Below are 71,504 nucleotides of genomic sequence, written 5' to 3' on the forward strand. Positions count from 1 at the left end.
CAATACCCCCAGGGAACAGTAGCCCATGGTTCTCAGTAGTCCAAGGTAACAGCAGCGTATGGTTCTCAGTAGCCCAAGGTAACAGTAGCCCATGGTTCTCAATACCCCCAGGGAACAGTAGCCCATGGTTCTCAGTAGTCCAAGGTAACAGCAGCGTATGGTTCTCAGTAGCCCAAGGTAACAGTAGCCCATGGTTCTCAATACCCCCAGGGAACAGTAGCCCATGGTTCTCAGTAGTCCAAGGTAACAGCAGCGTATGGTTCTCAGTAGCCCAAGGTAACAGTAGCCCATGGTTCTCAATACCCCCAGGGAACAGTAGCCCATGGTTCTCAGTAGTCCAAGGTAACTGCAGCGTATGGTTCTCAGTAGCCCAAGGTAACAGTAGTCCATGGTTCTCAGTAGTCCAAGGTAACAGTAGCCCATGGTTCTCAGTAGCCAATAGTAACAGTAGCCCATGGTTCTCAGTAGCCAATAGTAGCAGTAGCCCATGGTTCTCAGTAGTCCAAGGTAACAGTAGCCCCATGGGTCTCAGTAGTCCAAGGTAACAGTAGCCCATGGTTCTCAGTAGCCAATAGTAACAGTAGCCCATGGTTCTCAGTAATCCAAGGTAACAATAGCCCCATGGTTCTCAGTAGTCCAAGGTAACAGTAGCCCCATGGGTCTCAGTAGTCCAAGGTAACAGTAGCCCATGGTTCTCAATACCACCAAGGAACAGTAGCCCATGGTTCTCAGTAGTCCAAGGTAACAGTAGCCCCATGGTTCTCAGTCACCCAAGGTAACAGTAGCCCCATGGTTCTCAGTCACCCAAGGTAACAGTAGCCCATCCCGGAATCCTAATATCCCAGAAGGTCATGTTCCTTGTTACTGTGGCTCCAGTTGACCATTCTTCTGTTACCTTAGGCCACTACTAGCGAGTGATACTGAGCCAGACTCAGCTATAAACACAACACTCATTAGAAACAGTCGAAGCACTTGAAGAAATTGTTGTTATAACGGGTTCTTGTCCGCTTCAGAGGCAAGTCAGCCTCTGAAGCGGTCTTGCAAGTCAGACGTAATCTGACGTAGCTCCATGTACCCATACTTTATATAAACATCGTCACACCAACAATAATTTCTCACACAGAGACAACCAGAGTAGTTCTCTATTTGTAAATGTTCGGATGTTTACATTGTTTTGGTATATATGTATATTGTTTAATTGTTTATTCGCTCAAAATAGGGATCCTGAACACTCAGATATGCGATTAGCATGAATGTTTTTCTGTTTGTATTCATCGGCTCTAATATGCTCATCGAATAGTATGTATTATTACTTCGTTCTCACGAGTATTACTCAACATATAAATTTTAAAACACATTTGTAATATTTAAAATAAATTTACTCGATAGCCTCAGATATCTTGCATTCTGGAGCAGTGTCGAGATGGTCTCAAGATTAGTGCCATGAGTGAATTACAGGATGTCCCAAAAAATGTATACACACTGAATAATTATGAAGCCAGTGTTTATTATAATACTTCTCATTTTCAAAATGCGGTAGAGTCTACAGACATCGTTCAATTGTTTTGTCAACGCCTGTTTGTAAACTGATATTTGTTCAGGTCCAGACACTGGTCAGGTCCAGACACTGTTCAGGTCCAGACACTGTTCAGGTCCAGACAGTGTTCAGGTCCAGACAGTGTTCAGGTCCAGACAGTGTTCAGGTCCAGACACTGTTCAGGTCCAGACACTGTTCAGGTCCAGACACTGTTCAGGTCCAGACACTGTTCAGGTCCAGACAGTGTTCAGGTCCAGACAGTGTTCAGGTCCAGACACTGGTCAGGTCCAGACACTGTTCAGGTCCAGACACTGTTCAGGTCCAGGCACTGTTCAGGTCCAGACACTGTTCAGGTCCAGGCACTGTTCAGGTCCAGACACTGTTCAGGTCCAGACAGTGTTCAGGTCCAGACAGTGTTCAGGTCCAGGCACTGTTCAGGTCCAGACACTGTTCAGGTCCAGACACTGTTCAGGTCCAGACACTGTTCAGGTCCAGACACTGTTCAGGTCCAGACAGTGTTCAGGTCCAGGCACTGTTCAGGTGCAGACACTGTTCAGGTCCAGGCACTGTTCAGGTGCAGACACTGTTCAGGTCCAGACACTGTTCAGGTCCAGACACTGTTCAGGTCCAGACACTGTTCAGGTCCAGACACTGTTCAGGTCCAGACACTGGTCAGGTCCAGACAGTGTTCAGGTCCAGACAGTGTTCAGGTCCAGGCACTGTTCAGATCCAGACACTGGTCAGGTCCAGACACTGTTCAGGTCCAGACACTGTTCAGGTCCAGACACTGTTCAAGTCCAGGCACTGTTCAGCTCCAGGCACTGTTCAGCTCCAGGCACTGTTCAGCTCCAGGCACTGTTCAGGTCCAGGCACTGTTCAGGTCCAGGCACTGTTCAGCTCCAGGCACTGTTCAGGTCCAGGCACTGTTCAGCTCCAGGCACTGTTCAGCTCCAGGCACTGTTCAGCTCCAGGCACTGTTCAGCTCCAGGCACTGTTCAGCTCCAGACACTGTTCAGGTCCAGGCACTGTTCAGCTCCAGGCACTGTTCAGGTCCAGACAGTGTTCAGGTCCAGACACTGTTCAGCTACAGGCACTGTTCAGCTCCAGGCACTGTTCAGCTCCAGGCACTGTTCAGGTCCAGGCACTGTTCAGCTCCAGGCACTGTTCAGCTCCAGGCACTGTTCAGGTCCAGACACTGTTCAGGTCCAGACAGTGTTCAGGTCCAGACAGTGTTCAGCTCCAGACACTGTTCAGCTCCAGACAGTGTTCAGGTCCAGACAGTGTTCAGGTCCAGACACTGTTCAGGTCCAGGCACTGTTCAGCTCCAGGCACTGTTCAGGTCCAGACACTGTTCAGGTCCAGACACTGTTCAGGTCCAGACACTGTTCAGGTCCAGACAGTGTTCAGGTCCAGACACTTTTCAGGTCCAGACAGTGTTCAGGTCCAGACAGTGTTCAGGTCCAGACAGTGTTCAGCTCCAGACACTGTTCAGGTCCAGGCACTGTTCAGGTCCAGACAGTGTTCAGGTCCAGACACTGTTCAGGTCCAGACAGTGTTCAGGTCCAGACACTGTTCAGGTGCAGACACTGGTCAGGTCCAGACAGTGTTCAGGTCCAGGCACTGTTCAGGTCCAGACACTGTTCAGGTCCAGACACTGTTCAAGTCCAGGCACTGTTCAGCTCCAGGCACTGTTCAGCTCCAGACAGTGTTCAGGTCCAGACAGTGTTCAGGTCCAGACACTGTTCAGCTCCAGGCACTGTTCAGCTCCAGACAGTGTTCAGGTCCAGACAGTGTTCAGGTCCAGACACTGTTCAGGTCCAGACAGTGTTCAGGTCCAGGCACTGTTCAGGTGCAGACACTGTTCAGGTCCAGGCACTGTTCAGGTCCAGGCACTGTTCAGGTCCAGACACTGGTCAGGTCCAGACAGTGTTCAGGTCCAGACCGTGTTCAGCTCCAGACACTGTTCAGCTCCAGACAGTGTTCAGGTCCAGACAGTGTTCAGGTCCAGACACTGTTCAGGTCCAGGCACTGTTCAGCTCCAGGCACTGTTCAGGTCCAGACACTGTTCAGCTCCAGGCACTGTTCAGGTCCAGGCACTGTTCAGCTCCAGGCACTGTTCAGGTCCAGACACTGTTCAGCTCCAGGCACTGTTCAGCTCCAGACAGTGTTCAGGCCCAGACAGTGTTCAGGTCCAGACACTGTTCAGCTCCAGGCACTGTTCAGGCCCAGACAGTGTTCAGGTCCAGACAGTGTTCAGGTCCAGACAGTGTTCAGGTCCAGACACTGGTCAGGTCCAGACAGTGTTCAGGTCCAGACAGTGTTCAGCTCCAGACACTGTTCAGCTCCAGACAGTGTTCAGGTCCAGACAGTGTTCAGGTCCAGACAGTGTTCAGGTCCAGACAGTGTTCAGGTCCAGACACTGTTCAGGTCCAGGCACTGTTCAGCTCCAGGCACTGTTCAGGTCCAGACACTGTTCAGGTCCAGACACTGTTCAGCTCCAGGCACTGTTCAGCTCCAGACAGTGTTCAGGTCCAGACACTGTTCAGCTCCAGACACTGTTCAGCTCCAGACAGTGTTCAGGTCCAGACACTGTTCAGCTCCAGACAGTGTTCAGGTCCAGACAGTGTTCAGGTCCAGACAGTGTTCAGGTCCAGACACTGTTCAGGTCCAGACAGTGTTCAGGTCCAGACAGTGTTCAGGTCCAGACAGTATTCAGGTCCAGGCACTGTTCAGGTGCAGACACTGTTCAGGTCCAGGCACTGTTCAGGTCCAGGCACTGTTCAGGTCCAGACACTGGTCAGGTCCAGACAGTGTTCAGGTCCAGACACTGTTCAGCTACAGGCACTGTTCAGCTCCAGGCACTGTTCAGCTCCAGGCACTGTTCAGGTCCAGGCACTGTTCAGCTCCAGGCACTGTTCAGCTCCAGGCACTGTTCAGGTCCAGACACTGTTCAGGTCCAGACAGTGTTCAGGTCCAGACAGTGTTCAGCTCCAGACACTGTTCAGCTCCAGACAGTGTTCAGGTCCAGACAGTGTTCAGGTCCAGACACTGTTCAGGTCCAGGCACTGTTCAGCTCCAGGCACTGTTCAGGTCCAGACACTGTTCAGGTCCAGACACTGTTCAGGTCCAGACACTGTTCAGGTCCAGACAGTGTTCAGGTCCAGACACTTTTCAGGTCCAGACAGTGTTCAGGTCCAGACAGTGTTCAGGTCCAGACAGTGTTCAGGTCCAGACAGTGTTCAGCTCCAGACACTGTTCAGGTCCAGGCACTGTTCAGGTCCAGACAGTGTTCAGGTCCAGACACTGTTCAGGTCCAGACAGTGTTCAGGTCCAGACACTGTTCAGGTGCAGACACTGGTCAGGTCCAGACAGTGTTCAGGTCCAGGCACTGTTCAGGTCCAGACACTGTTCAGGTCCAGACACTGTTCAGGTCCAGACACTGTTCAAGTCCAGGCACTGTTCAGCTCCAGGCACTGTTCAGCTCCAGACAGTGTTCAGGTCCAGACAGTGTTCAGGTCCAGACACTGTTCAGCTCCAGGCACTGTTCAGCTCCAGACAGTGTTCAGGTCCAGACAGTGTTCAGGTCCAGACACTGTTCAGGTCCAGACAGTGTTCAGGTCCAGGCACTGTTCAGGTGCAGACACTGTTCAGGTCCAGGCACTGTTCAGGTCCAGGCACTGTTCAGGTCCAGACACTGGTCAGGTCCAGACAGTGTTCAGGTCCAGACCGTGTTCAGCTCCAGACACTGTTCAGCTCCAGACAGTGTTCAGGTCCAGACAGTGTTCAGGTCCAGACAGTGTTCAGGTCCAGACACTGTTCAGGTCCAGGCACTGTTCAGCTCCAGGCACTGTTCAGGTCCAGACACTGTTCAGCTCCAGGCACTGTTCAGGTCCAGGCACTGTTCAGCTCCAGGCACTGTTCAGGTCCAGACACTGTTCAGCTCCAGGCACTGTTCAGCTCCAGACAGTGTTCAGGCCCAGACAGTGTTCAGGTCCAGACACTGTTCAGCTCCAGGCACTGTTCAGGCCCAGACAGTGTTCAGGTCCAGACAGTGTTCAGGTCCAGACAGTGTTCAGGTCCAGACACTGGTCAGGTCAAGACAGTGTTCAGGTCCAGACAGTGTTCAGCTCCAGACACTGTTCAGCTCCAGACAGTGTTCAGGTCCAGACAGTGTTCAGGTCCAGACAGTGTTCAGGTCCAGACAGTGTTCAGGTCCAGACACTGTTCAGGTCCAGGCACTGTTCAGCTCCAGGCACTGTTCAGGTCCAGACACTGTTCAGGTCCAGACACTGTTCAGCTCCAGGCACTGTTCAGCTCCAGACAGTGTTCAGGTCCAGACACTGTTCAGCTCCAGACACTGTTCAGCTCCAGACAGTGTTCAGGTCCAGACACTGTTCAGCTCCAGACAGTGTTCAGGTCCAGACAGTGTTCAGGTCCAGACAGTGTTCAGGTCCAGACACTGTTCAGGTCCAGACAGTGTTCAGGTCCAGACAGTGTTCAGGTCCAGACAGTATTCAGGTCCAGGCACTGTTCAGGTGCAGACACTGTTCAGGTCCAGGCACTGTTCAGGTCCAGGCACTGTTCAGGTCCAGACACTGGTCAGGTCCAGACAGTGTTCAGGTCCAGACAGTGTTCAGGCCCAGACAGTGTTCAGCTCCAGACACTGTTCAGGTCCAGACAGTGTTCAGGTCCAGACAGTGTTCAGGTCCAGACAGTGTTCAGCTCCAGACACTGTTCAGCTCCAGACACTGTTCAGCTCCAGACAGTGTTCAGGTCCAGACACTGTTCAGCTCCAGACAGTGTTCAGGTCCAGACAGTGTTCAGGTCCAGACAGTGTTCAGGTCCAGACACTGTTCAGGTCCAGACAGTGTTCAGGTCCAGACAGTGTTCAGGTCCAGACAGTATTCAGGTCCAGGCACTGTTCAGGTGCAGACACTGTTCAGGTCCAGGCACTGTTCAGGTCCAGGCACTGTTCAGGTCCAGACACTGGTCAGGTCCAGACAGTGTTCAGGTCCAGACAGTGTTCAGGCCCAGACAGTGTTCAGCTCCAGACACTGTTCAGGTCCAGACAGTGTTCAGGTCCAGACAGTGTTCAGGTCCAGACAGTGTTCAGGTCCAGACAGTGTTCAGGTCCAGACAGTGTTCAGGTCCAGACACTGTTCAGCTCCAGACACTGTTCAGCTCCAGACAGTGTTCAGGTCCAGACACTGTTCAGCTCCAGACACTGTTCAGCTCCAGGCACTGTTCAGCTCCAGACACTGTTCAGGTCCAGACAGTGTTCAGGTCCAGACACTGTTCAGCTCCAGGCACTGTTCAGCTCCAGACAGTGTTCAGGTCCAGACACTGTTCAGCTCCAGACACTGTTCAGCTCCAGACAGTGTTCAGCTCCAGGCACTGTTCAGCTCCAGACACTGTTCAGGTCCAGACAGTGTTCAGGCCCAGACAGTGTTCAGGTCCAGGCACTGTTCAGGTCCAGACAGTGTTCAGGTCCAGACAGTGTTCAGGTCCAGACAGTGTTCAGGTCCAGACAGTGTTCAGGTCCAGACAGTGTTCAGGTCCAGACAGTGTTCAGGTCCAGACAGTATTCAGGTCCAGGCACTGTTCAGGTGCAGACACTGTTCAGGTCCAGGCACTGTTCAAGTCCAGGCACTGTTCAGGTCCAGACACTGGTCAGGTCCAGACAGTGTTCAGGTCCAGACACTGTTCAGCTACAGGCACTGTTCAGCTCCAGGCACTGTTCAGCTCCAGGCACTGTTCAGGTCCAGGCACTGTTCAGCTCCAGGCACTGTTCAGCTCCAGGCACTGTTCAGGTCCAGACACTGTTCAGGTCCAGACAGTGTTCAGGTCCAGACAGTGTTCAGCTCCAGACACTGTTCAGCTCCAGACAGTGTTCAGGTCCAGACAGTGTTCAGGTCCAGACACTGTTCAGGTCCAGGCACTGTTCAGCTCCAGGCACTGTTCAGGTCCAGACACTGTTCAGGTCCAGACATTGTTCAGGTCCAGACACTGTTCAGGTCCAGACAGTGTTCAGGTCCAGACACTTTTCAGGTCCAGACAGTGTTCAGGTCCAGACAGTGTTCAGGTCCAGACAGTGTTCAGCTCCAGACACTGTTCAGGTCCAGGCACTGTTCAGGTCCAGACAGTGTTCAGGTCCAGACACTGTTCAGGTCCAGACAGTGTTCAGGTCCAGACACTGTTCAGGTGCAGACACTGGTCAGGTCCAGACAGTGTTCAGGTCCAGGCACTGTTCAGGTCCAGACACTGTTCAGGTCCAGACACTGTTCAGGTCCAGACACTGTTCAGGTCCAGACACTGTTCAAGTCCAGGCACTGTTCAGCTCCAGGCACTGTTCAGCTCCAGACAGTGTTCAGGTCCAGACAGTGTTCAGGTCCAGACACTGTTCAGCTCCAGGCACTGTTCAGCTCCAGACAGTGTTCAGGTCCAGACAGTGTTCAGGTCCAGACAGTGTTCAGGTCCAGACACTGTTCAGGTCCAGACAGTGTTCAGGTCCAGGCACTGTTCAGGTGCAGACACTGTTCAGGTCCAGGCACTGTTCAGGTCCAGGCACTGTTCAGGTCCAGACACTGGTCAGGTCCAGACAGTGTTCAGGTCCAGACCGTGTTCAGCTCCAGACACTGTTCAGCTCCAGACAGTGTTCAGGTCCAGACAGTGTTCAGGTCCAGACACTGTTCAGGTCCAGGCACTGTTCAGCTCCAGGCACTGTTCAGGTCCAGACACTGTTCAGCTCCAGGCACTGTTCAGGTCCAGGCACTGTTCAGCTCCAGGCACTGTTCAGGTCCAGACACTGTTCAGCTCCAGGCACTGTTCAGCTCCAGACAGTGTTCAGGCCCAGACAGTGTTCAGGTCCAGACACTGTTCAGCTCCAGGCACTGTTCAGGCCCAGACAGTGTTCAGGTCCAGACAGTGTTCAGGTCCAGACAGTGTTCAGGTCCAGACACTGGTCAGGTCCAGACAGTGTTCAGGTCCAGACAGTGTTCAGCTCCAGACACTGTTCAGCTCCAGACAGTGTTCAGGTCCAGACAGTGTTCAGGTCCAGACAGTGTTCAGGTCCAGACAGTGTTCAGGTCCAGACACTGTTCAGGTCCAGGCACTGTTCAGCTCCAGGCACTGTTCAGGTCCAGACACTGTTCAGGTCCAGACACTGTTCAGCTCCAGGCACTGTTCAGCTCCAGACAGTGTTCAGGTCCAGACACTGTTCAGCTCCAGACACTGTTCAGCTCCAGACAGTGTTCAGGTCCAGACACTGTTCAGCTCCAGACAGTGTTCAGCTCCAGACAGTGTTCAGGTCCAGACAGTGTTCAGGTCCAGACAGTGTTCAGGTCCAGACACTGTTCAGGTCCAGACAGTGTTCAGGTCCAGACAGTGTTCAGGTCCAGACAGTATTCAGGTCCAGGCACTGTTCAGGTGCAGACACTGTTCAGGTCCAGGCACTGTTCAGGTCCAGGCACTGTTCAGGTCCAGACACTGGTCAGGTCCAGACAGTGTTCAGGTCCAGACAGTGTTCAGGCCCAGACAGTGTTCAGCTCCAGACACTGTTCAGGTCCAGACAGTGTTCAGGTCCAGACAGTGTTCAGGTCCAGACAGTGTTCAGCTCCAGACACTGTTCAGCTCCAGACACTGTTCAGCTCCAGACAGTGTTCAGGTCCAGACACTGTTCAGCTCCAGACAGTGTTCAGGTCCAGACAGTGTTCAGGTCCAGACAGTGTTCAGGTCCAGACACTGTTCAGGTCCAGACAGTGTTCAGGTCCAGACAGTGTTCAGGTCCAGACAGTATTCAGGTCCAGGCACTGTTCAGGTGCAGACACTGTTCAGGTCCAGGCACTGTTCAGGTCCAGGCACTGTTCAGGTCCAGACACTGGTCAGGTCCAGACAGTGTTCAGGTCCAGACAGTGTTCAGGCCCAGACAGTGTTCAGCTCCAGACACTGTTCAGGTCCAGACAGTGTTCAGGTCCAGACAGTGTTCAGGTCCAGACACTGTTCAGCTCCAGACACTGTTCAGCTCCAGACAGTGTTCAGGTCCAGACACTGTTCAGCTCCAGACACTGTTCAGCTCCAGGCACTGTTCAGCTCCAGACACTGTTCAGGTCCAGACAGTGTTCAGGTCCAGACACTGTTCAGCTCCAGGCACTGTTCAGCTCCAGACAGTGTTCAGGTCCAGACACTGTTCAGCTCCAGACACTGTTCAGCTCCAGACAGTGTTCAGCTCCAGGCACTGTTCAGCTCCAGACACTGTTCAGGTCCAGACAGTGTTCAGGCCCAGACAGTGTTCAGGTCCAGGCACTGTTCAGGTCCAGACAGTGTTCAGGTCCAGACAGTGTTCAGGTCCAGACAGTGTTCAGGTCCAGACAGTGTTCAGCTCCAGACAGTGTTCAGGTCCAGACACTGTTCAGCTCCAGACAGTGTTCAGGTCCAGACAGTGTTCAGCTCCAGACACTGTTCAGGCCCAGACAGTGTTCAGCTCCAGGCACTGTTCAGCTCCAGACACTGTTCAGGTCCAGACAGTGTTCAGGCCCAGACAGTGTTCAGGTCCAGGCACTGTTCAGGTCCAGACAGTGTTCAGGTCCAGACACTGTTCAGGTCCAGACAGTGTTCAGGTCCAGACAGTGTTCAGGTCCAGACAGTGTTCAGGTCCAGACAGTGTTCAGGTCCAGACAGTGTTCAGCTCCAGACAGTGTTCAGCTCCAGACAGTGTTCAGGTCCAGACACTGTTCAGCTCCAGACAGTGTTCAGGTCCAGACAGTGTTCAGCTCCAGGCACTGTTCAGCTCCAGACAGTGTTCAGGTCCAGACAGTGTTCAGGTCCAGACAGTGTTCAGGTCCAGGCACTGTTCAGGTGCAGACACTGTTCAGGTCCAGGCACTGTTCAGGTCCAGGCACTGTTCAGGTCCAGACACTGGTCAGGTCCAGACAGTGTTCAGGTCCAGACAGTGTTCAGCTCCAGACACTGTTCAGGTCCAGACAGTGTTCAGGTCCAGACAGTGTTCAGGTCCAGACACTGTTCAGGTCCAGGCACTGTTCAGCTCCAGGCACTGTTCAGGTCCAGACACTGTTCAGCTCCAGGCACTGTTCAGGTCCAGGCACTGTTCAGCTCCAGGCACTGTTCAGGTCCAGACACTGTTCAGCTCCAGGCACTGTTCAGCTCCAGACAGTGTTCAGGCCCAGACAGTGTTCAGGTCCAGACACTGTTCAGCTCCAGGCACTGTTCAGGCCCAGACAGTGTTCAGGTCCAGACAGTGTTCAGGTCCAGACAGTGTTCAGGTCCAGACACTGGTCAGGTCCAGACACTGGTCAGGTCCAGACAGTGTTCAGGTCCAGACAGTGTTCAGCTCCAGACACTGTTCAGCTCCAGACAGTGTTCAGGTCCAGACACTGTTCAGCTCCAGACAGTGTTCAGGTCCAGACAGTGTTCAGGTCCAGACAGTGTTCAGCTCCAGACAGTGTTCAGGTCCAGACAGTGTTCAGGTCCAGACACTGTTCAGGTCCAGGCACTGTTCAGCTCCAGGCACTGTTCAGGTCCAGACACTGTTCAGGTCCAGACACTGTTCAGCTCCAGGCACTGTTCAGCTCCAGACAGTGTTCAGGTCCAGACACTGTTCAGCTCCAGACACTGTTCAGCTCCAGACAGTGTTCAGGTCCAGACACTGTTCAGCTCCAGACAGTGTTCAGGTCCAGACAGTGTTCAGGTCCAGACACTGTTCAGGTCCAGACAGTGTTCAGGTCCAGACACTGTTCAGGTCCAGACAGTGTTCAGGTCCAGGCACTGTTCAGGTGCAGACACTGTTCAGGTCCAGGCACTGTTCAGGTCCAGGCACTGTTCAGGTCCAGACACTGGTCAGGCCCAGACAGTGTTCAGGCCCAGACAGTGTTCAGCTCCAGACACTGTTCAGGTCCAGACAGTGTTCAGGTCCAGACAGTGTTCAGGTCCAGACAGTGTTCAGGTCCAGACAGTGTTCAGCTCCAGACAGTGTTCAGCTCCAGACAGTGTTCAGGTCCAGACAGTGTTCAGGTCCAGACACTGTTCAGGTCCAGACACTGTTCAGCTCCAGACAGTGTTCAGGTCCAGACACTGTTCAGCTCCAGACACTGTTCAGCTCCAGGCACTGTTCAGGTCCAGACAGTGTTCAGGTCCAGACACTGTTCAGCTCCAGGCACTGTTCAGCTCCAGACAGTGTTCAGGTCCAGACAGTGTTCAGGTCCAGACAGTGTTCAGCTCCAGACAGTGTTCAGGTCCAGACAGTGTTCAGCTCCAGACAGTGTTCAGGTCCAGACAGTGTTCAGCTCCAGACACTGTTCAGGTCCAGACAGTGTTCAGGTCCAGACACTGTTCAGGTCCAGACACTGTTCAGCTCCAGACACTGTTCAGCTCCAGACAGTGTTCAGCTCCAGGCACTGTTCAGCTCCAGGCACTGTTCAGCTCCAGGCACTGTTCAGCTCCAGACAGTGTTCAGGTCCAGACAGTGTTCAGGCCCAGACAGTGTTCAGGTCCAGGCACTGTTCAGCTCCAGACAGTGTTCAGGTCCAGACAGTGTTCAGGTCCAGACAGTGTTCAGGTCCAGACAGTGTTCAGGTCCAGACAGTGTTCAGCTCCAGACAGTGTTCAGCTCCAGACACTGTTCAGCTCCAGACAGTGTTCAGGTCCAGACACTGTTCAGCTCCAGACACTGTTCAGCTCCAGACAGTGTTCAGGTCCAGACACTGTTCAGCTCCAGACACTGTTCAGCTCCAGGCACTGTTCAGGTCCAGACAGTGTTCAGGTCCAGACAGTGTTCAGGTCCAGACACTGTTCAGCTCCAGGCACTGTTCAGCTCCAGGCACTGTTCAGCTCCAGGCACTGTTCAGCTCCAGGCACTGTTCAGCTCCAGACACTGTTCAGGTCCAGACACTGTTCAGGTCCAGACACTGTTCAGGTCCAGACACTGTTCAGCTCCAGACACTGTTCAGCTCCAGACACTGTTCAGCTCCAGGCACTGTTCAGCTCCAGGCACTGTTCAGGTCCAGACACTGTTCAGGTCGAGACAGTGTTCAGGCCCAGACAGTGTTCAGCTCCAGACAGTGTTCAGCTCCAGGCACTGTTCAGGTCCAGGCACTGTTCAGGTCCAGACAGTGTTCAGGTCCAGACAGTGTTCAGGTCCAGACAGTGTTCAGGTCCAGGCACTGTTCAGGTCCAGGCACTGTTCAGGCCCAGGCACTGTTCAGGCCCAGACAGTGTTCAGGTCCAGACAGTGTTCAGGTCCAGACACTGTTCAGGACCAGACACTGTTCAGGTCCAGACAGTGTTCAGCTCCAGACAGTGTTCAGGTCCAGACAGTGTTCAGGCCCAGACAGTGTTCAGGTCCAGACAGTGTTCAGGTCCAGACAGTGTTCAGGTCCAGACAGTGTTCAGGTCCAGACAGTGTTCAGGCCCAGACAGTGTTCAGGTCCAGACAGTGTTCAGGTCCAGACAGTGTTCAGGTCCAGACAGTGTTCAGGTCCAGACAGTGTTCAGGCCCAGACAGTGTTCAGGCCCAGACAGTGTTCAGGTCCAGACAGTGTTCAGGTCCAGACAGTGTTCAGGTCCAGACAGTGTTCAGGTCCAGACAGTGTTCAGGTCCAGACAGTGTTCAGGTCCAGACAGTGTTCAGGTCCAGACAGTGTTCAGGTCCAGACAGTGTTCAGGTCCAGACAGTGTTCAGGTCCAGGCACTGTTCAGGTCCAGGCACTGTTCAGCTCCAGGCACTGTTCAGGTCCAGGCACTGTTCAGGCCCAGACAGTGTTCAGGTCCAGACACTGTTCAGGTCCAGACACTGTTCAGCTCCAGACAGTGTTCAGGTCCAGACAGTGTTCAGGTCCAGACAGTGTTCAGGTCCAGACAGTGTTCAGGTCCAGACAGTGTTCAGGTCCAGACAGTGTTCAGCTCCAGGCACTGTTCAGCTCCAGGCACTGTTCAGCTCCAGGCACTGTTCAGCTCCAGGCACTGTTCAGCTCCAGGCACTGTTCAGCTCCAGGCACTGTTCAGCTCCAGGCACTGTTCAGCTCCAGGCACTGTTCAGGTCCAGACACTGTTCAGGTCCAGACAGTGTTCAGGTCCAGGCACTGTTCAGCTCCAGACACTGTTCAGGTCCAGACACTGTTCAGCTCCAGGCACTGTTCAGCTCCAGGCACTGTTCAGCTCCAGGCACTGTTCAGCTCCAGGCACTGTTCAGGTCCAGGCACTGTTCAGCTCCAGGCACTGTTCAGCTCCAGGCACTGTTCAGCTCCAGGCACTGTTCAGGTCCAGACACTGTTCAGGTCCAGGCACTGTTCAGGTCCAGACAGTGTTCAGGTCCAGACAGTGTTCAGGTCCAGACAGTGTTCAGGTCCAGGCACTGTTCAGCTCCAGACAGTGTTCAGGTCCAGACAGTGTTCAGGTCCAGGCACTGTTCAGGCCCAGACAGTGTTCAGGTCCAGACAGTGTTCAGGTCCAGACAGTGTTCAGGTCCAGGCACTGTTCAGCTCCAGGCACTGTTCAGGTCCAGACAGTGTTCAGGTCCAGGCACTGTTCAGCTCCAGGCACTGTTCAGGCCCAGACAGTGTTCAGGTCCAGACACTGTTCAGGTCCAGGCACTGTTCAGGTCCAGACAGTGTTCAGGTCCAGACAGTGTTCAGGTCCAGACAGTGTTCAGGTCCAGACAGTGTTCAGGTCCAGACAGTGTTCAGGTCCAGACAGTGTTCAGGTCCAGACAGTGTTCAGGTCCAGACAGTGTTCAGGCCCAGACAGTGTTCAGGCCCAGACATTGTTCAGGTCCAGACAGTGTTCAGGTCCAGACAGTGTTCAGGTCCAGACAGTGTTCAGGTCCAGACAGTGTTCAGGTCCAGACAGTGTTCAGGTCCAGACAGTGTTCAGGTCCAGACAGTGTTCAGGTCCAGACAGTGTTCAGGTCCAGACAGTGTTCAGGTCCAGACAGTGTTCAGGTCCAGACAGTGTTCAGGTCCAGACAGTGTTCAGGTCCAGACAGTGTTCAGGCCCAGACAGTGTTCAGGCCCAGACAGTGTTCAGGTCCAGACAGTGTTCAGGTCCAGACAGTGTTCAGGTCCAGACAGTGTTCAGGTCCAGACAGTGTTCAGGTCCAGACAGTGTTCAGGTCCAGACACTGTTCAGGTCCAGACAGTGTTCAGGTCCAGACACTGTTCAGGTCCAGACACTGTTCAGGTCCAGACAGTGTTCAGGTCCAGACAGTGTTCAGGTCCAGACACTGTTCAGGTCCAGACAGTGTTCAGGTGCAGACAGTGTTCAGGTCCAGACACTGTTGATGACACAAACTGCGGCATCACAAACATCAACAAAGATAACGTCTGGCATTAGAGACTCTTCCTGGTCAAGTGTTATCATCACTACAGCGAGTGTTGCCCTCTGTGTAGCGTAGACTTGTGGCCAACCCACTCCTCAGATTTATATGGATTTAATTTATATGAATTTATATAGAATTTATATTTACGTTAATTTATATATTTCGATAGCAATTTGTATGATGTTTAGCGGACTGTATTTCTGCAATATTCTCACAAATCGACTACATGCACATTAAAGGGGGGGGGGGTTATATTGAATTTATATATATGCTTCCAATCAAACTTCAGTATTAAACTTGATATATTAGTAATAATAATTTAGAGGTCTTTTCTTATTGTATGGAAGGCTTAGTCCACCAGGTATGAACCAGAATGATGACACCAATTAATTTAATCCTCGTGCGAGATCCACCAACAATGTACTGGTGTACCAAGATTAATTCTTGCTTCCTCTTCTATAGAGGAAGGACACTGTTAAAAGGACACTTGCTGTAAAGCCGGAATCCTATATATAGGACATCTGTATCAGAGGAAACACTTGTATATTATATAAGATAAGGACCAACGATTAATAACGTGGATTGAGTCGTTGCCTCTCGTGCTAACCGGTTCGCCCTGTATCTACCTAACATTAACGTGCCAGAAATGTGGTAATAAACGGGTTTCGGTAAGACACTTCCCTTGCTTAGATATTGACTGCGTGTTGTTGATGGAAGAAGCACTAATTTGATCTCCATAACACTTCGTCCAAAGGGAGAATTATAGGAGCTGAACTCGTTCCAACGACTCTGGTCTTAACAATGGCTGACCTCCCTCACCACTCAACCCGTTCTCGCAAATTCGTATAGTCAATATTGACTTATTAAATAAGTGCATAGGTGACATACTAAACATAATAGATACCCTTAAAAAGCTTCATAGAAAACACCGACCTTACCTAACCTTGTTAGTATGTTAAGATAAGCATCTTATAGCTTCGTAATTACAATTGTTACTTAACCTATTATAGGTATAGGTTAAGTAATAATTGTAATTACGAAACAATAAGATGCTAATCTTAACATACTAACAAGGTTAGGTAAGGTCGGTGTTTTCTATGAAGCTTTTTAAGGGTATCTATTATGTTTAGTATATCACCTATGCACGTATTTAATAAGTCAATATTGACTATACGAATTTGCGAGAACGGGTTGGAGAACCATGGGCTACTGTTACCTGGGGCTACTGAGAACCATGGGCTACTGTTTCCTTGGGCTACTGAGAACCATGGGCTACTGTTACCTTGGGCTACTGAGATCCTTGGGCTACTGTTACCTTGGGCTACTGTTACCTTGGGCTACTGTGAACCATGGGCTACTGTGAACCATGGGTTACTGTTACCTTGGGCTACTGAGAACCATGGGCTACTGTTACCTTGGGCTACTGTGAACCATGGGCTACTGTTACCTTGGGCTACTGTGAACCATGGGCTACTGTTACCTTGGGCTACTGTGAACCATGGGCTACTGTTACCTTGGGCTACTGTTACCTTGGGCTACTGTTACCTTGGGCTACTGTGAACCATGGGCTACTGTTACCTTGGGCTACTGTTACCTTGGGCTACTGTGAACCATGGGCTACTGTTACCTTGGGCTACTGTGAACCATGGGCTACTGTTACCTTGGGCTACTGTTACCTTGGGCTACTGTGAACCATGGGCTACTGTTACCTTGGGCTACTGTTACCTTGGGCTACTGTTACCTTGGGCTACTGTGAACCATGGGCTACTGTTACCATGGGCTACTGTGAACCATGGGCTACTGTTACCTTGGGCTACTGTTACCTTGGGCTACTGTGAACCATGGGCTACTGTTACCTTGGGCTACTGTGAACCATGGGCTACTGTTACCTTGGGCTACTGTGAACCATGGGCTACTGTTACCTTGGGCTACTGAGAACTCTGAAGTGATCCCAACACTTCAACATTACTGAGTTAGCTGGTGGAGTCAAAACATAATTTTCGCAGTAATTATTATGCTGGAGCGGGATAATGGTGTTGTGTACAAACAGCATTTAGCGGAGCGCTGCTCTTAGTGGTAATGACGCGGCGCCAATGTTCACTCTGCTTTTAAGAAAATTATTCGGAAAATTTTAATTTCTTTCAATGCAAGAGAGCAATGAGAGGGAAGCAGATTGGAACCTGTGGCTCTAATGATGACAAACAGTACAGTAGCATGTTGATGATTAGTTATATATGAGATTATAAGCTGTACTTTGAGAGAGAATGTCTGTTTGTCTGTCTGTCAGAGGGTGCAGGAGGCCAATCGCTTCAAGTTAGCGTTTGAGTTTCAAGCTCACAGAGTTTTGCAGGGTACATGGTCTACGGTACGGGACGGATATAGGCTGATCGGGTCGCCAGAATTCAAGAGACAGTAGAGTGCCAGGGTCACATTCTGACACCCGCGACGATTTTGTTGGCACTGCTCGCTGGCTACACAAATCTATATAAATAAAAATGTAAATGTTCGCTTGTTCAAAATCGCTAATCTCCGAAAGTTCTTCACTGATTGCTTTGAAATTTTCACACATCGTTCCATTCACATCCGAGCGGGTGAATATAGTATATACATACTATATAGATGTTACGTCTGTGACGAGGAAAAAAAAGGCTTTTCTTAAAAAACAGTGTTTTTCATGTAAGGGAAATCTTCAAAACCTCTTTACCGATTGCTTTGAAATTTTGACACAATTCATTTGAATAGGTGCGTGTTTTTATATACCTACTATATACATGCCTCTCTTGTGAGAGGAAAAAAACATGTTTTAAAAAAACGTCTAACAGCGCAATCTGTTAGATGTTTGAACCAAACACACTGTAATATCCAAAGTTCTTCACCGATTGCTTTGAAATATTGACACAACGTTGAAATATTGACACAACGTTCCATTTGAATACGTGCGTGTTTTTATATACCTACTATATAAATTCCACACCTGTGACAGGTAAAAACATGCTGTTTTTTAAAACCAGCACCATCTGTTTCATGTAATAGCAACACACACTATACTAAATATGTTACGATTCCATTTCAATGCATTCGATTTCATTGATAAATTTAATTTTCATAGGTTTAGATTTAATTTCATTTGGATTTAATTATTTTGTGTGACAATGGGTTGGAATTGAGCTGTTATTTACCATACCATTTTGTAAGTATGAGTACAGATGCCACACCTGTGACTGGTAAGAACATTGTGTTTAAAAAACAGTGCCATCTGTTGCACATAAGAGCAACACACACACTACTAAATATGTTACGATTCCATATCAATGTTTCCAATTGCATTGAAAATTAGAATTTTTATAGATTTCGATTTATTTTATTTTTGATTTAACTATTTTGTGTTACATTGTGTTCGAATTGAGCTGTGTTGTTCACCATACCAATCATTTCTTGAGAATAAGCATAGATGCCACACCTGTGACAGATAAAAACATACTTTTATGCAAAATTGCGCCATCTGTTGCACGTAAGAGCAACACACGCTGCACTAAATATGTTACGATTCCATTTAAATTTTTCCGATTTTATTGATAAATTGAATTTTCATAGATTTCGATTTATTTTTATTTTGATTTGAATATTTTGTGTGACATTGCGTTGGAATTGAGCTGAGTTGTTTACCATACCGTTCATTTCGCGAGTATAGTTTATTTTTTATTTTTTCATTGTTTCTTTTAATTTTTAACTGTTTTTCTTATATTTCAGAGATGGGAACATCAGATCATTTGATGTAACCAATTTTCTGATGGGAAGATCAGATCATTTGGGAATGTTTCATAGGACGAAGTGGGGAATGGTGGGAAGGACGAGATGATGGGAGTGGGGGATGGTGGGGAGGACGAAGGGGCAGGGGAGGGGGAAATGGTAGGGAGGACGAGGGGACGAGAGAGTGTGAGATGGTAGGGAGGATGAGGGGACGCTGGAGTGGGGGATGGTGGGGAGGACAAAGGGATGGTGGAGGGGGGAATGATGGGGAGGACTGGGAGACAGAAGAGGGTTACCGTGGCTCAGCAATGCACATGCGTTGCTGAGCCACAGCAAATCGTGGCCGAGTACAGCCACGGGGACGAGGGGATGGGGGAGATTGGGATGGTGGGGACAAGGGGACGGGAATGGAGAATGGTGGCAAGGATAAGGGGGATATGAGAGTGAGGGATGGTGGGGAGGACACGGGGACGGGGAACGGAGCAATGGTAGGAAGGACGATGGGATAGGGAGCGGGAGATAGTGGGGAGGAAGAGGGGATGGTGGAGTGGGGAAATGTTTAGGAGGATAAGGGGGACAGTGGAGTGGGTGATGGTTGGGAGGACAAAGGGACGGAGGAGTGGGAAAATGGTCTGGGGGGGGGACGAGGGGGGTATGGTTGAGAGGATGAGGGGACTGGGTAGGGGGAAGACTGGGAGACAGGAAAAGATTGCTGTGGCTCAGCAACGAATACGTGTGTGATTTTATATACCTACTATATAGATGCCAGGTAAAATATAAAACAAAATATGATAGGTAAAAACATGTTTAAAAAAAAAAAAAAAAGCGCCATCGGTTGCACGTAATAGCAACACACACTATACTATATATGTTACGATTCCATTTCAATGTTACCAATTGCATTGATAAATTTAATTTTCATAGATTTCGGTTTATTCGATGTCACACAAAATAATTAAATCAAAATGAAAATAAATCGAAATCTATGAAAATTCAATTTATCAATGCAATCATAAATATTGAAATGGAATCGTAACATATTTAGTATAGCGTGTGTTGCTATTATGAGCAACCGATGGCACTGTTATTTAAAAAAAAAACATGTTTTTACCTGTCATATTTTATTTAATATTTTACCTGGCATCTATATAGTAGGCATATAAATTCACGTGCGTATTCGAATGGAACGTTGTGTCAAAATTTTAAAGCAATCGGTAGAGGTTTTGAAGATTTCCCCTTACATTAAAAACACATTTTTTCCTAAAAGCATGTTTTTTCCCATCACAGAAGTGACATCTATATAGCATGTATATAAAAACACGTTCAGATGCAAATGTAATGTTGTGTGAAAAATTCAAAGCAATTGGTGAAGAACTTTCAGAGATTAGCAATTTTAAACAAACAAACATTTATATTTTTATTTATATAGATTAAATAGATGACACAGCTGTGACAGGTAAAAACATGCTTTAAAAAAAAAACCAGTGCCATCTGTTGCACGTAAATGCAACTCACACTATACTAAATATGTTCCAATTATCACTTTGAACTACCCACAACCTCCAGGGGTTCCAATTATCCCTTTGAACTACTCACAACCTCCAGGGGTTCCAATTATCCCTTTGAACTACTCACAACCTCCAGGGGTTCCAATTATCACTTTGAACTACACACAACCTCTAGGGGTTCCAATTATCACTTTGAACTACACACAAGCTTACAATCGTTAATGTTTGCTTTCTCAATATTTAAGCGAGTCATGTGTTCTTGAAAATACAGCTTTGCCTACAATACATCTTAACATACATAGCATGCTTTTACTTCCTTCTATAAAGTCCAACCACTTGGGCTGGGCGGTGGACATGCAGGTTCAATCCCCGACCGTCCAAGTGGTTGGGCACCATTCCTTCCCACCGTCCCATCAGAAATCGTTATCCTGACCCCTTCCATGTGCTATATAGTCGTAATGGCTTGGCTGTTTCTCTTGATAGTTCTCTTCCCTCCCCCTTTAGTAAAATTAATGAATCCATAACAAAATATGGCAATTCAAGGAGGAATTTTATTTTAAACTAATAATTTAAACTTCAGTCAACATGTGAGGGAGCAGAGCGCTACGAGGCGGTAGACAGAAGTAGTGTTGTGAGGTAGACGAGAGTAGAATGGTCTACCTGTGTGAGTAGTGTTACATGGGAGGCCGTAGATGTGAGGCAATATTTTATATATGTGTGATAAGCGAAACACGATCGTCGGGAGGGTGACATTAGAGTGCAAAGTGGCACTAAAGAGCCACTTGGGGGCAGATAATGCCATGATTGCTAGAGTTTAGAGTGAAGGGTCTGGGTATTATACCTGGACAATATGGCCATTATTATATGTACTATTTATGCCTTAAAGAATAGGTTGGGAGAGATTATCTCGGAGCTTGTGTTGGTAACATCCTCCCTGTAGGGTGTCACCCTCAGTGTTGTCACCTGTGTTGTTGTCACCCTCAATGTTGGCACCCTCAGTGTTGTCACCCTCAGTGGTGTCACCCTCAGTGGTGTCACCCTCAGTGTTGTCACCCTCGGTGTTGTCACCCTCTGTGGTGTCACACTCAGTGTTGTCACCCTCAGTGTTGTCACCCTCAGAGTTGTCACCCGCAGTGTTGTCACCCTCAGTGTTGTCACCCTCAGTGTTGTCACCCTCAGTGTTGTCACTCTCAGTGTTGTCACCCTCAGTGTTGTCACCCTCAGTGTTGTCACTCTCAGTGTTGTCACCCCCCCAGTGTTGTCACCCTCAGTGTTGTCACCCTCAGTGTTGTCACCCTCAGTGGTGTCACCCTCAGTGTTGTCACCCTCAGTGTTGTCACCCTCAGTGTTGTCACCCTCAGTGTTGACACTCTCAGTGTTGTCACCCCCCAGTGTTGTCACCCTCAGTGTTGTCACCCTCAGTGTTGTCACCCTCAGTGGTGTCACCCTCAGTGTTGTCACTCAGTGTTGTCACCCGCAGTGCTGTCACCCTCAGTGCTGTCACTCTCAGTGTTGTCACCCTCAGTGTTGTCACCCTCAGTGTTGTCACCCCCCCAGTGTTGTCACCCCCCCCAGTGTTGTCACCCCCCCAGTGTTGTCACCCCCCCAGTGTTGTCACCCCCAGTGTTGTCACCCTCAGTGTTGTCACCCTCAGTGTTGTCACCCCCCCCAGTGTTGTCACCCTCAGTGTTGTCACCCTCAGTGTTGTCACCCTCAGAGTTGTCACCCCCACTGTTGTCACCCTCACTGTTGTCACCCTCAGTGTTGTAACCCCCAGTGTTGTCACCCTCAGTGTTGTCACCCTCAGTGTTGTCACCCCCAGTGTTGTCACCCTCACTGTTGTCACCCTCGGTGTTGTCACCCCCAGTGTTGTCACCGTCAGTGTTGTCACCCTCAGTGTTGTCACCCTCAGAGTTGTCACCCCCACTGTTGTCACCCTCACTGTTGTCACCCTCAGTGTTGTCACCCTCAGTGTTGTCACCCTCAGTGTTGTCACCCCCAGTGTTGTCACCCTCACTGTTGTCACCCTCGGTGTTGTCACCCCCAGTGTTGTCACCATCAGTGTTGTCACCCTCAGTGTTGTCACCCTCAGAGTTGTCACCCTCACTGTTGTCACCCTCAGTGTTGTCACCCTCAGTGTTGTCACCCTCACTGTTGTCACCCTCGGTGTTGTCACCCCCAGTGTTGTCACCCTCAGTGTTGTCACCCTCACTGTTGTCACCCTCGGTGTTGTCACCCCCAGTGTTGTCACCCTCAGTGTTGTCACCCTCAGTGTTGTCACCCTCAGTGTTGTCACCCTCAGTGTTGTCACCCCCACTGTTGTCACCCTCAGTGTTGTCACCCTCAGTGTTGTCACCCTCAGTGTTGTCACCCTCAGTGTTGTCACCCTCAGTGTTGAAGAGGTCACTGTAGGGTGTCACCCTCAGTGTTGTCACCTGTGGTGTTGAAGAGGTCCCTGTAAGGTGTCATCCTCAGTGTTGTCACCCTCAGTGTTGTCACCCTCAGTGTTGTCACCCTCAGTGTTGTCACCCTCAGTGTTGTCACCCTCAGTGTTGTCACCCTCAGTGTTGTCACCCTCAGTGTTGTCACCTGTGGTGTTGTCACCTGTGGTGTTGAAGAGGTCCCTGTAGGGTGTCACCCTCAGTGTTGTCACCCCCCCAGTGTTGTCACCCCCCCAGTGTTGTCACCCCCCCCAGTGTTGTCACCTGTGGTGTTGAAGAGGTCACTGTAGGGTGTCACCCTCAGTGTTGTCACCTGTGGTGTTGAAGAGGTCCCTGTAAGGTGTCACCCTCAGTGTTGTCACCTGTGGTGTTGAAGAGGTCCCTGTAGGGTGTCACCCTCAGTGTTGTCACCTGTGGTGTTGAAGAGGTCCCTGTAAGGTGTCACCCTCAGTGTTGTCACCTGTGGGGTTGAAGAGGTCCCTGTAAGGTGTCACCCTCAGTGTTGTCACCTGTGGTGTTGAAGAGGTCCCTGTAAGGTGTCACCCTCAGTGTTGTCACCTGTGGTGTTGAAGAGGTCCCTGTAGGGTGTCACCCTCAGTGTTGTCACCTGTGGTGTTGAAGAGGTCCCTGTAGGGTGTCACCCTCAGTGTTGTCACCTGTGGTGTTGAAGAGGTCCCTGTAGGGTGTCACCCTCAGTGTTGTCACCTGTGGTGTTGAAGAGGTCCCTGTAGGGTGTCACCCTCAGTGTTGTCACCTGTGGTGTTGAAGAGGTCCCTGTAGGGTGTCACCCTCAGTGTTGTCACCTGTGGTGTTGAAGAGGTCACTGTAGGGTGTCACCCTCAGTGTTGTCACCTGTGGTGCTGAAGAGGTCCCTGCAGGGTGTCACCCTCAGTGTTGCCACCTGTGGTGTTGAAGAGGTCCCTGCAGGGTGTCACCCTCAGTGTTGCCACCTGTACTCGCCTAGTAGTGCTTGCGGGAGTTGAGCTTTGGCTCTTAGGTCCCGCCTCTCAACTGTCAATCAAATTGAAAACCCATGATTAAAAGCTAAGGTGTTGACAATATCTTATATAAAATAGAGTTTATTATAAAATTATCATAACAATTCATTCGTACAGCAGTGAGGCCAACAATCGGTATCACGGCTTTTATATTGTAGAAACATGAATGTTGACTGGAGCTTCAGCTCCGAAAAACATGAGAAGTTTGAGGCTGAGCGGCCGGCCATACACCCAGAGAGGCCGGCCATACACCCAGAGAGGCCGGCCATACACCCAGAGAGGCCGGCCATACACCCAGAGAGGCCGGCCATACACCCAGAGAGGCCGGCCATACACCCAGAGAGGCTGGTCATACACCCAGAGAGGCTTGCCATACACCCAGAGAGGCCGGCCATACTCCCAGAGAGGCTGGCCATACACCCAGAGAGGCTGGCCATACACCCAGAGAGGCTGGCCATACACCCAGAGAGGCTGGCCATACACCCAGAGAGGCTGGCCATACACCCAGAGAGGCTGGCCATACACCCAGAGAGGCTGGCCATACACCCAGAGAGGCTGGCCATACACCCAGAGAGGCTGGCCATACACCCAGAGAGGCTGGCCATACACCCAGAGAGGCTGGCCATACACCCAGAGAGGCCGGCCATACACCCAGAGAGGCCGGCCATACACCCAGAGAGGCCGGCTATACACCCAGAGAGGCCGGCCATACACCCAGAGAGGCCGGCCATACACCCAGAGAGGCCGGCCATACACCCAGAGAGGCCGGCCATACACCCAGAGAGGCCGGCCATACACCCAGAGAGGCTGGCCATACACCCAGAGAGGCTGGCCATACACCCAGAGAGGCTGGCCATACACCCAGAGAGGCTGGCCATACACCCAGAGAGGCCGGCTATACACCCAGAGAGGCTGGCCATACACCCAGAGAGGCTGGCTATACACCCAGAGAGGGAGAGCGGCTGGCCATACACCCAGGGAACACTCTATTGGCTTTCATAACATTTTATTGCCCGGGAAACATTACTGGAAAAGTTAGGTAGAACAGATTTTTCAGAGCCGCTCAGGTATGGTATGAGCCTTCAATAGCCTGGGCAATATTCTGGTATAGGACTGGAATATACAGTAGTAAGGGGGAGGGGGTATTACCCGGCGGGTCCCGGGGTTAGTCTGCCGCTCCCCAACCCTTCTATGCCTGTCTCCTCTCCCTGTCCTGCCCCGTCTCTCTCTCTCCCCTGCTTTCTCACTTCTCTTCCTGTCTCTTTCCCGTTTGGTCTCCAGTCTCGAACAGACAGACATTTCTATATATCTACATACTAGCTGTACCCGGCCCCGCGTTGCTGTGGCTCAGCAATGCGAGCACGCTGCTGAGGCACAGCATCCCTTCTCCTTCCCCCCATCCTCCCCACCATCCCCCACTCCTCCGTCCCCTCGTCTTCGCCACCATTCCCCACTCCCGCATCCTCTCGTCCTCCCCCACTTCTCCGTCCCCTCGTCTTAGCCACCATCCCCCACTCCCCCATCCTCTCGTCCTTCCCCACCATCCCCCCACTCCCCTGTGTTACGGCCCTACTGGGACGCAACCGGGTTCTTCTCTGATGGTAGTAGAGTTTGGGAATCCGGCCCCAAGTTAGTAGAGGCTTTCAAGGCGTGTGTTCCGTAATGCAAGTTAAATTAAAGGGGGAGGGATACAAATGTTCCAATTTATATATATATATATATTTCCACCATAAATAAATATCAGTCACACACGGGGATTATAACTACACAATTATGTACAGGTTCGTCTTCCTCTGAAGACACTGGATGCTCAACGGTGCTCACTCTGGGTAGCCCTGGTTCCTTCTTCCATGGCCCACGATGAATCCACTATGACTCTTTGACGAATCTACCCTGGCCACAGGCCAGCCAAATCACAGTCCCACTGGGTGCTTCATTGTGGAGGCCTTCAACCACAATCCAGCCCGTAGTTGGCAGGTACTAATCAGCTCCGCTGTGTAGGCCACTCCACGACCGATACTAGGGTTGCGAGCCCTAGGCAGAAGCTTCGTGTGATCCCGCTGATCACTCTCCTCACTAAGCACCACAGTGGCTAGTCTCTTCCACCAGCCAGCCCCGGATAAGGCGATTCCCGACACCGCCACGCCTCAGGCAGGCTATTACACTCTCAACAGAGTTCGTCCGGGGGTGACTCACAGCGTCTTCAAAGCAGACTCGTGAAGAGACCTTGGCTGCCTTGGGTAGACTGATCCATCGTCCAATACAGCAGTCCCAGGTTGACACTGCAATCAGACACGTCATTAATACTGGGACGCTCTAGTGAACCTCACTTACAGGCTTAGACACAAACGTCTACCTCTTCATTCCATAGATCGCGTTGCTGTCTAAGCGCCACCTCACCAGAGGTCAGCAGCGGCTATGTTATGAGCTGATGAAGACAGGAATCCAGCACCTGTGGCCGGTATATCCCGTCCTCACTAGATGGCGTTGTCCATTTGGAGTGGGTTTCGGGAGCGGACTCACAGATGGCGTTGTCGTCACTGCTTCGTGCTCCGACGCTGGATTCGGGTCCATAACACCTCCCCACCAAAAAGAATTTGGTTTGGGTTTCTATAAAAGGGAAAACAAACCAAATTAGTACGTGGGTAAAACTCCAAACGGACTCACATAAACAATGGACTGGAGTGGCGAGGATGTCTTGTCCGCAAAACTGCCCTAATGGGAGATTCTGGCACAAGAAAAACTTGAGGATGGTAGGCAATGACCTGCCTGACGTGCCTTCCCACAACCTCACCGAGATGTTAATCGGGGGCTTAATGATCTCACGCTTCTCGAGTAAGGATTGGCACAGGCGTGATCCGGGGTGAATCGACACCTCCCTCTGTCGTGGCACCGTTGATGGCTGGTCACAGACGGCATTTCTTGTACCGGTCCGGTAGTCCTTCAGAGAGACGGGAACCTGGAATACAGGGGTCTGATAATTTGGAGTAACAGCGATTGTTGTTAAGTCAGTACTCACAGCATAATCGTCCACTAGGCCCACACCTAGTCCCAACAGGGCTGCTTGTACTTGGAAGATGGTGTTCGTTCTGCCACCGTCAGGTCGACCAACGTTCCGTATAACGCTGAATCCAGGCTCAGCAATCACGCGGGGGGGAGGGGGGGGGGTGTCAACCTGTCGGAAACAGTCACTCATAATATCATTTCTCATACTTCCTGTATCCACCATCACCCTTCTTCGACTGCAACACTCACAGTGCAAGTCTCCAATCCCTGGGGCCTCTTCACGATGTTCATAGGAGCCATCATCTGTCGGGTCGTCCACTGGTCCTTACTTAGAATACATAGGAGAGTTAAACAAAATACCGCCAAGAAACATTTGGCTAACTTAGGGATAAGTTTCATGGGACTGTAATGTCCATACCCGGCTATATCCATTAGCCTGGTTTTGACCGAAGAGGGCACTAGAACCTTCGCACATACCTCACATACCTCTGACGTCTGGGAAATCTCTGGCCGGTTCAATGAACGTTGTACCTTGCCATACTGCAAGTACTGATGTGCCTTCACTCCAGACTCTTGGGTATCTGTGGGTGCTTGTACACGAGACCTCTCCTCTTGCTCAGTCGCTCTTGTCACCAAAACCTCATGCTTCTTGTCGGGAGAAGATTCAGGAGAACCTATTAGAATGCTGTCAATCTGTTGGTGAGAGGGAGAATTAAACAGGTTAAGTAGTTGTACGTCTGCCTGTACCTGGATATTACCATTTCCTGCTGTTACCTCGGACCTTGCTGTTCCGGCTGACTCGTCCACAATCTTGGGATGATTGTTGCTCCAATCTGTCACCAAGTCGTTGGCTAGTATTACGTCAATCCCAGCTATAGGCAAGGTATCAACTACTACCAACGCACATATGCCGCTGAAGTTTGGCGAGTCTAGATGTACTGGCACTAAAGGGGCCACGTACTGCGTCATAGGAAACCCAACCAGGACAACCTTTTGTCTCCCGTCTACTCTCACTCCCTCGGGTAACGAGTCTCTCACGATCAGGGACTGGGCTGCTTCACTATCTCTGAACACTACAACTGACCTACCAGTATGATCACTCGTTACATACCCGCCTGAAGTGTGAGGGGCAAACAATCCTGGTCCTTCCTGACTAGTCATCAGAGACTGGGTTCCTACTGGTGGTGTCACACAGCCCATCAGCATCACCTCCCTACGTGGACCGCTACCTCTTCTGCCTCGGCACATAGCAGCAACGTGCCCTTTCTGCCCACAAGTCCAACACACTACATTCCTCCTCGGACTACGGTGTTTCGGACTGCTAGGACTACTCCTTCGGGGGCTACTTGGGGGCGTCTTCATAGCGCTTTGTGGGACAGGTCTCTCCTCTTCCTGACGAGGTTTGCCAAACAGACGTGGGTAATTTCTAGGGACATACCTAGTGGAAGACTTATGCGTTAAGATGTGTTTTTCAGCCATAGTGGCTGCTGCACGTAAGGTCTCTACCTGCTGCTCTTCTAGGTATGTCTTCAGATCTCCAGACACATTCCTTAAAATCCTCCAACAAAACGAGCTGTTCGAGTTCTTCTTTCGTCCTCACCTTCCGAGAGGCACACCACTCCTGAAAAAGCCGTTCCTTGATGGTCGCAAACTCGGTGAACGTGTGCTCCGAGGTCTTTTTCAGGTTCCTGAACTTCTGCCTGTAAGCCTCGGGCACCAATTGGTAAGCCATGAGCACTACCTTCTTCACCTTGTCGTAATCACAGGAGTCATCAAGGGACAACGTGGAGTAGGCGATTTGGGCCTTCCCAGTCAAGACGGACAGTATCATGATGGCCCAATTCTCCTTTGGCCATTCCAAAGAGGCTGCAACTTTCTCGAAGGCTGCGAAGAACTTCGACACTTCCTTCTCGTTGAATTTCGGGACCATTTTGATGTTCCTTACCGGATCGAAACCACTCGTTTCCGTTGTTTTTCTCCGACCACCTAATCACAATATTTCTAACTCGTGCCTTCTTTCTTTCTCCTTTTCTTCTCTCTCTCGCTCTGACGCTGCTGACACTCGGCGAGCTGACCAGAGGCGAGCTTCACCAGAGGTTAGGTTGGCCAGAGGTGAGCTTGGTGAGCTTGGCCTGAGGAGAGCTTGGCCAGAAGTGAGCTTGATGAGCTTGGCCTGAGGAGAGCTTGGCCAGAAGTGAGCTTGGCCTGAGGAGAGCTTGGCCAGAGGTGAGCTTGGTGAGCTTGGCCTGAGGAGAGCTTGGCCAGAAGTGAGCTTGGCCTGAGGAGAGCTTGGCCAGAGGTGAGCTTGGTGAGCTTGACCTGAGGAGAGCTAGGCCAGAGGTGAACTTGTCCAGAGGAGTGCTTGGCCAGAGGTGAGCTTGGTGAGCTTGGCCAGAGATGAGCTTGGCCAGAAAAGTGCTTGGCCAGAGGTGAGCTTGGCCAGAGGAGAGCTTGGCCTGAGGAGAGCTTGGCCAGAGGTGAGCTTGGCCAGAGGAGTGCTTGGCCAGAGGTAAGCTTGGTGAGCTTCGCCAGAGATGAGCTTGACCAGAGGAGAGCTTGATGAGCTTGGCCTGAGGAGAGCTTGGCCAGAGGAGAGCTTGGCCTGAGGAGAGCTTGGCCAGAGGTGAGCTTGGCCAGAGGAGTGTTTGGCCAGAGGTGAGCTTCGTGAGCTTGGCCAGAGGTTAGCTTCGTGAGCTTGGCCAGAGGTGAGCTTGGCCAGAGGAGAGCTTGGCCAGAGGTGAGCTTGGCCAGAGGTGAGCTTGGCCAGAGGAGTGCTTGGCCAGAGGTGAGCTTGGCCAGAGGAGAGCTTGGCCAGAGGTGAGCTTGGCCAGAGGAGAGATTGGCCAGAGGAGAGCTTGGCCAGAGGTGAGCTTGGCCAGAGGAGAGCTTGGCCAGAAGTGAGCTTGGCCAAAGGAGAGCTTGGCCAGAGGTGAGCTTGGCCAGAGGAGAGCTTGGCCAGAGGAGCGCTTGGCCAGAGGAGAGCTTGGCCAGAGGAGAGCTTGGCCAGAGGTGAGCTTGGCCAGAGGAGAGCTTGGCCAGAGGTGCGCTTGGCCAGAGGTGAGCTTGGCCAGAAGAGAGCTTGGCCAGAGGTGAGCTTGGCCAGAGGAGAGCTTGGCCAGAGGTGAGCTTGGCCAGAGGTGAGCTTGGCCAGAAGAGAGCTTGGCCAGAGGTGAGCTTGGCCAGAGGTGAGCTTGGCCAGAGGTGAGCTTGGCCAAAGGTGAGCTTGGCCAGAGGAGAGCTTGGCCAGAGGAGAGCTTGGCCAGAGGTGAGCTTGGCCAGAAGAGAGCTTGGCCAGAGATGAGCTTGGCCAGAGTAGAGCTTGGCCAAAGGTGAACTTGGCCAGAGTAGAGCTTGGCCAGAGGTGAGCTTGGCCTGACCACACAGTCATATCCATCGCAGCTACAAATCCGTGATTTTAACTTGATGCAGAAGTCAAGATATAAATTTAAACTTTGAACAAAAGTATTGCAAATGGTGAGTCATGGTGACGCTGGTGGGTCATGGTGACGCTGGTGGGTCATGTTGACGCTGGTGGGTCATGGTGACGCTTGTGGGCCATGGTGACGCTGGTGGGTCATGGTGACGCTGGTGGGTCATGTTGACGCTGGTGGGTCATGGTGACGCTTGTGGGCCATGGTGACGCTGGTGGGCCATGGTGACGCTGGTGGGGTCATGGTGACGCTGGTGGGTCATGGTGATGTTGGTGGGTCATGGTGACGCTGGTGGGGTCATGGTGACGCTGGTGGGCCATGGTGACGCTGGTGGGCCATGGTGACGCTGGTGGGTCATGGTGATGTTGGTGGGTCATGGTGACGCTGGTGGGGTCATGGTGACGCTGGTGGGTCATGGTGACGCTGGTGGGTCATGGTGATGTTGGTGGGTCATGGTGACGCTGGTGGGGTCATGGTGACGCTGGTGGGGTCATGGTGACGCTGGTGGGTCATGGTGATGTTGGTGGGTAATGGTGACGCTGGTGGGTCATGGTGACGCTGGTGGGTCATGGTGATGTTCGTGGGTCATGGTGACGCTGGTGGGTCATGGTGACGCTGGTGGGTCATGGTGATGTTGGTGGGTCATGGTGACGCTGGTGGGTCATGGTGACGCTGGTGGGTCATGGTGACGCTGGTGGGTCATGGTGATGTTGGTGGGTCATGGTGACGCTGGTGGGTCATGGTGATGTTGGTGGGTCATGGTGACGCTGGTGGGTCATGGTGATGTTGGTGGGTCATGGTGACGCTGGTGGGGTCATGGTGACGCTGGTGGGGTCATGGTGACGCTGGTGGGTCATGGTGACGCTGGTGGGTCATGGTGATGTTGGTGGGTCATGGTGACGCTGGTGGGGTCATGGTGACGCTGGTGGGGTCATGGTGACGCTGGTGGGGTCATGGTGACGCTGGTGGGGTCATGGTGACGCTGGTGGGGTCATGGTGACGCTGGTGGGTCATGGTGACGCTGGTGGGTCATGGTGACGCTTGTGGGCCATGGTGACGCTGGTGGGGTCATGGTGACGCTGGTGGGTCATGGTGATGTTGGTGGGTCATGGTGACGCTGGTGGGTCATGGTGACGCTGGTGGGTCATGGTGACGCTGGTGGGGTCATGGTGACGCTGGTGGGGTCATGGTGACGCTGGTGGGTCATGGTGACGCTGGTGGGTCATGGTGACGCTGGTGGGTCATGGTGACGCTGGTGGACCATGGTGACGCTGGTGGGGTCATGGTGACGCTGGTGGGTCATGGTGATGTTGGTGGGTCATGGTGACGCTGGTGGGTCATGGTGACGCTGGTGGGTCATGGTGACGCTGGTGGGGTCATGGTGACGCTGGTGGGGTCATGGTGACGCTGGTGGGGTCATGGTGACGCTGGTGGGTCATGGTGACGCTGGTGGGGTCATGGTGACGCTGGTGGGGTCATGGTGACGCTGGTGGGTCATGGTGACGCTGGTGGGGTCATGGTGACGCTGGTGGGTCATGGTGACGCTGGTGGGGTCATGGTGACGCTGGTGGGGTCATGGTGACGCTGGTGGGGTCATGGTGACGCTGGTGGGGTCATGGTGACGCTGGTGGGGTCATGGTGACGCTGGTGGGGTCATGGTGACGCTGGTGGGTCATGGTGACGCTGGTGGGTCATGGTGACGCTGGTGGGCCATGGTGACGCTGGTGGGGTCATGGTGACGCTGCCGGGTCACCATGCACGTTCGGAGGCGAATGAAACGTTGTGAGAAATTTGAAAGCAATCGGTGAAGAACCTATGGAGATTAGCGATTTTGAACAAACGAACATTTCTATTTATATATATATATAGACAATATACATGCCTCATCTGAGACAGGAAATAACATGCTTTTTTGACAAATAGCGCCATCCGTTGCATGTAAGAGCAACACACGCTATACTAAATATGTCACGATTCCATTTCAATGTTTCTGATTTCATTGTTAAATTGAATTTTCATAGATGTCGATTTATATTCACTTTGATTTAATTATTATGTGTGACATTGCGTTGGAATTGAGCTGTGTTGTTTACCATACAGTTCATTTCGTGAGAATAGTTTTCTTTATTATTTTTCATTTTTTTTTTCATCAGTGATGGGAACACCTGATCATTTGATGTTCCCAATTTTCTGATGGGAACATCAGATTATTTGGGAATCCATCGGACTAGGGAGTGGGGAATGGTGGGGAGAATGAGGGGCAGGATTGGGGGGATGGTGGGGAGGACCAGAGGACAGGGGATTGGGTAATAGCGGAGGGGACGGGGAAGGTGAGGATGGTGGGGACGAGGGGACAGGGGAATGGAGAATGGTGGGGAGGAAAAGGGGACAGGGGAGTGGGGGAGGGGTGTGGAAGACGAGGGGACGGGGAAGGGGAAATGGTGGAGAGGACGAGGGGATGGTGAGTGGGGAATTGTTAGAAGGACGAGGGGATGGTGGAGTTGGGGATGGTTGGGAGGACGAGGGGACGGGGAAGTGACTAACTGTTGGGGGGACAATGTGACTTGGGAGGGGGAAGAATGGTGGGGGGAGGACTGGGAGACAGGGGAAGGTGGCTGTAGCTCAGCAACGCACATGCGTTCCCGAGTCACAGCAATGCGTGACCGGTTACAGCTAGTGTGTGTGAATATATATATATATATATATAAAGTAACAAAGTATAATAAAGACAATGTTTGAGGGGGTCTAAAGCGAACAGCCGCCGTCTGCTAAGCTCCACCCACGTATGAGAAAAGTTTTGGCAAGTCACAAAAAGCTGAAGCATGGGGAGGGTGGAGAGTGTGGCTAACATCTTGAAGACTTTATAAGAAAACTTGAAGAGGATCCAAACAATTACCAAGTGATATCTGACGTGATATTAGTGAAAGTCTCTGTGATAGTGTTGTTAGTGAGAAGCTCTAAGGTAGTGTTCTTAGTGAGAGGCTCTGTGATGGTGTTGATAGTCAGAGGCTCTGTGATAGTGTTGTCAGTGAGAGGATCTGTGATAGTGTTGATAGTCAGAGGCTCTGTGATGGTGTTGATAGTGAGAGGCTCTGAGACAGGTTGTTAGTGAGAGGCTCTGTGATTGTGATGGTAGTGCGAGGATCTGTAATGTTGATGTTAGTGCGAAGATCTGTAATGTTGATGTTAGTGCGAGGATCTGTAATGTTGATGTTAGTGCGAGGATCTGTAATGTTGATGTTAGTGCGAGGATCAGTAATGTTGATGTTAGTGCGAGGATCTGTAATGTTGATGTTAGTGCGAGGATCAGTAATGTTGATGTTAGTGCGAGGATCAGTAATGTTGATGGTAGTGCGAGGATCAGTAATGTTGATGTTAGTGCGAGGATCAGTAATGTTGATGTTAGTGCGAGGATCTGTAATGTTGATGTTAGTGCGAGGATCTGTAATGTTGATGTTAGTGCGAGGATCAGTAATGTTGATGTTAGTGCGAGGATCTGTAATGTTGATGTAAGTGCGAGGATCAGTAATGTTGATGGTAGTGCGAGGATCAGTAATGTTGATGTTAGTGCGAGGATCAGTAATGTTGATGTTAGTGCGAGGATCTGAGATAGTGTTGATAGTGAGAGGCTCGTTGATAGTGTTGTTAGTGACGATCTCTTTGGTAGTATTGTTAGAGAGGCTCTGAGACCGGTTGTTATTGAGAGGCTCTGAGGTAGTGTTGTTAGTGAGATCCTCTGTGATGGTGATGTTAGTGAGTGTCTCTGAGATAGTGTTGATAATGAGTGGGTCGGAGGTAGTGTTGTTAGTGAGATCCTCTGTGATAGTGATGTTAGTGATTGTCTCGGTGATAGTGTTGATAATGAGTGGCTCGGAGGTACTGTTGTTAGTGAGAGGCACGGAATAGTGTTGTTAGTGAGAGGGTCTGAGGTAGTGTTTTAGTGAAAGGCTCTGTGTGGTGTTATTTTTTCTTATTATTAATTTCTACCACGGACGTGGCCACATATTTACAATGCTAACCAGCATATATACATTTTCTTCTGTCCTCCATGGACAGGGTTAAAGATGTGTTAAACATATAGTTCAAGTGTTTATTGAACACTCAACCACAGAAGGTGATTCGGTGCTTTTAAAATGCAAAGCTAACCTACATACGTAAATACATAGATACACAGATTTACGTATGCCCTACATAAAGTGTTAGATGTGTCTTTTACATTGTGTCATTAATGTGCATTTACAAAGGTAAAATGTAATTCTGATCAGCTTCCATATATACTTTAGTGCGAGGATCAGTAATGTTGATGTTAGTGCGAGGATCAGTAATGTTGATGGTAGTGCGAGGATCAGTAATGTTGATGTTAGTGCGAGGATCAGTAATGTTGATGTTAGTGCGAGGATCTGTAATGTTGATGTTAGTGCGAGGATCTGTAATGTTGATGTTAGTGCGAGGATCAGTAATGTTGATGTTAGTGCGAGGATCTGTAATGTTGATGTTAGTGCGAGGATCAGTAATGTTGATGGTAGTGCGAGGATCAGTAATGTTGATGTTAGTGCGAGGATCAGTAATGTTGATGTTAGTGCGAGGATCTGAGATAGTGTTGATAGTGAGAGGCTCGTTGATAGTGTTGTTAGTGACGATCTCTTTGGTAGTATTGTTAGAGAGGCTCTGAGACCGGTTGTTATTGAGAGGCTCTGAGGTAGTGTTGTTAGTGAGATCCTCTGTGATGGTGATGTTAGTGAGTGTCTCTGTGATAGTGTTGATAATGAGTGGGTCGGAGGTAGTGTTGTTAGTGAGATCCTCTGTGATAGTGATGTTAGTGATTGTCTCGGTGATAGTGTTGATAATGAGTGGCTCGGAGGTACTGTTGTTAGTGAGAGGCACGGAATAGTGTTGTTAGTGAGAGGGTCTGAGGTAGTGTTTTAGTGAAAGGCTCTGTGTGGTGTTATTTTTTCTTATTATTAATTTCTACCACGGACGTGGCCACATATTTACAATGCTAACCAGCATATATACATTTTCTTCTGTCCTCCATGGACAGGGTTAAAGATGTGTTAAACATATAGTTCAAGTGTTTATTGAACACTCAACCACAGAAGGTGATTCGGTGCTTTTAAAATGCAAAGCTAACCTACATACGTAAATACATAGATACACAGATTTACGTATGCCCTACATAAAGTGTTAGATGTGTCTTTTACATTGTGTCATTAATGTGCATTTACAAAGGTAAAATGTAATTCTGATCAGCTTCCATATATACTTTAGTGCGAGGATCAGTAATGTTGATGTTAGTGCGAGGATCAGTAATGTTGATGGTAGTGCGAGGATCAGTAATGTTGATGTTAGTGCGAGGATCAGTAATGTTGATGTTAGTGCGAGGATCTGTAATGTTGATGTTAGTGCGAGGATCTGTAATGTTGATGTTAGTGCGAGGATCAGTAATGTTGATGTTAGTGCGAGGATCTGTAATGTTGATGTTAGTGCGAGGATCAGTAATGTTGATGGTAGTGCGAGGATCAGTAATGTTGATGTTAGTGCGAGGATCAGTAATGTTGATGTTAGTGCGAGGATCTGAGATAGTGTTGATAGTGAGAGGCTCGTTGATAGTGTTGTTAGTGACGATCTCTTTGGTAGTATTGTTAGAGAGGCTCTGAGACCGGTTGTTATTGAGAGGCTCTGAGGTAGTGTTGTTAGTGAGATCCTCTGTGATGGTGATGTTAGTGAGTGTCTCTGTGATAGTGTTGATAATGAGTGGGTCGGAGGTAGTGTTGTTAGTGAGATCCTCTGTGATAGTGATGTTAGTGATTGTCTCGGTGATAGTGTTGATAATGAGTGGCTCGGAGGTACTGTTGTTAGTGAGAGGCACGGAATAGTGTTGTTAGTGAGAGGGTCTGAGGTAGTGTTTTAGTGAAAGGCTCTGTGTGGTGTTATTTTTTCTTATTATTAATTTCTACCACGGACGTGGCCACATATTTACAATGCTAACCAGCATATATACATTTTCTTCTGTCCTCCATGGACAGGGTTAAAGATGTGTTAAACATATAGTTCAAGTGTTTATTGAACACTCAACCACAGAAGGTGATTCGGTGCTTTTAAAATGCAAAGCTAACCTACATACGTAAATACATAGATACACAGATTTACGTATGCCCTACATAAAGTGTTAGATGTGTCTTTTACATTGTGTCATTAATGTGCATTTACAAAGGTAAAATGTAATTCTGATCAGCTTCCATATATACTTTAGTGCGAGGATCAGTAATGTTGATGTTAGTGCGAGGATCAGTAATGTTGATGGTAGTGCGAGGATCAGTAATGTTGATGTTAGTGCGAGGATCAGTAATGTTGATGTTAGTGCGAGGATCTGTAATGTTGATGTTAGTGCGAGGATCTGTAATGTTGATGTTAGTGCGAGGATCAGTAATGTTGATGTTAGTGCGAGGATCTGTAATGTTGATGTTAGTGCGAGGATCAGTAATGTTGATGGTAGTGCGAGGATCAGTAATGTTGATGTTAGTGCGAGGATCAGTAATGTTGATGTTAGTGCGAGGATCTGAGATAGTGTTGATAGTGAGAGGCTCGTTGATAGTGTTGTTAGTGACGATCTCTTTGGTAGTATTGTTAGAGAGGCTCTGAGACCGGTTGTTATTGAGAGGCTCTGAGGTAGTGTTGTTAGTGAGATCCTCTGTGATGGTGATGTTAGTGAGTGTCTCTGTGATAGTGTTGATAATGAGTGGGTCGGAGGTAGTGTTGTTAGTGAGATCCTCTGTGATAGTGATGTTAGTGATTGTCTCGGTGATAGTGTTGATAATGAGTGGCTCGGAGGTACTGTTGTTAGTGAGAGGCACGGAATAGTGTTGTTAGTGAGAGGGTCTGAGGTAGTGTTTTAGTGAAAGGCTCTGTGTGGTGTTATTTTTTCTTATTATTAATTTCTACCACGGACGTGGCCACATATTTACAATGCTAACCAGCATATATACATTTTCTTCTGTCCTCCATGGACAGGGTTAAAGATGTGTTAAACATATAGTTCAAGTGTTTATTGAACATTCAACCACAGAAGGTGATTCGGTGCTTTTAAAATGCAAAGCTAACCTACATACGTTAGCCTCTCACTAAGAACACTGCCTTAGAGCTTCTCACTAACAACACTATCACAGAGACTTTCACTAATATCACGTCAGATATCACTTGGTAATTGTTTGGATCCTCTTCAAGTTTTCTTATAAAGTCTTCAAGATGTTAGCCACACTCTCCACCCTCCCCATGCTTCAGCTTTTTGTGACTTGCCAAAACTTTTCTCATACGTGGGTGGAGCTTAGCAGACGGCGGCTGTTCGCTTTAGACCCCCTCAAACATTGTCTTTATTATACTTTGTTACTTTATATATATATATATATATATATATATATATATATATATATATATATATATATATATATATATATATATATATATATTCACACACACTAGCTGTAACCGGTCACGCATTGCTGTGACTCGGGAACGCATGTGCGTTGCTGAGCTACAGCCACCTTCCCCTGTCTCCCAGTCCTCCCCCCACCATTCTTCCCCCTCCCAAGTCACATTGTCCTCCCAACAGTTAGTCACTTCCCCGTCCCCTCGTCCTCCCAACCATCCCCAACTCCACCATCCCATCGTCCTTCTAACAATTCCCCACTCACCATCCCCTCGTCCTCTCCACCATTTCCCCTTCCCCGTCCCCTCGTCTTCCACACCCCTCCCCCACTCCCCTGTCCCCTTTTCCTCCCCACCATTCTCCATTCCCCTGTCCCCTCGTCCCCACCATCCTCACCTTCCCCGTCCCCTCCGCTATTACCCAATCCCCTGTCCTCTGGTCCTCCCCACCATCCCCCCAATCCTGCCCCTCATTCTCCCCACCATTCCCCACTCCCTAGTCCGATGGATTCCCAAATAATCTGATGTTCCCATCAGAAAATTGGGAACATCAAATGATCAGGTGTTCCCATCACTGATGAAAAAAAAAAAATGAAAAATAATAAAGAAAACTATTCTCACGAAATGAACTGTATGGTAAACAACACAGCTCAATTCCAACGCAATGTCACACATAATAATTAAATCAAAGTGAATATAAATCGACATCTATGAAAATTCAATTTAACAATGAAATCAGAAACATTGAAATGGAATCGTGACATATTTAGTATAGCGTGTGTTGCTCTTACATGCAACGGATGGCGCTATTTGTCAAAAAAGCATGTTATTTCCTGTCTCAGATGAGGCATGTATATTGTCTATATATATATATAAATAGAAATGTTCGTTTGTTCAAAATCGCTAATCTCCATAGGTTCTTCACCGATTGCTTTCAAATTTCTCACAACGTTTCATTCGCCTCCGAACGTGCATGGTGACCCGGCAGCGTCACCATGACCCCACCAGCGTCACCATGGCCCACCAGCGTCACCATGACCCACCAGCGTCACCATGACCCACCAGCGTCACCATGACCCACCAGCGTCACCATGACCCACCAGCGTCACCATGACCCCACCTGCGTCACCATGACCCCACCAGCGTCACCATGACCCCACCAGCGTCACCATGACCCCACCAGCGTCACCATGACCCCACCAGCGTCACCATGACCCCACCAGCGTCACCATGACCCACCAGCGTCACCATGACCCCACCAGCGTCACCATGACCCACCAGCGTCACCATGACCCCACCAGCGTCACCATGACCCCACCAGCGTCACCATGACCCCACCAGCGTCACCATGACCCACCAACATCACCATGACCCACCAGCGTCACCATGACCCCACCAGCGTCACCATGGTCCACCAGCGTCACCATGGCCCACAAGCGTCACCATGACCCACCAGCGTCACCATGACCCACCAGCGTCACCATGACCCCACCAGCGTCACCATGACCCCACCAGCGTCACCATGACCCCACCAGCGTCACCATGACCCACCAACATCACCATGACCCACCAGCGTCACCATGACCCACCAGCGTCACCATGACCCCACCAGCGTCACCATGACCCCACCAGCGTCACCATGACCCACCAACATCACCATGACCCACCAGCGTCACCATGACCCACCAACATCACCATGACCCACCAGCGTCACCATGACCCACCAACATCACCATGACCCACCAGCGTCACCATGACCCACCAGCGTCACCATGACCCACCAGCGTCACCATGACCCACCAGCGTCACCATGACCCACCAACATCACCATGACCCACCAGCGTCACCATGACCCACCAGCGTCACCATGACCCACGAACATCACCATGACCCACCAGCGTCACCATGACCCACCAGCGTCACCATTACCCACCAACATCACCATGACCCACCAGCGTCACCATGACCCCACCAGCGTCACCATGACCCCACCAGCGTCACCATGACCCACCAACATCACCATGACCCACCAGCGTCACCATGACCCACCAGCGTCACCATGACCCCACCAGCGTCACCATGACCCACCAACATCACCATGACCCACCAGCGTCACCATGACCCCACCAGCGTCACCATGGCCCACCAGCGTCACCATGGCCCACAAGCGTCACCATGACCCACCAGCGTCAACATGACCCACCAGCGTCACCATGACCCACCAGCGTCACCATGACTCACCATTTGCAATACTTTTGTTCAAAGTTTAAATTTATATCTTGACTTCTGCATCAAGTTAAAATCACGGATTTGTAGCTGCGATGGATATGACTGTGTGGTCAGGCCAAGCTCACCTCTGGCCAAGCTCTACTCTGGCCAAGTTCACCTTTGGCCAAGCTCTACTCTGGCCAAGCTCATCTCTGGCCAAGCTCTCTTCTGGCCAAGCTCACCTCTGGCCAAGCTCTACTCTGGCCAAGTTCACCTCTGGCCAAGGTCTCTTCTGGCCAAGCTCATCTCTGGCCAAGCTCTCTTCTGGCCAAGCTCACCTCTGGCCAAGCTCTCCTCTGGCCAAGCTCTCCTCTGGCCAAGCTCACCTCTGGCCAAGCTCTACTCTGGCCAAGTTCACCTTTGGCCAAGGTCTCTTCTGGCCAAGCTCATCTCTGGCCAAGCTCTCTTCTGGCCAAGCTCACCTCTGGCCAAGCTCTCCTCTGGCCAAGCTCTCCTCTGGCCAAGCTCACCTCTGGCCAAGCTCACCTCTGGCCAAGCTCTCCTTTGGCCAAGCTCACTTCTGGCCAAGCTCTCCTCTGGCCAAGCTCACCTTTGGCCAAGCTCTCCTCTGGCCAAGCTCTCCTCTGGCCAAACACTCCTCTGGCCAAGCTCACCTCTGGCCAAGCTCACCTCTGGCCAAGCTCTCTTCTGGCCAAGTTCACCTCTGGCCAAGCTCACCTCTGGCCAAGCTCTCCTCTGGCCAAGCTCTCCTCTGGCCAAGCGCTCCTCTGGCCAATCTCTCCTCTGGCCAAGCTCACCTCTGGCCAAGCTCTCCTCTGGCCAAGCTCACCTCTGGCCAAGCTCTCCTCTGGCCAAGCTCACCTCTGGCCAAGCTCACCTCTGGCCAAGCTCTCCTCTGGCCAAGCTCACCTCTGGCCAAGCTCACGAAGCTAACCTCTGGCCAAGCTCACGAAGCTCTCCTCTGGCCAAGCTCTCCTCTGGCCAAGCGCTCCTCTGGCCAAACACTCCTCTGGCCAAGCTCACCTCTGGCCAAGCTCTCCTCTGGCCAAGCTCTCCTCAGGCCAAGCTCATCAAGCTCTCCTCTGGTCAAGCTCATCTCTGGCGAAGCTCACCAAGCTTACCTCTGGCCAAGCACTCCTCTGGCCAAGCTCACCTCTGGCCAAGCTCTCCTCAGGCCAAGCTCTCCTCTGGCCAAGCTCACCTCTGGCCAAGCACTTTTCTGGCCAAGCTCATCTCTGGCCAAGCTCACCAAGCTCACCTCTGGCCAAGCACTCCTCTGGACAAGTTCACCTCTGGCCTAGCTCTCCTCAGGTCAAGCTCACCAAGCTCACTTCTGGCCAAGCTCTCCTCAGGCCAAGCTCACTTCTGGCCAAGCTCTCCTCAGGCCAAGCTCATCAAACTCACTTCTGGCCAAGCTCTCCTCAGGCCAAGCTCACCAAGCTCACCTCTGGCCAACCTAACCTCTGGTGAAGCTCGCCTCTGGTCAGCTCGCCGAGTGTCAGCAGCGTCAGAGCGAGAGAGAGAAGAAAAGGAGAAAGAAAGAAGGCACGAGTTAGAAATATTGTGATTAGGTGGTCGGAGAAAAACAACGGAAACGAGTGGTTTCGATCCGGTAAGGAACATCAAAATGGTCCCGAAATTCAACGAGAAGGAAGTGTCGAAGTTCTTCGCAGCCTTCGAGAAAGTTGCAGCCTCTTTGGAATGGCCAAAGGAGAATTGGGCCATCATGATACTGTCCGTCTTGACTGGGAAGGCCCAAATCGCCTACTCCACGTTGTCCCTTGATGACTCCTGTGATTACGACAAGGTGAAGAAGGTAGTGCTCATGGCTTACCAATTGGTGCCCGAGGCTTACAGGCAGAAGTTCAGGAACCTGAAAAAGACCTCGGAGCACACGTTCACCGAGTTTGCGACCATCAAGGAACGGCTTTTTCAGGAGTGGTGTGCCTCTCGGAAGGTGAGGACGAAAGAAGAACTCGAACAGCTCGTTTTGTTGGAGGATTTTAAGGAATGTGTCTGGAGATCTGAAGACATACCTAGAAGAGCAGCAGGTAGAGACCTTACGTGCAGCAGCCACTATGGCTGAAAAACACATCTTAACGCATAAGTCTTCCACTAGGTATGTCCCTAGAAATTACCCACGTCTGTTTGGCAAACCTCGTCAGGAAGAGGAGAGACCTGTCCCACAAAGCGCTATGAAGACGCCCCCAAGTAGCCCCCGAAGGAGTAGTCCTAGCAGTCCGAAACACCGTAGTCCGAGGAGGAATGTAGTGTGTTGGACTTGTGGGCAGAAAGGGCACGTTGCTGCTATGTGCCGAGGCAGAAGAGGTAGCGGTCCACGTAGGGAGGTGATGCTGATGGGCTGTGTGACACCACCAGTAGGAACCCAGTCTCTGATGACTAGTCAGGAAGGACCAGGATTGTTTGCCCCTCACACTTCAGGCGGGTATGTAACGAGTGATCATACTGGTAGGTCAGTTGTAGTGTTCAGAGATAGTGAAGCAGCCCAGTCCCTGATCGTGAGAGACTCGTTACCCGAGGGAGTGAGAGTAGACGGGAGACAAAAGGTTGTCCTGGTTGGGTTTCCTATGACGCAGTACGTGGCCCCTTTAGTGCCAGTACATCTAGACTCGCCAAACTTCAGCGGCATATGTGCGTTGGTAGTAGTTGATACCTTGCCTATAGCTGGGATTGACGTAATACTAGCCAACGACTTGGTGACAGATTGGAGCAACAATCATCCCAAGATTGTGGACGAGTCAGCCGGAACAGCAAGGTCCGAGGTAACAGCAGGAAATGGTAATATCCAGGTACAGGCAGACGTACAACTACTTAACCTGTTTAATTCTCCCTCTCACCAACAGATTGACAGCATTCTAATAGGTTCTCCTGAATCTTCTCCCGACAAGAAGCATGAGGTTTTGGTGACAAGAGCGACTGAGCAAGAGGAGAGGTCTCGTGTACAAGCACCCACGGATACCCAAGAGTCTGGAGTGAAGGCACATCAGTACTTGCAGTATGGCAAGGTACAACGTTCATTGAACCGGCCAGAGATTTCCCAGACGTCAGAGGTATGTGAGGTATGTGCGAAGGTTCTAGTGCCCTCTTCGGTCAAAACCAGGCTTGTGGGAACCGACCTGTGAGATTTATATTTATTTAATTTATATGAATTTATATTTACGTTAATTTATATACTTCGATAGCAATTTGTATAATGATAAGTGGACTGTATTTCTGCAATAATCTCATAATCTCACAAATCGATCCTCTACACATTAGGGGGGGTTTATATTACACATATGCAGCCAATCAAATTACAGTAATTGCTACATACATTGATGAGGTTCCTTCTCTTATAGTACAGCAGGTTAGTCCACCAGGTATAACTAGAGTGTAGACACCAAATTATCCTCTTTGAGGTAGCTTCTATCACCCAGTAACTGGTGCACATAATCTTGCATCCTCGTCTTGACCTGTCAAAAGTGCGCTAGCTGTGAAGCCAGAATCCTATATATGACAAGCTATATCAGAGAAAACACTATACAGTACATGGAACTTTAAAGACCTGGCTTAATTACCTTTAGTATGAGGCGATTTCGCGTTCTAACCGGCTAACCCTATATCCTGACATTAATGGCCATAAATGAATGATAAACGGGTTTCGGATAGACACTTAACTTGTATTTGTAGACAGCGTGTTGACAATGGTACACCTTTGGGTTCCATAACACTACGTCCAAGTAAATTTAACAGGAGCCGAATTTGCTCCCGTGTGAGCCTCTGGTCTCATATAACAATGATGGCTGCCCCTTCCTCCTCTCTCGCCTGGCCTACTTTGTCCAGATTTCAGAAAGTGATAGAAGGGTCACATTTACTCTACTTTAATATTGATAATTAAGTTAATTTATATAAGATGTTTTTATGATGGTAAAGTCCAAAGACTAATGTATTTAAGAATAATTCCCAGCAGAATAGCTGGTGAATTATAATGGTATGTGGTGATGATATCCCGTTTTCTTTAGACGGTAATTCCACTACAGGTTACGTTTTCTATGGGTAACTTGTTGGTAACACAGCTCTTATCTGTCTGTATGATATTATTAAATGGTGTCGGATTTTCCGACAAGGCTAATGGATATAGCCGGGTATGGACATTACAGTCCCATGAAACTTATCCCTAAGTTAGCCAAATGTTTCTTGGCGGTATTTTGTTTAACCCTCCTATGTATTCTAAGTAAGGACCAGTGGACGACCCGACAGATGATGGCTCCTATGAACATCGTGAAGAGGCCCCAGGGATTGGAGACTTGCACTGTGAGTGTTGCAGTCGAAGAAGGGTGATGGTGGATACAGGAAGTATGAGAAATGATATTATGAGTGACTGTTTCCGACAGGTTGACACCCCCCCCCCCCCCTCCCCCCCCCGCGTGATTGCTGAGCCTGGATTCAGCGTTATACGGAACGTTGGTCGACCTGATGGTGGCAGAACGAACACCATCTTCCAAGTACAAGCAGCCCTGTTGGGACTAGGTGTGGGCCTAGTGGACGATTATGCTGTGAGTACTGACTTAACAACAATCGCTGTTACTCCAAATTATCAGACCCCTGTATTCCAGGTTCCCGTCTCTCTGAAGGACTACCGGACCGGTACAAGAAATGCCGTCTGTGACCAGCCATCAACGGTGCCACGAGAGAGGGAGGTGTCGATTCACCCCGGATCACGCCTGTGCCAATCCTTACTCGAGAAGCGTGAGATCATTAAGCCCCCGATTAACATCTCGGTGAGGTTGTGGGAAGGCACGTCAGGCAGGTCATTGCCTACCATCCTCAAGTTTTTCTTGTGCCAGAATCTCCCATTAGGGCAGTTTTGCGGACAAGACATCCTCGCCACTCCAGTCCATTGTTTATGTGAGTCCGTTTGGAGTTTTACCCACGTACTAATTTGGTTTGTTTTCCCTTTTATAGAAACCCAAACCAAATTCTTTTTGGTGGGGAGGTGTTATGGACCCGAATCCAGCGTCGGAGCACGAAGCAGTGACGACAACGCCATCTGTGAGTCCGCTCCCGAAACCCACTCCAAATGGACAACACCATCTAGTGAGGACGGGATATACCGGCCACAGGTGCTGGATTCCTGTCTTCATCAGCTCATAACATAGCCGCTGCTGACCTCTGGTGAGGTGGCGCTTAGACAGCAACGCGATCTATGGAATGAAGAGGTAGACGTTTGTGTCTAAGCCTGTAAGTGAGGTTCACTAGAGCGTCCCAGTATTAATGACGTGTCTGATTGCAGTGTCAACCTGGGACTGCTGTATTGGACGATGGATCAGTCTACCCAAGGCAGCCAAGGTCTCTTCACGAGTCTGCTTTGAAGACGCTGTGAGTCACCCCCGGACGAACTCTGTTGAGAGTGTAATAGCCTGCCTGAGGCGTGGCGGTGTCGGGAATCGCCTTATCCGGGGCTGGCTGGTGGAAGAGACTAGCCACTGTGGTGCTTAGTGAGGAGAGTGATCAGCGGGATCACACGAAGCTTCTGCCTAGGGCTCGCAACCCTAGTATCGGTCGTGGAGTGGCCTACACAGCGGAGCTGATTAGTACCTGCCAACTACGGGCTGGATTGTGGTTGAAGGCCTCCACAATGAAGCACCCAGTGGGACTGTGATTTGGCTGGCCTGTGGCCAGGGTAGATTCGTCAAAGAGTCATAGTGGATTCATCGTGGGCCATGGAAGAAGGAACCAGGGCTACCCAGAGTGAGCACCGTTGAGCATCCAGTGTCTTCAGAGGAAGACGAACCTGTACATAATTGTGTAGTTATAATCCCCGTGTGTGACTGATATTTATTTATGGTGGAAATATATATATATATATATAAATTGGAACATTTGTATCCCTCCCCCTTTAATTTAACTTGCATTACGGAACACACGCCTTGAAAGCCTCTACTAACTTGGGGCCGGATTCCCAAACTCTACTACCATCAGAGAAGAACCCGGTTGCGTCCCAGTAGGGCCGTAACACAGGGGAGTGGGGGGATGGTGGGGAAGGACGAGAGGATGGGGGAGTGGGGGATGGTGGCTAAGACGAGGGGACGGAGGAGTGGGGGAGGACGAGAGGATGCGGGAGTGGGGAATGGTGGCGAAGACGAGGGGACGGAGGAGTGGGGGATGGTGGGGAGGATGGGGGGAAGGAGAAGGGATGCTGTGCCTCAGCAGCGTGCACGCATTGCTGAGCCACAGCAACGCGGGGCCGGGTACAGCTAGTATGTAGATATATAGAAATGTCTGTCTGTTCGAGACTGGAGACCAAACGGGAAAGAGACAGGAAGAGAAGTGAGAAAGCAGGGGAGAGAGAGAGACGGGGCAGGACAGGGAGAGGAGACAGGCATAGAAGGGTTGGGGAGCGGCAGACTAACCCCGGGACCCGCCGGGTAATACCCCCTCCCCCTTACTACTGTATATTCCAGTCCTATACCAGAATATTGCCCAGGCTATTGAAGGCTCATACCATACCTGAGCGGCTCTGAAAAATCTGTTCTACCTAACTTTTCCAGTAATGTTTCCCGGGCAATAAAATGTTATGAAAGCCAATAGAATGTTCCCTGGGTGTATGGCCAGCCGCTCTCCCTCTCTGGGTGTATAGCCAGCCTCTCTGGGTGTATGGCCAGCCTCTCTGGGTGTATAGCCGGCCTCTCTGGGTGTATGGCCAGCCTCTCTGGGTGTATGGCCAGCCTCTCTGGGTGTATGGCCAGCCTCTCTGGGTGTATGGCCAGCCTCTCTGGGTGTATGGCCAGCCTCTCTGGGTGTATGGCCAGCCTCTCTGGGTGTATGGCCGGCCTCTCTGGGTGTATGGCCGGCCTCTCTGGGTGTATGGCCGGCCTCTCTGGGTGTATGGCCGGCCTCTCTGGGTGTATGGCCGGCCTCTCTGGGTGTATGGCCGGCCTCTCTGGGTGTATGGCCGGCCTCTCTGGGTGTATGGCCAGCCTCTCTGGGTGTATGGCCAGCCTCTCTGGGTGTATGGCCAGCCTCTCTGGGTGTATGGCCAGCCTCTCTGGGTGTATGGCCAGCCTCTCTGGGTGTATGGCCAGCCTCTCTGGGTGTATGGCCAGCCTCTCTGGGTGTATGGCCAGCCTCTCTGGGTGTATGGCCAGCCTCTCTGGGTGTATGGCCAGCCTCTCTGGGTGTATGGCCAGCCTCTCTGGGAGTATGGCCGGCCTCTCTGGGTGTATGGCAAGCCTCTCTGGGTGTATGACCAGCCTCTCTGGGTGTATGGCCGGCCTCTCTGGGTGTATGGCCGGCCTCTCTGGGTGTATGGCCGGCCTCTCTGGGTGTATGGCCGGCCTCTCTGGGTGTATGGCCGGCCTCTCTGGGTGTATGGCCGGCCGCTCAGCCTCAAACTTCTCATGTTTTTCGGAGCTGAAGCTCCAGTCAACATTCATGTTTCTACAATATAAAAGCCGTGATACCGATTGTTGGCCTCACTGCTGTACGAATGAATTGTTATGATAATTTTATAATAAACTCTATTTTATATAAGATATTGTCAACACCTTAGCTTTTAATCATGGGTTTTCAATTTGATTGACAGTTGAGAGGCGGGACCTAAGAGCCAAAGCTCAACTCCCGCAAGCACTACTAGGCGAGTACAGGTGGCAACACTGAGGGTGACACCCTGCAGGGACCTCTTCAACACCACAGGTGGCAACACTGAGGGTGACACCCTGCAGGGACCTCTTCAGCACCACAGGTGACAACACTGAGGGTGACACCCTACAGGGACCTCTTCAACACCACAGGTGACAACACTGAGGGTGACACCCTACAGGGACCTCTTCAACACCACAGGTGACAACACTGAGGGTGACACCCTACAGGGACCTCTTCAACACCACAGGTGACAACACTGAGGGTGACACCCTACAGGGACCTCTTCAACACCACAGGTGACAACACTGAGGGTGACACCTTACAGGGACCTCTTCAACACCACAGGTGACAACACTGAGGGTGACACCTTACAGGGACCTCTTCAACACCACAGGTGACAACACTGAGGGTGACACCCTACAGTGACCTCTTCAACACCACAGGTGACAACACTGGGGGGGGTGACAACACTGGGGGGGGTGACAACACTGGGGGGGTGACAACACTGAGGGTGACACCCTACAGGGACCTCTTCAACACCACAGGTGACAACACTGAGGGTGACAACACTGAGGGTGACAACACTGAGGGTGACAACACTGAGGGTGACAACACTGAGGGTGACAACACTGAGGATGACACCTTACAGGGACCTCTTCAACACCACAGGTGACAACACTGAGGGTGACACCCTACAGTGACCTCTTCAACACTGAGGGTGACAACACTGAGGGTGACAACACTGAGGGTGACAACACTGAGGGTGACAACACTGAGGGTGACAACAGTGGGGGTGACAACACTGAGGGTGACAACACTGAGGGTGACAACACTGGGGTGACAACACTGAGGGTGACAACACTGGGGGTGACAACACCGAGGGTGACAACAGTGAGGGTGACAACACTGAGGGTGACAACACTGGGGGTGACAACACCGAGGGTGACAACAGTGAGGGTGACAACACTGAGGGTGACAACACTGAGGGTGACAACAGTGAGGGTGACAACAGTGGGGGTGACAACTCTGAGGGTGACAACACTGAGGGTGACAACACTGATGGTGACAACACTGGGGGTGACAACACCGAGGGTGACAACAGTGAGGGTGACAACACTGGGGGTGACAACACTGAGGGTGACAACACTGAGGGTGACAACACTGAGGGTGACAACAGTGAGGGTGACAACAGTGGGGGTGACAACTCTGAGGGTGACAACACTGAGGGTGACAACACTGACGGTGACAACACTGGGGGTGACAACACCGAGGGTGACAACAGTGAGGGTGACAACACTGGGGGTGACAACACTGAGGGTGACAACACTGAGGGTGACAACACTGGGGGTTACAACACTGAGGGTGACAACAGTGAGGGTGACAACAGTGGGGGTGACAACTCTGAGGGTGACAACACTGAGGGTGACAACACTGAGGGTGACAACACTGGGGGGGGTGACAACACTGAGGGTGACAACACTGAGGGTGACAACACTGGGGGTGACAACACTGGGGGGGTGACAACACTGGGGGGGTGACAACACTGGGGGGGGTGACAACACTGGGGGGGGTGACAACACTGAGGGTGACAACACTGAGGGTGACAACACTGAGAGTGACAGCACTGAGGGTGACAGCACTGCGGGTGACAACACTGAGTGACAACACTGAGGGTGACACCACTGAGGGTGACAACACTGAGGGTGACAACACTGAGGGTGACAACACTGGGGGGTGACAACACTGAGAGTGTCAACACTGAGGGTGACAACACTGAGGGTGACAACACTGAGGGTGACAACACTGAGAGTGACAACACTGAGGGTGACACCACTGAGGGTGACAACACTGAGGGTGACAACACTGAGGGTGACAACACTGGGGGGGTGACAACACTGAGAGTGACAACACTGAGGGTGACAACACTGAGGGTGACAACACTGAGGGTGACAACACTGAGAGTGACAACACTGAGGGTGACAACACTGAGGGTGACAACACTGAGGGTGACAACACTGCGGGTGACAACTCTGAGGGTGACAACACTGAGGGTGACAACACTGAGTGTGACACCACAGAGGGTGACAACACCGAGGGTGACAACACTGAGGGTGACACCACTGAGGGTGACACCACTGAGGGTGACAACACTGAGGGTGCCAACACTGAGGGTGACAACATTGAGGGTGACAACAACACAGGTGACAACACTGAGGGTGACACCCTACAGGGAGGATGTTACCAACACAAGCTCCGAGATAATCTCTCCCAACCTATTCTTTAAGGCATAAATAGTACATATAATAATGGCCATATTGTCCAGGTATAATACCCAGACCCTTCACTCTAAACTCTAGCAATCATGGCATTATCTGCCCCCAAGTGGCTCTTTAGTGCCACTTTGCACTCTAATGTCACCCTCCCGACGATCGTGTTTCGCTGATCACACATATATAAAATATTGCCTCACATCTACGGCCTCCCATGTAACACTACTCACACAGGTAGACCATTCTACTCTCGTCTACCTCACAACACTACTTCTGTCTACCGCCTCGTAGCGTTCTGCTCCCTCACATGTTGACTGAAGTTTAAATTATTAGTTTAAAATAAAATTCCTCCTTGAATTGCCATATTTTGTTATGGATTCATTAATTTTACTAAAGGGGGAGGGAAGAGAACTATCAAGAGAAACAGCCAAGCCATTACGACTATATAGCACATGGAAGGGGTCAGGATAACGATTTCTGATGGGACGGTGGGAAGGAATGGTGCCCAACCACTTGGACGGTCGGGGATTGAACCTGCATGTCCACCGCCCAGCCCAAGTGGTTGGACTTTATAGAAGGAAGTAAAAGCATGCTATGTATGTTAAGATGTATTGTAGGCAAAGCTGTATTTTCAAGAACACATGACTCGCTTAAATATTGAGAAAGCAAACATTAACGATTGTAAGCTTGTGTGTAGTTCAAAGTGATAATTGGAACCCCTAGAGGTTGTGTGTAGTTCAAAGTGATAATTGGAACCCCTGGAGGTTGTGAGTAGTTCAAAGGGATAATTGGAACCCCTGGAGGTTGTGAGTAGTTCAAAGGGATAATTGGAACCCCTGGAGGTTGTGGGTAGTTCAAAGTGATAATTGGAACATATTTAGTATAGTGTGAGTTGCATTTACGTGCAACAGATGGCACTGGTTTTTTTTTTAAAGCATGTTTTTACCTGTCACAGCTGTGTCATCTATTTAATCTATATAAATAAAAATATAAATGTTTGTTTGTTTAAAATTGCTAATCTCTGAAAGTTCTTCACCAATTGCTTTGAATTTTTCACACAACATTACATTTGCATCTGAACGTGTTTTTATATACATGCTATATAGATGTCACTTCTGTGATGGGAAAAAACATGCTTTTAGGAAAAAATGTGTTTTTAATGTAAGGGGAAATCTTCAAAACCTCTACCGATTGCTTTAAAATTTTGACACAACGTTCCATTCGAATACGCACGTGAATTTATATGCCTACTATATAGATGCCAGGTAAAATATTAAATAAAATATAACAGGTAAAAACATGTTTTTTTTTTAAATATCAGTGCCATCGGTTGCTCATAATAGCAACACACGCTATACTAAATATGTTACGATTCCATTTCAATATTTATGATTGCATTGATAAATTGAATTTTCATAGATTTCGATTTATTTTCATTTTGATTTAATTATTTTGTGTGACATCGAATAAACCGAAATCTATGAAAATTAAATTTATCAATGCAATTGGTAACATTGAAATGGAATCGTAACATATATAGTATAGTGTGTGTTGCTATTACGTGCAACCGATGGCGCTTTTTTTTTTTTTTTAAACATGTTTTTACCTATCATATTTTGTTTTATATTTTACCTGGCATCTATATAGTAGGTATATAAAATCACACACGTATTCGTTGCTAAGCCACAGCAATCTTTTCCTGTCTCCCAGTCTTCCCCCTCCCCAGTCCCCTCATCCTCTCAACCATACCCCCCTCGTCCCCCCCCCCCCAGACCATTTTCCCACTCCTCCGTCCCTTAGTCCTCCCAACCATCACCCACTCCACTGTCCCCCTTATCCTCCTAACCATTTCCCCACTCCACCATCCCCTCTTCCTTCCCACTATCTCCCGCTCCCTGTCCCCTCGTCCTTCCTACCATTGCTCCGTTCCCCGTCCCCGTGTCCTCCCCACCATCCCTCACTCTCATATCCCCCTTATCCTCGCCACCATTCTCCATTCCCTTCCCCTTGTCCCCACCATCCCAATCTCCCCCATCCCCTCGTCCCCGTGGCTGTACCCGGCCACGATTTGCTGTGGCTCAGCAACGCATGTGCATTGCTGAGCCACGGCAACCCTCTCCTGTCTCCCAGTCCTCCCTACCATTCCCCCCTCCACCATCCCTTTGTCCTCCCCACTATCCCCCACTCCAGCGTCTCCTCATCCTCCTAACCATTTCCCACTCCACTGTCCCCTCGTCCTCCCCACCATCTCACACTCTCTCGTCCCCTCGTCCTCCCTACCATTTCCCCCTCCCCTGCCCCTTCGTCCTCCCCACCATCCCCCACTCCCATCATCTCGTCCTTCCCACCATTCCCCACTTCGTCCTATCAAACATTCCCAAATAATCTGATCTTCCCATCAGAAAATTGGTAACATCAAATGATCTGATGTTCCCATCTCTGAAATATAAGAAAAACAGTTAAAAATGAAAAGAAACAATGAAAAAATAAAAAATAAACTATACTCATGAAATGAACGATATGGTAAACAACTCAGCTCAATTCCAACGCAATGTCACACAAAATATTCAAATCAAAATCAAAATAAATCGAAATCTATGAAAATTCAATTCATCAATGAAATTGGAAAAATTTAAATGGAATCATAACATATTTAGTGCAGCGTGTGTTGCTTTTAAGTGCAACAGATGGCGCTATTTTGCAAAAAAGTAAGTTTTTACCTGTCACAGGTGTGGCATCTATGCTTATTCCCAAGAAATGATTGGTATGGTAAACAACACAGCTCAATTCCAACACAATGTAACACAAATTAGTTAAATCAAAATGAAAATAAATCGAAATCTATGAAAATTCAATTTTTCAATGCAATTGGAAACATTGAAATGGATTCGTAACATATATAGTAAAGTGTGTGTTGCTCTTATGTGCAACAGATGGCACTGTTTTTTAAACAAGGAATGTTTTTACCTGTCACAGGTGTGGCATCTATACTCACACTTACAAAATGAACGGTATGGTAAACAACACAGCTCAATTCCAACACAATGTCACACAAAATAATTCAATCCAAATGAAGATAAATCTAAACCTATGAAAACTAAATTTATCAATGCAATCGGATGCATTGAAATGGAATCGTAACATATTTAGTATAGCGTGTGTTGCTATTACGTGAAACAGATGGTGCTGGTTTTCAAAACAAGCATGTTTTTACCTGTCACAGGTGTGGAATTTATATAGTAGGTATATAAAAACACGCGCGTATTGGAATGGAACGTTGTGTCAAAATTTCAAAGCAATCAATGTAGAACTTTAGAGATTACAGCGTGTTTGGCTCTTACATCTAACAGATGGCGATTTAAAAAAAAACATGTTTATTCCTCTCACAGGTGAGGCATGTATATAGTAGGTATATATAAACACGCACCTATTCAAATGAATTGTGTCAAAATTTCAAAGCAATCCGTAAAGAGGTTTCGAAGATTTCCCTTACATGAAAAACACTGTTTAAAAAAAAAAAACATTTTTTTCCCTTGTCACATTTATATAGTATGTATATAAAAACCTGCTCGGATGTGAATGGAACGTTGTGTGAAACTTTCAAAGCAATCGGTGAAGAACTTTCGAAGATTAGCGATTTTGAACAAACGAACATTTACATTTTTTATTTATATAGATTTGTGTAGCCAGCGAGCAGTGCCACAAAATCATCGCGGGTGTCAGAATTTGACCCTGGCACTCTACTGTCTCTTGAATTCTGGCGACCCGACCAGCCAATATCCGTCCCGTACCGTAGACCATGTACCCTGCAAAACTGCGTGAGCCTGAAACTTAAACGCTAGCTTGAAGCGATTGGCCTCCTGCACCCTCTGACAGACAGACAGTCATTCTCTCTCAAAGTACAGCTTATAATCTCATATATAACTAATCATCAACATGCTACTGTACTGTTTGTCATCATTACAGCCACAGGTTCCAATCTGCTTCCTTCTCATTGCTCTCTTGCATTGAAAGAAATTAAAATTTTCCGAATAATTTCCTTAAAAGCAGAGTGAACATTCGCGCCGCGTCATTACCACTAAGAGCAGCGCTCCGCTAAATGCTGTTTGTACACAACACCATTATCCCGCTCCAGCATAATAATTACTGGGAAAATTAATTTTTGATTCCACCAGCTATCTCAGTAAAGTTGAAGTGTTGGGATCACTTCAGAGTTCTCAGTAGCCCAAGGTAACAGTAGCTCATGGTTCACAGTACCCCAAGGTAACAGTAGCCCATGGTTCTCAGTAGTCCAAGGTAACAGTTGCAAGTGGTTCTCAGTGGCCCAAGGTAACAGTTGCAAGTGGTTCTCAGTGGCCCAAGGTAACAGTAGCCGATGGTTCTCAGTAGCCCCATGGTTCTCAGTAGTCCAAAGTAACAGTAGCCTATAGTTCTCAGTAGCCCAACAGTAGCCCCATGGTTCTCAGTTGCCCAAGGTAACAGTAGCCCCATGGTTCTCAGTAGTCCAAGGTAACAGTAGCCCCATGGTTCTCAGTAGCCCAAGGTAACAGTAGCCCATGGTTCTCAGTAGCCCCATGGTTCTCAGTAGCCCAAGGTATTACTGGCAACAGTAGCCCCATGGTTCTCAGTAGTCCAAGGTAACAGTAGCCCCATGGTTCTCAGTACCCCCAGGAAACAGTAGCCCATGGTTCTCAATACCCCCAGGGAACAGTAGCCCATGGTTCTCAATACCCCCAGGGAACAGTAGCCCATGGTTCTCAGTAGCCCAAGGTAACAGTAGCACATGGTTCTCAGTAGCCCAAGGTATTAGTAGCCGGTGGTTCTCAGTAGCCCAAGGTAACAGTAGCCCATGGTTCTCAGTAGTCCAAGGTAACAGTAGCCCAAGGTAACAGTAGCCCAAGGTAACAGTAGCCTATGTTTCTCTGTAGCCCAAGGCAACAGTAGCCCATGGTTCTCAATACCCACAGAGAACAGTAGCCCAAGGTAACATTAGCCCATGGTTCTCAGTAGCCCAGGGTAACAGTAGCCCCATTGTTCTCCGTAGCCCAAGGCAACAGTAGCCTATGGTTCTCAATACCCCCAGGGAACAGTAGCCCATGGTTCTCAGTAGCCCAAGGTAACAGTAGCCGGTGGTTCTCAGTGGCCCAAGGTAACAGTAGCCGATGGTTCTCAGTAGCCCCATGGTTCTCAGTAGTCCAAAGTAACAGTAGCCTATAGTTCTCAGTAGCCCAAGGTAACAATAGCCCCATGGTTCTCAGTAGCCCAAAGTAACAGTAGCCCCATGGTTCTCAGTAGCCCAAGGTAACAGTAGCCTATAGTTCTCAGTAGCCCAACAGTAGCCCCATGGTTCTCAGTAGCCCAAGATAACAGTAGCCCATGGTTCTCAGTAGCCCAAGGTAACAGTAGCCGGTGGTTCTCAGTGGCCCAAGAAAACAGTAGCCGATGGTTCTCAGTAGCCCTATGGTTCTCAGTAGCCCAAAGTAACAGTAGCCTATAGTTCTCAGTAGCCCAAAGTAACAGTAGCCCCATGGTTCTCAGTAGCCCAAGGTAACAGTAGCCTATAGTTCTCAGTAGCCCAACAGTAGCCCCATGGTTCTCAGTAGCCCAAGATAACAGTAGCCCATGGTTCTCAGTAGCCCAAGGTAACAGTAGCCGGTGGTTCTCAGTGGCCCAAGAAAACAGTAGCCGATGGTTCTCAGTAGCCCCATGGTTCTCAGTAGTCCAAAGTAACAGTAGCCTATAGTTCTCAGTAGCCCAAGGTAACAATAGCCCCATGGTTCTCAGTAGCCCAAGGTAACAGTAGCCCCATGGTTCTCGGTAGCCCAAGGTAACAGTAGCCCCATGGTTCTCAGTAGTCCAAGGTAACAGTAGCCCCATGCTTCTCAGTAGCCCAAGGTAACAGTAGCCCAAGGTAACAGTAGCCCCATGGTTCTCAGTAGCCCAAGGTAACAGTAGCCCCATGGTTCTCAGTAGTCCAAAGTAACAGTAGCCCCATGGTTCTCAGTAGCCCAAGGTAACAGTAGCCTATAGTTCTCAGTAGCCCAACAGTAGCCCCATGGTTCTCAGTTGCCCAAGGTAACAGTAGCCCTATGGTTCTCAGTAGTCCAAGGTAACAGTAGCCCTATGGTTCTCAGTAGTCCAAGGTAACAGTAACCCCATGGTTCTCAGTTGCCCAAGGTAACAGTAGCCCCATGGTTCTCAGTAGTCCAAGGTAACAGTAGCCCTATGGTTCTCAGTAGTCCAAGGTAACAGTAACCCCATGGTTCTCAGTTGCCCAAGGTAACCGTAGCCCCCATGGTTCTCAGTAGTCCAAGGTAACAGTAGCCTATCGTTCTCGGTACCCCAAGGTAACAGTAGCCCATGGTTCTGAGTAGACCAAGTTAACATTAGCCGGTGGTTCTCAGTAGCCCAAAGTAACAGTAGCCCATGGTTCTCAGTACCCCAAGTTAACATTAGCCGGTGGTTCTCTGTAGCCCAAGGCAACAGTAGCCCATGGTTCTCAATACCCACAGAGAACAGTAGCCCATAGTTCTCAGTAGCCCAAGGTAACATTAGCCCATGGTTCTCAGTAGCCCAGGGTAACAGTAGCCCCATTGTTCTCCGTAGCCCAAGGCAACAGTAGCCTATGGTTCTCAATACCACCAGGGAACAGTTGCCCATGGTTCTCAGTAGCCCAAGGTAACAGTAGCCCATTGTTCTCAGTAGCCCAGGGTAACAGTAGCCCCATTGTTCTCCGTAGCCCAAGGCAACAGTAGCCTATGGTTCTCAATACACCCAGGGAACAGCATATGGTTCTCAGTAGCCCAAGGTAACAGTAGCCCCATTGTTCTCCGTAGCCCAAGGCAACAGTAGCCTATTGTTCTCAATACCACCAGGGAACAGTAGCCCATGGTTCTCAGTAGTCCAAGGTAACAGTAGCCCCATTGTTCTCCGTAGCCCAAGGCAACAGTAGCCTATGGTTCTCAATACCACCAGGGAACAGTAGCCCATGGTTGTCAGTAGCCCAAGGTAACGGAAGCTCATAGTTCTCAGTAACCCAAGGTAACAGTAGCCCCATGGTTCTCAATACCCCCAGGGAACAGTAGCCCATGGTTCTCAGTAGCCCAAGGTAACAGTAGCCCCATGGTTCTCAGTAGTCCAAGGTAACAGTAGCGTATGGTTCTCAGTAACCCAAGGTAACAGTAGCCCATGGTTCTCAGTAGCCCAAGGTAAGAGTAGTGCATGGTTCTCAGTAGCCCACGGTAACAGTAGCCCATGGTTCTCAGTTTCCCAAGGTAACAATAGCCCATGGTTCTCAGTAGCCAATAGTAACAGTAGCCCATGGTTCTCAATAGTCCAAGGTAACAATAGCACATGGTTCTCAGTAGTCCAAGGTAACAATAGCACATGGTTCTCAGTAGTCCAAGGTAACAGTAGCCCATGGTTCTCAGTAGTCCAAGGTAACAATAGCCCCATGGTTCTCAGTAGTCCAAGGTAACAATAGCACATGGTTCTCAGTAGTCCTAGGTAACAGTAGCCCCATGGTTCTCAGTAGTCCAAGGTAACAATAGCCCCATGGGTCTCAGTAGTCCAAGGTAACAGTAGCCCCATGGTTCTCAGTAGTCCAAGGTAACAATAGCCCCATGGTTCTCAGTAGTCCAAGGTAACAATAGCACATGGTTCTCAGTAGTCCAAGGTAACAATAGCCCCATGGTTCTCAGTAGTCCAAGGTAACAGTAGCCCATGGTTCTCAGTAATCCAAGGTAACAGTAGCCCCATGGTTCTCAGTAGTCCAAGGTAACAGTAGCCCCATGGGTCTCAGTAGTCCAAGGTAACAGTAGCCCCATGGTTCTCAGTAGTCCAAGGTAACAGTAGCCCATGGTTCTCAGTCACCCAAGGTAACAGTAGCCCCATGGTTCTCCGTAGTCCAAGGTAACAGTAGCCCCATGGTTCTCAGTCACCCAAGGTAACAGTAGCCCATCCCGGTATCCTAATATCCCAGGTCATGTTCCTTGTTACTGTGGCTCCGGTTGACCATTCTTCTGTTACCTTAGGCCACTACTAGCGAGTGATACACAGAGCCAGACTCAGCTCTAAACACAACACTCATTAGAAACAGTCGAAGCACTTGAAGAAATTGTTGTTATAACGGGTTCTTGTCCGCTTCAGAGGCAAGTCAGCCTCTGAAGCGGTCTTGCAAGTCAGACGTAATCTGACGTAGCTCCATGTACCCATACTTTATATAAACATCGTCACACCAACAATAATTTCTCACACAGAGACAACCAGAGTAGTTCTCTATTTGTAAATGTTCGGATGTTTACATTGTTTTGGTATATATGTATATTGTTTAATTGTTTATTCGCTCAAAATAGGGATCCTGAACACTCAGATATGCGATTAGCATGAATGTTTTTCTGTTTGTATTCATCGGCTCTAATATGCTCATCGAATAGTATGTATTATTACTTCGTTCTCACGAGTATTACTCAACATATAAATTTTGAAGCACATTTGTAATATTTAAAATAAATTTACTCGATAGCCTCAGATATCTTGCATTCTGGAGCAGTGTCGAGATGGTCTCAAGATTAGTGCTATGAGTGAATTACAGGATGTCCCAAAAAATGTATACACACTGAATAATTATGAAGCCAGTGTTTATTATAATACTTCTCATTTTCAAAATGCGGTAGAGTCTACAGACATCGTTCAATTGTTTTGTCAACGCCTGTTTGTAAACTGATATTTGTTCAGGTCCAGACACTGGTCAGGTCCAGACACTGTTCAGGTCCAGACACTGTTCAGGTCCAGACACTGTTCAGGTCCAGACACTGTTCAGGTCCAGACAGTGTTCAGGTCCAGGCACTGTTCAGGTGCAGACACTGTTCAGGTCCAGACACTGTTCAGGTCCAGGCACTGTTCAGGTCCAGACACTGTTCAGGTCCAGACACTGTTCAGGTCCAGACAGTGTTCAGGTCCAGGCACTGTTCAGGTGCAGACACTGTTCAGGTCCAGGCACTGTTCAGGTCCAGGCACTGTTCAGGTCCAGGCACTGTTCAGGTCCAGACAGTGTTCAGGTCCAGACACTGTTCAGGTCCAGACACTGTTCAGGTCCAGACACTGTTCAGGTCCAGACACTGTTCAGGTCCAGACACTGTTCAGGTTCAGACACTGTTCAGGTCCAGACACTGTTCAGGTCCAGACAGTGTTCAGGTCCAGGCACTGTTCAGGTGCAGACACTGTTCAGGTCCAGACACTGTTCAGGTCCAGACACTGTTCAGGTCCAGACACTGGTCAGGTCCAGACAGTGTTCAGGTCCAGACAGTGTTCAGGTCCAGGCACTGTTCAGGTCCAGACACTGGTCAGGCCCAGACACTGTTCAGGTCCAGACACTGTTCAGGTCCAGACACTGTTCAGGTCCAGACACTGTTCAGGTCCAAACAGTGTTCAGGTCCTGACACTGTTCAGGTCCAGACAGTGTTCAGGTCCAGACACTGTTCAGGTCCAGACAGTGTTCAGGTCCAGGCACTGTTCAGGTCCAGACACTGTTCAGGTCCAGACACTGTTCAGGTCCAGACACTGTTCAGGTCCAGACACTGTTCAGGTCCAGACACTGTTCAGGACCAGACAGTGTTCAGCTCCAGGCACTGTTCAGGTCCAGACAGTGTTCAGGCCCAGACAGTGTTCAGGTCCAGGCACTGTTCAGGTCCAGACAGTGTTCAGGCCCAGACAGTGTTCAGGTCCAGACACTGTTCAGGTCCAGACAGTGTTCAGGTCCAGACAGTGTTCTGGTCCAGACACTGTTCAGGTCCAGACACTGTTCAGGTCCAGACAGTGTTCAGGTCCAGACAGTGTTCAGGTCCAGGCACTGTTCAGGTCCATGCAGACACTGTTCAGGTCCAGACACTGTTCAGGTCCAGACACTGTTCAGGTCCAGACACTGTTCAGGACCAGACAGTGTTCAGCTCCAGGCACTGTTCAGGTCCAGACAGTGTTCAGGCCCAGACAGTGTTCAGGTCCAGGCACTGTTCAGGTCCAGACAGTGTTCAGGCCCAGACAGTGTTCAGGTCCAGACAGTGTTCAGGTCCAGACAGTGTTCAGGTCCAGACAGTGTTCAGGCCCAGACAGTGTTCAGGTCCAGACACTGTTCAGGTCCAGACACTGTTCAGCTCCAGGCACTGTTCAGCTCCAGGCACTGTTCAGGTCCAGACACTGTTCAGCTCCAGGCACTGTTCAGCTCCAGGCACTGTTCAGGTCCAGACAGTGTTCAGGCCCAGACAGTGTTCAGGTCCAGACAGTGTTCAGGTCCAGACACTGTTCAGGTCCAGACAGTGTTCAGGTCCAGACAGTGTTCAGGTCCAGACAGTGTTCAGGTCCAGACAGTGTTCAGGTCCAGACAGTGTTCAGGTCCAGACAGTGTTCAGGTCCAGACAGTGTTCAGGTCCAGACACTGTTCAGGTCCAGTCACTGTTCAGGTCCAGACACTGTTCAGGTCCAGACACTGTTCAGGTCCAGTCACTGTTCAGGTCCAGACACTGTTCAGGTCCAGACAGTGTTCAGGTCCAGACAGTGTTCAGGCCCAGTCACTGTTCAGGTCCAGACAGTGTTCAGGTCCAGACAGTGTTCAGGTCCAGACAGTGTTCAGGTCCAGACAGTGTTCAGGTCCAGACAGTGTTCAGGTCCAGACAGTGTTCAGGTCCAGACAGTGTTCAGGTCCAGACAGTGTTCAGGTCCAGACAGTGTTCAGGTCCAGACAGTGTTCAGGTCCAGACAGTGTTCAGGTCCAGACAGTGTTCAGGTCCAGACAGTGTTCAGGTCCAGACAGTGTTCAGGTCCAGACAGTGTTCAGGTCCAGACAGTGTTCAGGTCCAGACAGTGTTCAGGTCCAGACAGTGTTCAGGTCCAGACAGTGTTCAGGTCCAGACAGTGTTCAGGTCCAGACAGTGTTCAGGTCCAGACAGTGTTCAGGTCCAGACACTGTTCAGGTCCAGACAGTGTTCAGGTCCAGACAGTGTTCAGGTCCAGACAGTGTTCAGGTCCAGACACTGTTGATGACACAAACTGCGGCATCACAAACATCAACAAAGATAACGTCTGGCATTAGAGACTCTTCCTGGTCAAGTGTTATCATCACTACAGCGAGTGTTGCCCTCTGTGTAGCGTAGACTTGTGGCCAACCCACTCCTCAGATTTATATGGATTTAATTTATATGAATTTATATAGAATTTATATTTACGTTAATTTATATATTTCGATAGCAATTTGTATGATGTTTATCGGACTGTATTTCTGCAATATTCTCACAAATCGACTACATGCACATTAAAGGGGGGGGGGGTTATATTGAATTTATATATATGCTTCCAATCAAACTTCAGTATTAAACTAGATATATTAGTAATAATAATTTAGAGGTCTTTTCTTATTGTATGGAAGGCTTAGTCCACCAGGTATGAACCAGAATGATGACACCAATTAATTTAATCCTCGTGCGAGATCCACCAACAATGTACTGGTGTACCAAGATTAATTCTTGCTTCCTCTTCTATAGAGGAAGGACACTGTTAAAAGGACACTTGCTGTAAAGCCGGAATCCTATATATAGGACATCTGTATCAGAGGAAACACTTGTATATTATATAAGATAAGGACCAACGATTAATAACGTGGATTGAGTCGTTGCCTCTCGTGCTAACCGGTTCGCCCTGTATCTACCTAACATTAACGTGCCAGAAATGTGGTAATAAACGGGTTTCGGTAAGACACTTCCCTTGCTTAGATATTGACTGCGTGTTGTTGATGGAAGAAGCACTAATTTGATCTCCATAACACTTCGTCCAAAGGGAGAATTATAGGAGCTGAACTCGTTCCAACGACTCTGGTCTTAACAATGGCTGACCTCCCTCGCCACTCAACCCGTTCTCGCAAATTCGTATAGTCAATATTGACTTATTAAATAAGTGCATAGGTGACATACTAAACATAATAGATACCCTTAAAAAGCTTCATAGAAAACACCGACCTTACCTAACCTTGTTAGTATGTTAAGATAAGCATCTTATAGCTTCGTAATTACAATTGTTACTTAACCTATTATAGGTATAGGTTAAGTAATAATTGTAATTACGAAACAATAAGATGCTAATCTTAACATACTAACAAGGTTAGGTAAGGTCGGTGTTTTCTATGAAGCTTTTTAAGGGTATCTATTATGTTTAGTATATCACCTATGCACGTATTTAATAAGTCAATATTGACAATACGAATTTGCGAGAACGGGTTGGAGAACCATGGGCTACTGTTACCTGGGGCTACTGAGAACCATGGGCTACTGAGAACCATGGGCTACTGTTACCTTGGGCTACTGAAAACCATGGGCTACTGTTACCTTGGGCTACTGAGATCCTTGGGCTACTGTTACCTTGGGGTACTGTTACCTTGGGCTACTGTTACCTTGGGCTACTGTTACCTTGGGCTACTGTGAACCATGGGCTACTGTTACCTTGGGCTACTGAGAACCATGGGCTACTGTTACCTTGGGCTACTGTGAACCATGGGCTACTGTTACCTTGGGCTACTGTGAACCATGGGCTACTGTTACCTTGGGCTACTGTTACCTTGGGCTACTGTTACCTTGGGCTACTGAGAACTCTGAAGTGATCCCAACTCTTCGACTCTACAGAGTTAACTGGTGGAGTCAAAACATAATTTTCCCAGTAATTATTATGCTGGAGCGGGATAATGGTGTTGTGTACAAACAGCATTTAGCGGAGCGCTGCTCTTAGTGGTAATGACGCGGCGCGAATGTTCACTCTGCTCTTTTGGAAATTATTCGGAAAATTTTAATTTCTTTCAATGCAAGAGAGCAATGAGAGGGAAGCAGATTGGAACCTGTGGCTCTAATGATGACAAACAGTACAGTAGCATGTTGATGATTAGTTATATATGAGATTATATAGCTGTACTTTGAGAGAGAATGACTGTCTGTCTGTCAGAGGGTGCAGGAGGCCAATCGCTTCAAGCTAGCGTTTGAGTTTCAAGCTCACAGAGTTTTGCAGGGTACATGGTCTACGGTACGGGACGGATATAGGCTGATCGGGTCGCCAGAATTCAAGAGACAGTAGAGTGCCAGGGGTCACATTCTGACACCCGCGACGATTTTGTTGGCACTGCTCGCTGGCTACACAAATCTATATAAATAAAAATGTAAATGTTCGCTTGTTCAAAACCGCTAATATCCGAAAGTTCTTCACTGATTGCTTTGAAATTTTCACACATCGTTCCATTCACATCCGAGCGGGTGAATATAGTATATACATACTATATAGATGTCACGTCTGTGACGAGGAAAAGAAAGGCTTTTCTTTAAATACAGTGTTTTTCATGTAAGGGAAATCTTCAAAACCTCTTTACCGATTGCTTTGAAATTTTGACACAATTCATTTGAATAGGTGCGTGTTTTTATATACCTACTATATACATGCCTCTCTTGTGAGAGGAAAAAAACATGTTTTTTTAAAACGTCTAACAGCGCAATCTGTTAGATGTTTGAGCCAAACACACTGTAATATCCAAAGTTCTTCACCGATTGCTTTGAAATATTGACACAACGTTGAAATATTGACACAACGTTCCATTTGAATACGTGCGTGTTTTTATATACCTACTATATAAATTCCACACCTGTGACAGGTAAAAACATGCTGTTTTTTAAAACCAGCACCATCTGTTTCACGTAATAGCAACACACACTATACTAAATATGTTACGATTCCATTTCAATGCATCCGATTTCATTGATAAATTTAATTTTCATAGGTTTAGATTTAATTTCATTTGGATTTAATTATTTTGTGTGACAATGGGTTGGAATTGAGCTGTTATTTACCATACCGTTCATTTTGTAAGTATGAGTACAGATGCCACACCTGTGACTGGTAAGAACATTGTGTTTAAAAAACAGTGCCATCTGTTGCACATAAGAGCAACACACACACTACTAAATATGTTACGATTCCATATCAATGTTTCCAATTGCATTGAAAATTAGAATTTTTATAGATTTCGATTTATTTTCTTTTTGATTTAACTATTTTGTGTTACATTGTGTTCGAATTGAGCTGTGTTGTTCACCATACCAATCATTTCTTGAGAATAAGCATAGATGCCACACCTGTGACAGATAAAAACATACTTTTATGCAAAATTGCGCCATCTGTTGCACGTAAGAGCAACACACGCTGCACTAAATATGTTACGATTCCATTTAAATTTTTCTGATTTTATTGATAAATTGAATTTTCATAGATTTCGATTTATTTTTATTTTGATTTGAATATTTTGTGTGACATTGCGTTGGAATTGAGCTGAGTTGTTTACCATACCGTTCATTTCGCGAGTATAGTTTATTTTTTATTTTTTCGTTGTTTCTTTTAATTTTTAACTGTTTTTCTTATATTTCAGAGATGGGAACATCAGATCATTTGATGTTACCAATTTTCTGATGGGAAGATCAGATCATTTGGGAATGTTTCATAGGACGAAGTGGGGAATGGTGGGAAGGACGAGATGATGGGAGTGGGGGATGGTGGAGAGGACGAAGGGGCAGGGGAAGGGGAAATGGTAGGGAGGACGAGGGGACGAGAGAGTGTGAGATGGTAGGGAGGATGAGGGGACGCTGGAGTGGGGGATGGTGGGGAGGACAAAGGGATGGTGGAGGGGGGAATGATGGGGAGGACTGGGAGACAGAAGAGGGTTACCGTGGCTCAGCAATGCACATGCGTTGCTGAGCCACAGCAAATCGTGGCCGAGTACAGCCACGGGGACGAGGGGATGGGGGAGATTGGGATGGTGGGGACAAGGGGACGGGAATGGAGAATGGTGGCGAGGATAAGGGGGATATGAGAGTGAGGGATGGTGGGGAGGACACGGGGACGGGGAACGGAGCAATGGTAGGAAGGACGATGGGACAGGGAGCGGGAGATAGTGGGGAGGAAGAGGGGATGGTGGAGTGGGGAAATGGGTAGGAGGATAAGGGGGACAGTGGAGTGGGTGATGGTTGGGAGGACAAAGGGACGGAGGAGTGGGAAAATGGTCTGGGGGGGGGACGAGGGGGGTATGGTTGAGAGGATGAGGGGACTGGGTAGGGGGAAGACTGGGAGACAGGAAAAGATTGCTGTGGCTCAGCAACGAATACGTGTGTGATTTTATATACCTACTATATAGATGCCAGGTAAAATATAAAACAAAATATGATAGGTAAAAACATGTTTAAAAAAAAAAAAAAAAAAAAAGCGCCATCGGTTGCACGTAATAGCAACACACACTATACTATATATGTTACGATTCCATTTCAATGTTACCAATTGCATTGATAAATTTAATTTTCATAGATTTCGGTTTATTCGATGTCACACAAAATAATTAAATCAAAATGAAAATAAATCGAAATCTATGAAAATTCAATTTATCAATGCAATCATAAATATTGAAATGGAATCGTAACATATTTAGTATAGCGTGTGTTGCTATTATGAGCAACCGATGGCACTGTTATTTAAAAAAAAAAAACATGTTTTTACCTGTCATATTTTATTTAATATTTTACCTGGCATCTATATAGTAGGCATATAAATTCACGTGCGTATTCGAATGGAACGTTGTGTCAAAATTTTAAAGCAATCGGTAGAGGTTTTGAAGATTTCCCCTTACATTAAAAACACATTTTTTCCTAAAAGCATGTTTTTTCCCATCACAGAAGTGACATCTGTATAGCATGTATATAAAAACACGTTCAGATGCAAATGTAATGTTGTGTGAAAAATTCAAAGCAATTGGTGAAGAACTTTCAGAGATTAGCAATTTTAAACAAACAAACATTTATATTTTTATTTATATAGATTAAATAGATGACACAGCTGTGACAGGTAAAAACATGCTTTAAAAAAAAAAACCAGTGCTATCTGTTGCACGTAAATGCAACTCACACTATACTAAATATGTTCCAATTATCATTTTGAACTACCCACAACCTCCAGGGGTTCCAATTATCCCTTTGAACTACTCACAACCTCCAGGGGTTCCAATTATCACTCTGAACTACACACAACCTCCAGGGGTTCCAATTATCACTCTGAACTACACACAACCTCCAGGGGTTCCAATTATCACTCTGAACTACACACAACCTCTAGGGGTTCCAATTATCACTTTGAACTACACACAAGCTGACAATCGTTAATGTTTGCTTTCTCAATTTTTAAGCGAGTCATGTGTTCTTGAAAATACAGCTTTGCCTAAAATACATCTTAACATACATAGCATGCTTTTACTTCCTTCTATAAAGTCCAACCACTTGGGCTGGACGGTGGACATGCAGGTCGACGTTCAATCCCCGACCGTCCAAGTGCTTGGGCACCATTCCTTCCCACCGTCCCATCAGAAATCGTTATCCTGACCCCTTCCATGTGCTATATAGTTGTAATGGCTTGGCTCTTTCTCTTGATAGTTCTCTTCCCTCCCCCTTTAGTAAAATTAATGAATCATAACAAAATATGGCAATTCAAGGAGGAAATATATTTTAAGATAATAATTTAAACTTCAGTCAACATGTGAGGGAACAGAGCGCTACGAGGCGGTAGACAGAAGTAGTGTTGTGAGGTAGACGAGAGTAGAATGGTCTACCTGTGTGAGTAGTGTTACATGGGAGGCCGTAGATGTGAGGCAATATTTTATTTATGTGTGATCAGCGAAACACGATCGTCGGGAGGGTGACATTAGAGTGCAAAGTGGCACTAAAGAGCCACTTGGGGGCAGATAATGCCATGATTGCTAGAGTTTAGAGTGAAGGGTCTGGGTATTATACCTGGACAATATGGCCATTATTATATGTACTATTTATGCCTTAAAGAATAGGTTGGGAGAGATTATCTCGGAGCTTGTGTTGGTAACATCCTCCCTGTAGGGTGTCACCCTCAGTGTTGTCACCTGTGTTGTTGTCACCCTCAATGTTGGCACCCTCAGTGTTGTCACCCTCAGTGGTGTCACCGTCAGTGGTGTCACCCTCAGTGTTGTCACCCCCAGTGGTGTCACCCTCAGTGTTGTCACCCCTCAGTGTTGTCACCCCTCAGTGTTGTCACCCTCAGTGTTGTCACCTGTGTTGTTGTCACCCCCAGTGTTGTCACCCCTCAGTGTTGTCACCCCGCAGTGTTGTCACCCCTCAGTGTTGTCACCCCTCAGTGTTGTCACCCCTCAGTGTTGTCACCCCTCAGTGTTGTCACCCTCAGTGTTGTCACCCCTCAGTTTTGTCACCCCTCAGTGTTGTCACCCCTCAGTGTTGTCACCCCTCAGTGTTGTCACCCCTCAGTGTTGTCACCCCTCAGTGTTGTCACCCCTCAGTGTTGTCACCCTCAGTGTTGTCACCCCTCAGTGTTGTCACCCTCAGTGTTGTCACCCCTCAGTGTTGTCACCCTCAGTGTTGTCACCCCTCAGTGTTGTCACCCGCAGTGTTGGCACCCCTCAGTGTTGTCACCCCTCAGTGTTGTCACCCCTCAGTGTTGTCACCCCTCAGTGTTGTCACCCCTCAGTGTTGTCACCCCTCAGTGTTGTCACCCCTCAGTGTTGTCACCCCCAGTGTTGTCACCCCCAGTGTTGTCACCCTCAGTGTTATCACCCTCAGTGTTGTCACCCCCAGTGTTGTCACCCCCAGTGTTGTCACCCCCAGTGTTGTCACCCCCGGTGTTGTCACCCCCGGTGTTGTCACCCTCGGTGTTGTCACCCTCGGTGTTGTCACCTGTGGTGGTGTCTCCCTCAGTGTTGTCCTCAGTGTTGTCACCCCCAGTGTTGTCACCCCCAGTGTTGTCACCCCCAGTGTTGTCACCCTCAGTGTTGTCACCCTCAGTGTTGTCACCCTCAGTGTTGTCACCCTCAGTGTTGTCACCCTCAGTGTTGTCACCCCCAGTGTTGTCACCCTCAGTGTTGTCACCCTCAGTGTTGTCACCCTCGGTGTTGTCACCTGTGGTGGTGTCACCCTCAGTGTTGTCACCCTCAGTGTTGTCACCCTCAGTGTTGTCACCTGTGGTGATGAAGAGGTCCCTGTAGGGTGTCACCCTCAGTGTTGTCACCTGTGGTGCTGAAGAGGTCCCTGTAGGGTGTCACCCTCAGTGTTGTCACCTGTGGTGATGAAGAGGTCACTGTAGGGTGTCACCCTCAGTGTTGTCACCTGTGGTGCTGAAGAGGTCCCTGTAGGGTGTCACCCTCAGTGTTGTCACCCTCAGTGTTGTCACCCTCAGTGTTGTCACCCTCAGTGTTGTCACCCTCAGTGTTGTCACCCTCAGTGTTGTCACCCTCAGTGTTGTCACCCTCAGTGTTGTCACCTGTGGTGATGAAGAGGTCCCTGTAGGGTGTCACCCTCAGTGTTGTCACCTGTGGTGATGAAGAGGTCACTGTAGGGTGTCACCCTTAGTGTTGTCACCTGTGGTGATGAAGAGGTCCCTGTAGGGTGTCACCCTCAGTGTTGTCACCTGTGGTGGTGAAGAGGTCCCTGTAGGGTGTCACCCTCAGTGTTGTCACCTGTGGTGATGAAGAGGTCCCTGTAGGGTGTCACCCTCAGTGTTGTCACCTGTGGTGGTGAAGAGGTCCCTGTAGGGTGTCACCCTCAGTGTTGTCACCTGTGGTGATGAAGAGGTCCCTGTAGGGTGTCACCCTCAGTGTTGTCACCTGTGGTGTTGAAGAGGTCCCTGCAGGGTGTCACCCTCAGTGTTGTCACCTGTACTCGCCTAGTAGTGCTTGCGGGAGTTGAGCTTTGGCTCTTATGTCCCGCCTCTCAACTGTCAATCAACTGGAAAACCCATCATTAAAAGGCCAAGGTGTTGATAATATTAATCATCTAATATCTTATATAAAATAGAGTTTGAATTGTTCTGATAATTTAATGATATTCGTACAGCAGTGAGGCCAACAGTCGGTATCACGGCTTTTATATTGTAGAAACATGAATGTTGACTGGAGCTTCAACTCCAGAAAACATGAGAAGTTATACACCCAGAGAGGCTGGCCATACACCCAGACAGGCCGGCCATACACCCAGACAGGCCGGCCATACACCCAGAGAGGCCGGCCATACACCCAGAGAGGCCGGCCATACACCCAGAGAGGCCGGCCATACACCCAGAGAGGCCGGCCATACACCCAGAGAGGCTGGTCATACACCCAGAGAGGCTGGTCATACACCCAGAGAGGCTGGCCATACACCCAGAGAGGCTGGCCATACACCCAGAGAGGCTGGCTATACACCCAGAGAGGATGGCCATACACCCAGAGAGGCCGGCCATACACCCAGAGAGGCCGGCCATACACCCAGAGAGGCTGGCCATACACCCAGAGAGGCTGGCCATACACCCAGAGAGGCTGGCCATACACCCAGAGAGGCTGGCCATACACCCAGAGAGGCTGGCCATACACCCAGAGAGGCTGGCCATACACCCAGAGAGGCTGGCCATACGAACAGAGAGGCTGGCCATACACCCAGAGAGGCTGGCCATACGCCCAGAGAGGCTGGCCATACACCCAGAGAGGCTGGCCATACACCCAGAGAGGCCGGCCATACACCCAGAGAGGCTGGCCGTACACCCAGAGAGGCTGGCCATACACCCAGAGAGGGAGAGCGGCTGGCCATACACCCAGAGCGGCTGGCCATACACCCAGAGAGGCTGGCCATACACCCAGAGAGGCTGGCCATACACCCAGAGAGGCTGGCCATACACCCAGAGAGGCTGGCCATACACCCAGAGAGGCTGGCCATACACCCAGAGAGGCTGGCCATACACCCAGAGAGGCTGGCCATACACCCAGAGAGGCTGGCCATACACCCAGAGAGGCTGACCATACACCCAGAGAGGCTGGCCATACACCCAGAGAGGCTGGCCATACACCCAGAGAGGCTGGCCGTACACCCAGAGAGGCTGGCCATACACCCAGAGAGGGAGAGCGGCTGGCCATACGCCCAGAGAGGCTGGCCATACACCCAGAGAGGCCGGCCATACACCCAGCGAGGCCGGCCATACACCCAGAGAGGCTTGCCGTACACCCAGAGAGGCTGGCCATACACCCAGAGAGGGAGAGCGGCTGGCCATACGCCCAGAGAGGCTGGCCATACACCCAGAGAGGCTGGCCATACACCCAAAGAGGCTGGCCATACACCCAGAGAGGCTGGCCATACACCCAGAGAGGCTGGCCATACACCCAGAGAGGCTGGCCATACACCCAGAGAGGCCGGCCATACACCCAGAGAGGCCGGCCATACACCCAGAGAGGCCGGCCATACACCCAGAGAGGCCGGCCATACACCCAGAGAGGCCGGCCATACACCCAGAGAGGCCGGCCATACACCCAGAGAGGCCGGCCATACACCCAGAGAGGCCGGCCATACACCCAGAGAGGCCGGCCATACACCCAGAGAGGCCGGCCATACACCCAGAGAGGCCGGCCATACACCCAGAGAGGCCGGCCATACACCCAGAGAGGCCGGCCATACACCCAGAGAGGCTGGCCATACACCCAGAGAGGCTGGCCATACACCCAGAGAGGCTGGCCATACACCCAGAGAGGCTGGCCATACACCCAGAGAGGCTGGCCATACACCCAGAGAGGCCGGCCATACACCCAGAGAGGCCGGCCATACACCCAGAGAGGCTGGCCATACACCCAGAGAGGCTGGCCATACACCCAGAGAGGCTGGCCCTACACCCAGAGAGGCTGGCCCTACACCCAGAGAGGCTGGCCCTACACCCAGAGAGGCTGGCCCTACACCCAGAGAGGCTGGCCATACACCCAGAGCGGCTGGCCATACACCCAGAGCGGCTGGCCATACACCCAGAGAGGCCGGCCATACACCCAGAGAGGCCGGCCATACACCCAGAGAGGCCGGCCATACACCCCGAGAGGCCGGCCATACACCCCGAGAGGCCGGCCATACACTCAGAGCGGCTGGCCATACACCCAGAGCGGCTGGCCATACACCCAGAGAGGCCGGCCATACACCCAGAGAGGCCGGCCATACACCCCGAGAGGCCGGCCATACACCCCGAGAGGCCGGCCATACACCCCGAGAGGCCGGCCATACACCCCGAGAGGCCGGCCATACACCCCGAGAGGCCGGCCATACACCCCGAGAGGCCGGCCATACACCCCGAGAGGCCGGCCATACACCCAGAGAGGCCGGCCATACACCCCGAGAGGCCGGCCATACACCCCGAGAGGCCGGCCATACACCCCGAGAGGCCGGCCATACACCCCGAGAGGCCGGCCATACACCCCGAGAGGCCGGCCATACACCCCGAGAGGCCGGCCATACACCCAGAGAGGCCGGCCATACACCCAGAGAGGCCGGCCATACACCCAGAGAGGCCGGCCATACACCCAGAGAGGCCGGCCATACACCCAGAGAGGCCGGCCATACACCCAGAGAGGCCGGCCATACACCCAGAGAGGCCGGCCATACACCCAGAGAGGCCGGCCATACACCCAGAGAGGCCGGCCATACACCCAGAGAGGCCGGCCATACACCCAGAGAGGCCGGCCATACACCCAGAGAGGCCGGCCATACACCCAGAGAGGCCGGCCATACACCCAGAGAGGCCGGCCATACACCCAGAGCGGCTGGCCATACACCCAGAGCGGCTGGCCATACACCCAGAGAGGCTGGCCATACACCCAGAGAGGCTGGCCATACACCCAGAGAGGCTGGCCATACACCCAGAGAGGCTGGCCATACACCCAGAGAGGCTGGCCATACACCCAGAGAGGCTGGCCATACACCCAGAGCGGCTGGCCATACACCCAGAGCGGCTGGCCATACACCCAGAGAGGCTGGCCATACACCCAGAGAGGCTGGCCATACACCCAGAGAGGCTGGCCATACACCCAGAGAGGCTGGCCATACACCCAGAGAGGCTGG

The 71,504-nt window shown here is 49.7% G+C and overlaps 2 protein-coding genes across 2 annotated transcripts; one reads left to right on the forward strand and one right to left on the reverse strand.

Moving 5' to 3' along the window:
• Positions 1 to 21,002: 21,002 nt before the first annotated feature.
• LOC138356919 (uncharacterized) lies at positions 21,003 to 37,712 on the reverse strand. The gene is made up of 11 exons (XM_069313451.1): positions 37,690 to 37,712; positions 36,209 to 36,832; positions 35,224 to 35,847; positions 34,239 to 34,862; positions 33,098 to 33,877; positions 28,659 to 29,195; positions 27,315 to 27,651; positions 27,099 to 27,260; positions 26,356 to 26,520; positions 21,804 to 22,419; positions 21,003 to 21,193 (listed from the first exon to the last, which is right to left on the reverse strand). Exons 1-11 carry the CDS (start codon positions 37,710 to 37,712, stop codon positions 21,003 to 21,005), a joined length of 4,683 nt encoding a protein of 1,560 aa, XP_069169552.1.
• A 4,528-nt stretch (positions 37,713 to 42,240) lies between these two features.
• Positions 42,241 to 49,580, forward strand: LOC123771774 (ribosome-binding protein 1-like). Its single transcript, XM_069313452.1, has 5 exons — positions 42,241 to 42,462; positions 42,517 to 42,678; positions 44,269 to 44,433; positions 48,148 to 48,733; positions 49,375 to 49,580. The coding sequence occupies exons 1-5, from the start codon at positions 42,241 to 42,243 to the stop codon at positions 49,578 to 49,580; spliced, it is 1,341 nt and encodes a 446-aa protein (XP_069169553.1).
• Positions 49,581 to 71,504: the final 21,924 nt, after the last annotated feature.

Source organism: Procambarus clarkii, chromosome 75 (genome assembly GCF_040958095.1).
Source record: "Procambarus clarkii isolate CNS0578487 chromosome 75, FALCON_Pclarkii_2.0, whole genome shotgun sequence".
NCBI lineage: Eukaryota > Metazoa > Arthropoda > Malacostraca > Decapoda > Cambaridae > Procambarus > Procambarus clarkii.

What these genes read in the sequence shown, in the direction of transcription:
- LOC138356919 (XM_069313451.1), bottom strand. Translation starts at nt 37,712, where the DNA reads ATGGTGGAGAGGACGAGGGGATG. An exon ending in GTGGAGAGGACGAGGGGATG is followed by an intron (nt 36,833 to 37,689) that starts GTGAGTGGGGAA and finishes CACTAACAACAG; the next exon opens with TACCTCCGAGCCACTCATTA. An exon ending in CAGAATTACATTTTACCTTT is followed by an intron (nt 33,878 to 34,238) that starts GTAAATGCACAT and finishes CACTAACAACAG; the next exon opens with TACCTCCGAGCCACTCATTA.
- LOC123771774 (XM_069313452.1), top strand. Translation starts at nt 42,241, where the DNA reads ATGACGCAGTACGTGGCCCCTTTAGTGCCAGTACATCTAGACTCGCCA. An exon ending in AGTACTTGCAGTATGGCAAG is followed by an intron (nt 42,679 to 44,268) that starts GTACAACGTTCA and finishes CCTGTATTCCAG; the next exon opens with GTTCCCGTCTCTCTGAAGGA. An exon ending in AGCCCCCGATTAACATCTCG is followed by an intron (nt 44,434 to 48,147) that starts GTGAGGTTGTGG and finishes GACAACACTGAG; the next exon opens with GGTGACAACACTGGGGGTGA.